Genomic DNA, 72,089 nt, shown 5'->3' on the forward strand with positions numbered 1-72,089 from the left:
TGAACACTCTTTATCCCCTTGTTGGGTCCTTTTAAGGAGGTGTTCCTCACCACGAACCAGGCAATCAGACTATAGGGCTTTATCACTATCACTTAGCCATAGGAATTCGAGTATGGTGGGCGCAGCCCCTAGTATTCGGAAGACCGTACTACGGGCTCTAACGGCACCTGATTAGGAAACCGATCCGTCGCACTCTGCATTGAATATGGCATTGTGCGGAATGAATCTTTAAAGATTTTACAACCTCTCGAACAGCTGACCAGCTCTCGCCATATCATGACAGTCACTTTTCAGCTTTCTCTACTAAGGTGCTCGTCCGGAAGAACTGGGACACAATCACAGTAGTTCTCCCAGTGCTACCTTAGCCGATAGAGCGGAACGTAAGGTACCAAAACATGGGATCCGGGCAAACCCAACTAATGACCCAAGACATGATTCAAAGCCGATGCATATAGTGCTATAAGTTCGAGGTGCCGAGCGACCTAAAAGGTGGCCGGACTTTATTGCCATATAATGAGTACTATGAAGCCCCTGGCATAGTGGGGCATAACACGATGTACGGGTGCCTTTATGAAGAAAGATCGTCAATGAGAAACGACGGCCGGTGAGTGTTATTTAGGTCTACGTATCGTAGTAGAATGACATGTCTATGTAGTACTGCTTATGAAAAGAGGTGTGCTGGTCGAACCTGTCGTGGCCGGACTGGAGGAAGCTGTGTGTGGATCCAAAATGTATCCGGACTGTCTCCTTTGTGGGGTGGTTACTTATGTGTTCCCGCCTTGTGCGTCCGAGCGGATTCCATGTCACTAGTCCTGTTCTGCGCAAACGTTAGTCTGTAAAGATAACTGCTCAAGGGCAGTTGCATGTCATATTGTGGTTGAACCGCGGGTGCCTGATCGGAGCCTGGCCGAACCAGTTTATCATGCCATAAAAGTAGCTCAGACTCCTCAGTTGGTGTCCTGGTAATTGGCTGCCGAATCGAAATGGGCACAACTCGCTATTCCAGCAGCACTGTGATTTCCACTCTGAGGGTGGAGTTCGGCCTTGCCCATAATTGTGATTATGTCACGCGGGTTTGGCCTGATGTTGTACCCCATTGAGTCTAGCCAACTTGGTTCGTCCCGATAGTATATGGTAGTTACCATATAAGGGGACAATGTCGAAGACTTATTCTTTGGCATGGTGTTTGTTTGGTGATCCGACAACAACCACTGGAGTGGTGGGCCTGTAAAACTTGGCCTTTGCACCTGGCATCTTTTAGAAGATGTTATTAATGGGTTTATGCCCGTAGGGGCTCGTGTGAGATGGAACCCACAAACTATTGGGTCGATGGTAAGTGCAATTAAATTGCCATGGTTGATGTTGTCCGGACGGTCGATGTGATCCAAGACGATCGGCCATATTTTTGTACTGCGGAGGATCTCCCTTTTACGTCGCCATATTTGGTGGGCTTCTCGTTGTTTGAGACTTCCCTTCAATGTTTTTGGCGCCCGACCGGCCGTTTTTGTCACATCCCTAGTTCTGGCCTGACCTATGCTAGCTTCCATGTGTGCATCATGTTTAAATTCAAATTAAATTTGAATTGAGGAATTTTCAAAGCCTCAGACAACCTCTAAAAATAACCAACATTTAAATCTCATCAAATGAGTCCAAGAAAATGTTCATGTTATTCTGTAAAAATATTGGCATAAGGTAAAATTCAAACCAATATTTTTGGAATGACAGAAATATTTATTTTGGGCCTTTGACTTAAATCAATGACATATTTGAGTTGAATTTATTTCTGTTATAAAAGAAATAAAGTTCAAATATTTTTTGTAAGTTTCCTGTGACTTTGGACTAGTTCCTGAGCTCACATAAAATTTACAGAAAGTTTTAAAATGATTTAGTTCTCAAACTAAATCAAAACAAAATAACGGAAAATAAAAAAATAGGAAAGAATAGAGGCTCACCTGACTTACCGCAGCCCACCTGACCTGGCCCAGCTCCTCCAGCCGGCCCAGCCCACTTGGCAAGTGCCAGTCGTCCTCAACCTCTGCCAGTAGGCAGAGGAGGGAGACAGCGCACGGCGCGCGTGCGGGCGCCACGCCACTAGGCTGCCTGCCTGCGTCACCTGGCCACCGCGACGCCTCGCGGCTTCTCCTCGGCGCTGCCTCGGCCCCCTGGTCGTCACTCTCCCTCGGCCTCCTCTCCCCTCCTCTGTCTCTCTCGCACGCAGCCACCGAACGCCATCGCCGCCGCGCTCGCTGCCACCGCGGCCACCGGCCACCCCAGACCTCACCGACGCGCCTAGAAGCTCCGTCTCGACGTCCTCGACCCCCTCGACGAGCCACGAGGCCCCGGACGCGCCGCAACACCACCACCGCCGCCGTTTCCCTCGTCGGCCACCGAAGATCGTCGTCGTCGATTCGCCGTCTCCCGAGCGTCCCCGAGCCCGCTAACCATCCCTACGGATCCGCTGTGAGCTCCTGCCCCTTCTCCCCCTCTCCGCTTGCCTTCTTGTGCACCACAGCGACCACACCGAGCTCGGCCGCACCCGCCGCCGCCACCGCACGTCGCCATCGTGGCCACAGCCACGTTGGCTCGATTCCGAGCACACCACCGTCCTCAAAGCACCCGTAGGAGCCTAGAACACCACCCCACGCACCTCGCCGTGCCCCCTAGCGCCGTGTTCGACCTCGGCCAAACTCCAACGACCGCCAAGGTCGTCGCCGGCGATTTTCCCGGCCACCCCGAGCCCAACCACCGCCACCAAGAGCTGCGGTTTGTTCCCAGCTTCACGTTGGTGGTCACCGCAGCCCATTTGGTCGCCGGAGTGCACAAAAGCACTCTCTCCGCCGCGTCTGGCCTCGCCCGCGGCTAGACACCGGCGGGTTTGACCCGTTGACCTTGACCGGATGGGCTCGGGTTGACCTCCCTGAGTCTATGACAAGTGGGACCCCCCTGTTAATTAACTTAGATTAGAGCTAACTAATATTAGTTAGTTAAACTAACTACTGACACGGAGGGCCCACAGGTCAGTTTGACCTGGACCGGCTCCGTTGACCTGCTGACGTCACACTGACGCACTGCTGACGCAATAAGTATTTCCTGGATTTATTTTTATACAGGAAATTCCAGAAAATAACCAAAACTTCTAAAATTCATAGAAATTCAACCGTAACTCCAAATGAAATAAATTATATATGAAAATTGATCAGAAAAATCCAATCTATCCATCTGTACCATTTTCATGCATGTTAGAACAACTTACAGCTGCTGTTTAGCACAAATCATATTAATGGCATTTAAACCTTCACATATGGAGTTTGAATTTAAAACCTAGGGTTCAAACCAACTTCATTTAACTTGCTGCTAGTTGCATTAGCTCAATCAACAGCATATTGCCATGACATTATCATGCATCATATTTGTTGCATTGCATTGATTGTGTCCCTCTTTATTTGCTGGTAACTGTCCCCTCTCGATAGACGTGGTTTCGACGATGAGATCGATGACACCGATGAAGAGCTATAATATCTTCAGAAGTGCCAGGCAAGCAAAACCCCCTTGTTCATTCCGATACAATCCCACTCTCTCGCTCTTGCTCTCTTTTATTGCATTAGGACAACATCGATTCAACTGTTACTTGCTGCGGTAGTTGAACCCCTTTATCCTCTGCATGACCTGTCATTCCACAGTAAATAGATGAAACCCACTAGCATGAGTAGGAGTTGTTTGAGCCCTGTTGTGCCTACTCATACATGCTTGTTTGTCATGCCTGCTACTTCTTAGAGTTGAGTCGGGTCTGATTCATCGAGGATGAATCAGAGGTGTGTGAACATGTCCTATTGTGTGTGAGCAAAGTGTGTGAACACGATTTGGTAAAGGTAGCGGTGAGAGGCCATGTAGGAGTACATGGTGGGTTGTCTCATTGCAGCCGTCCTCAGGAACTGAGTTCTGTGTTTGTGATCCATGATTCAGCTACTACCACGCATTGGGCCCGAAACCAATGGACCCTCTCGGCTTCTTAATCACCCTTGTCCTCTGTCCAGGAGTTGCAAGTAGTTTCTGGTGTTTGTAGTATGCTGGAGGCCGTGGGCAGCGCTGACCGGAGGGGTGGGCTGTGATGCGGTAGGCGCGTGGCACGGTGTACCGGGCGCCCGTTTGGTGTCTCGGGAACCCTGCTCACATCGTTTGGGGCTGTGAGCGAAACTTCGGCCGGATCTCCTCATGGATGGAACCCGAATAGGTGATAAACCTGGACTAGGGACTTGAGTGTTTAGGTAGGTCGTGGCCAACACCCTCGTTGGGCTTCCGCTTGAAGGTTGCCAAGTACATGTCATGTAAACGGCGGTAAGTGGTGAGAGCGTGTGTGAAGAAGTACACCCCTGCAGGGTTAACATCATCTATTTGAATAGCCGTGTCTGCGGTAAAGAACTTCTGGGTTGCCTATAACAGTTCATAGACAAGTGAAAGTGGATACTCTAAAATACGCAAGATAAGCGTGAGTGCTATGGGTGGCGTTCTCGTAGGGAGACGGGAGCGGATCCATAGTGGTGTATTGATATGGTGAATATGTGGACTCGTGTGCGCCACCTCAAAAGAGTTACTTGCATTCGTAGTTCAGGATAGCCACCGAGTCAAAGCTGGCTTGCTGCAGTTAAACCCCACCATCCCGTTTATTGATAATGATGCATATGTAGTTAGTTCTGATGTAAGTCTTGCTGGGTACATTTGTACTCACGTTTGCCTATTTTATGTTTTTGCAAAGAGACTTCAGTCTCGCTAGTAGTTCCACGTGGACTTTGACGTTTAGCTTGTTACCTCAGCTACGATCTTGTGCCCTCGGCAGGATCTGGTAGATAGTCAGGCTTCTAAGCCTTTTTCATTTGTAGATGTCTGTACTCAGACATGTTAGCTTCCGCTTGTGCTTTGATTTGTATGCTCTGAATGTTGGGTCATGAGACCTATGTTTGTAATATCTCGCTCCTCGGAGCCTAATGAATAAATACTTGAGTCGTAGAGTCATGTTGTGATGCCATGTTGTATTTGCACATATCGAGCATATTGTGTGTATGTTATTGAAATGCTTGGTATGTGTGGGATCTGACTATCTAGTTGTTTATCTTTAGTAGCCTCTCTTACCGGGAAATGTCTCCTAGTGTTTCCACCGAGCCATGGTAGCTTGCTACTGCTCCGGAACACTTAGGCTGGCCGGCATGTGTCCTTCTTCGTTCCTGTGTCTGTCCCTTCAGGGAAATGTCACGCGTTGAGTACCGGAGTCCTGTTAGCCCGCTACAACCCGGTTTACCGGAGTCCTGCTAGCCCAGTGCTACATCCCGGAACTAACTTGCTGATGACCGACAGGTTCGATGCTGGGTCATGGATGCCTGTCCCTGTAAGTCTGTGCCACTTTGGGTTTACGACTAGCCATGTCAGCCCGGGCTCCTTTTCATATGGATGCTAGCGACACTATCATATACGTGTGCCAAAAGGCGCAAACGGTCCCGGGCAAAGGTAAGGCGACACCCGTGGGGATACCGTGTGTGAGGCCGCAAAGTGATATGAGGTGTTACAGGCTAGATCGATGTGACATTGAGTCGGGGTCCTGACAGTTTTGTTTTGAGGATCCGACATTCTCTATTTGTATGCTTGGCCGCCCTTCTAGGGGTACCATGAATTTCACATGGTTGATTGAGTATGCTGCTCGGGCCGAATGGGCTTGAGCTGTTCTTTTTCCGCTAACCAGACTGGGGGCCACTGAATTCGGCATCATCTCCCTTGTCTTGTTCGTCATCATTATTTTTGTGACGCTTATGACTATTGCGTCGAGGTTTGTGGATGCTGCCTCGCGCTCCCTACGTATTACCCCGGACCGTGATGTATTGGCGTCGGGGCATGGGCTTTAGGCCCTTCTTCTTAGGCTTGGGTAGCAAATTGTGCTTTATGTACCTTTTGGCGGGGCGGTCGAGTCCGTATTCCTTGTTTGCCAGGACCTTGGTCCATCTGTCTGTGAGCAAATCTTGGTCAGCTTTGAGTTGTTGCTGCTTCTTTTTCAGGCTTCTCACCGTGGCCATAAGCCGTCGTTTAAAGCGGACTTGCTCTGCGGGATCCTCGGGCACGGAAAATTCGTCGTCGCCGAGGCTCACCTCGTCTTCGGAGGGGGCATGTAGTTGTCCTCCTCCAAGTATCCGTCCATCGCCTGTCCGGCCTACTCAAAGGCAGGTTGATCGGGATTGTATTCATCTTTTGTATCATCCGGATTGTTTTCGTCTCTTGTGACGGTATTGTTGTGGCGGGGCTTGGAGCGGTGCTGATGATGCCCATACTTTGCCTTCTTCCTTGAGGGGCTATCCTCCATTGCCTTCTCGCCATTTGTTTCTTTGGGAGTGTCCACCATATATATATATATATCATATGAGGAGGTGTCCACCGCCCTGTGGATGGTGGTTCCTGTTCTTCTCCTACATCGTCATTCATACCGTCGATGTCTTCAGAGTCGAAATCAAGCACGTCGGTCAAATCATCGACCGTGGAAATGAAGTGGGTGGTAGGTGGGCGACGAATTCCCTCGTCGCCTCCTTCCCACTCAAGCCGGACATAGTTCGGCCAAGAGTCTCCTGACAAAGAGAGAGATTTTAACGAGTTTAGCATGTTGCCAAAGGGCGAGTGCTGGAAAATATCCGCAGCGGTGAACTCCATTACCGGAGCCCAACCAGATTCGGCGGGCTCAGGGATGCGCGGACTGGAACCTGTAGCCGGACATGAGTCCGGGGGTCTAGTGTCATAGGCTTCCTTGGGGGTGAAGTCTGTGTTCGGCTCTACCGCCGGTGAGTGTGCGGCCTCCGGGGCAAGGTCCATCCACCCATCCTCGGATGATGCAATCTACCCCGGATTTAGGTCCGGGGCTCCTATAGGTGCGATATACCGAGTATTGTCCGATAGCAGGTCTAAGCCGTGCTCATCATGACTGTTCGACGCTCCTGGCGCAGGCCTGAATCCGTTGAAGATCAAGTCTCCGCAGATATCGACCATGTAGTTCAAGATTCTGAACCTGACCTGATGGCCAGGGGCATAGCTGTCGATCTTCTCTAGATGGACAAGCGAGTTGGCCTGCAGTGTGAAGCCGCCGAACATGAAGATCTGTCCGGGGAGAAAAGTCTCACCCTGGACCGCGTCGTTGTTGACGTTTGAAGGAGCCATCGAGCCTTGAAGCAACGACACAGAGGAACTCTCAATGAAAGGACAAATGTCGGTGTCAAAACCGGCGGATCTCGGGTAGGGGGTCCTGATTTGTGCGTCTAAGGCTAATGGTAACAGGAGGTAAGGGACACGACGTTTTACCCAGGTTCGGGCCCTCTCGATGGAGGTAAAACCCTACTTCCTGCTTGATTGATCTTGATGATATGAGTATTACAAGAGTTGATCTACCACGAGATCGTAGCGGCTAAAACCTCGAAGCTAGCCTATGATGATTATGATTGTGTCTCTAAGAACTAAACCCTCCGGTTTATATAGACACCGGAGGGGGCTAGGGATTACACAGAGTCGGTTACAAAGAAAGAAATCTATTATCCGGATCACCAAGCTTGCCTTCCACACAAAGGAGAGTCCCATCTGGACACGGGATGGAGTCTTAAGTCTTGTATCTTCACGCTCCAATAGTCCGAACGAAGTGTATAGTCCGGCTGTCCAGATACCCCCTAATCCAAGACTCCCTCAGCAGGAGCTATGGCCATGAAGAAGCGCGAGTTTCGCAACTTGCGCCAAGGAGGATGCACAGTGGGCCAGTATGTGGATGATTTTAGTAAGTTAGCACGTTATGCCCCAGATGACGTTGCTACAGATGCAGCTAAGCAGGAGAAGTTTCTGGAAGGACTGAATGATGAGCTAAGCATGCAGTTGATGGTGGCAACCTTCAACAACTACCAGGAGTTGGTATATAGAGCTCTCATGATTGAAGGGACGTAGAAGCTGATTGACAACTGCAAGAGGAAGTATGCACAAGGGAAGTACCATACAGGAGCTCAGCAGAGGCCCCGTTTTACCCCGAACTCGGGAAGACACATTCACCATAACAATGGAGGCCATAATTCCAATGGAGGGTGTTCACACAACTATAGTGGCCCCAAGAATGGGAATGGGAAAGGAGGAAGCAACGGCCAGAACCGTTCCAACCCAGCAACACCCGCCAAGAAGGATCTAAGTCACATTACTTGTTTCAAGTGCAGGAAGAATGGACATTACGCCATGGAGTGTTCTGAAGCAAAGAATGGTAATGGCAATGGAAGCTCTGGGAAGAAGCCCAACCCTTTCAACAGGGGACAAGTGAACCATGTTAGCGTGGAGGAGGTTGAAGCGCAACCCGATGCAGTAATAGGTAAGTTTTTGGTTAAGTCATTTACTGCAATCATTCTTTTTGATAATGGTGCATCGCATTCATACATATATGGGATTTGTGGATAAGTTTAACCGGCCAACCCAAGCCCTTAGGTCACCAATGTTAGTAACCTCGCCAGGACTAGAGTATATGGCTAGCCTATGGTGTGATCGGTTACCATGAAGGATTGGTAACTATGTGTTCCCCTCAGACCTAATAGTACATGAGTCACAAGGACTGGATGTAATATTTGGCATGGATTGGTTATCGAAGTATGGAGGGAACATTGACTGCGCCGGTAAGTCGATTTTGCTCACTACCCCAGAAGGTAGAAGGATTAAGTATGTATCCCGGCATGTGCCAAATAGGACTCAAGTGAATTCCTTATCAGGAGTTGTACAGGAGGAAGTAGCAGTGGTGAAGAATTTCCCTGATGTATTTCCAGAGGAGTTGCCAGGCATGCCACCGGATAGAGACATTAAGTTTTTGATTGAGCTTTTGCCAGGCACAGGGTCAATATCTAAGAGACTGTATAGGATGCCCGCAAAGGATTTGGAATAAATTAAGAAGCAGATTAAGGAGTTACTGGACAAAGGCTATATTTGCCCAAGTTCGTCACCTTGGGGATCACCAGTGCTTCTACTGGAGAAGAAGGATGGATCGTTGAGGATGGTCGTTGATTATTGAGGGTTGAATGAAGTGACAATCAAGAACAATTACCCATTGCCGATGATCAATGATTTGTTTGACCAGTTGCAAGGAGCTAAAGTATTTTCCAAGATCGATCTGCGATCAGGATACCACCAGCTGAAGATTCGAGAGCAGGATATACCTAAGACAGCTTTTACCACAAGGTACGGGCTATATGAGTATACCGTTATGTCATTTGGTGTGACTAACACGCCTGCCTATTGCATGAACATGGTGAACAAGGTGTTTATGGAGTTTTTGGATACGTTCGTCGTGGTGTTCATCGATGATATATTGGTATACGCGAAGAATGAAGAGGAGCATAAGGAGCATTTACGTTTGGTACTTGGGAAGCTCAGAGAACGTCAGTTGTATGCCAAGTTCAGCAAGTGTGAGTTTTGGTTGAAGGAAGTTGGATTCCTCGGACATGTTATATCCGGAGAAGTAATAGCAGTAGACCCCACCAAGGTTGTTACTGTGAAAAATTGGGAAGCACCCACGTCAGTTGGAGAGATCCGGAGTTTTCTTGGACTCGCTGGATACTACAAGAGGTTCATTGAGAATTTCTCGAAGATTGCAAAGCCCATGATGGAGTTGCTGAAAAAGGACACCAAGTTCAAATGGACTGAGGAGTGTGAGGCCAGTTTTCAGGAGTTGAAGACACGCTTGGTTACAGCCCCGGTGTTGATTCTTCGAGATCAAGGCAAGGATTATCAAGTGTATTGCGACGCTTCTCGTCAGGGACTTGGAGCAGTGCTTATGCAGGAGGGAAGAGTTCTTTCATATGCCTCATGACAGCTTAAACCCCACGAGTTGAATTATGCTACCCATGATTTGGAGTTAGGAGCCATAGTGCATGCGTTGAAGACATGGAGACATTTTCTCATCGGAAACCATTGTGAGGTGTACACGGATCACAAGAGTTTGATGTATATCTTCACGTAGAAGGAGTTGAATCTCACGCAGAGGAGATGGTTGGAGCTCATTAAGGATTATGACATGAGATTACACTATCATCCCAGAAATGCTAACGTAGTAGCCGATGAGTTGAGTCGCAAGAGTCATGTCAATACACTCATGACCGGAGGATTACCCAAGGAGTTAGCCAGGGATCTTCGCGAGCTATGTTTGGAAATAGTTCCGAGAGGTTATGTAGTAGCATTGGAAATTCAGTCTACCTTGATGGATAAGATTAGAGAAGCTCAGAAGACGGACAAAGAGATTGCCGAGATAAAGGAAAGGATGAGCAAGGGAAAGGCTAAAGAATTTCGTGAGGATGAGCACGATACCTTATGGTTTGAAGACCGCGTATATGTGACCAACGACCCCGAGATCAGGAAGTTGATTATGAAGGAGGCCTGAGGGAGTCCTGGACTAGGGGGTGTCCGGACAGCCGGACTATCATCGTCCGCCGGACTCCAAGACTACAAAGATACAAGATTGAAGACTCTGTCCCGTGTCCGGATGGGACTTTCCTTGGCGTGGAAGGCAAGCTTGGCGATACGAATATGTAGATCTCCTACCATTGTAACCGACTCTGTGTAACCCTAGCCTCCTCCGGTGTCTATATAAACCGGAGGGCTTTAGTCCGTAGGACAACATACATTACAACAATCATACCATAGGCTAGCTTCTAGGGTTTAGCCTCCTTGATCTCGTGGTAGATCCACACTTGTACTACCCATATCATCAATATTAATCCAGCAGGACATAGGGTTTTACCTCCATCGAGAGGGCCCGAACCTGGGTAAAAACATCGTGTCCCTTGTCTCCTGTTACCATCCGCCTAGACGCACAGTTCGGGACCCCCTACCCGAGATCTGCCGGTTTTGACACCGACATTGGTGCTTTCATTGAGAGTTCCTCTGTGTCGTCACCGATAGGCTTGATGGCATCTTCAACCAACAACGCTGTCCAGGGTGAGACTTTTCTCCCCGGACAGATCTTCGTATTCGGCGGCTTCGCACTGCGGGCTAATTCACTTGGCCATCGGGAGCAGATCGAAAGCTACGCCCCTGGCCGTCAGGTCAGATTCGGAAGCCTAAACTTCACGACCGATGTCCGCGGAGACTTGATCTTCGACAGACTCGAGCCACAGCCAAGCGCGCCGCACTGTGACGACGGGCATGATCTAGCTCTGCCACCGAACAGTGCCTTGGTGGCCGCACACGGATCCGCTTCGGCCGTTAGTCCGGAGCCGATCACCCAGATTGAGGGCCGGTGGATAGACGCCGCCCTGGGGGCTTCAACATCCACGACGATGGAGCCGAACACTAATCTAGTCCCTTGCGAAACCCGTGATTCCGAGGCGCCAGACTCCTTGCCGGACTCCGAACCTCCCGCGCCCCCACCAATCGATCCGGATTGGGCGCCGGTTATGGAATTCACCGCCACGGACATAGTCCGATGCTCGCCTTTTGGCGATATCCTGAATTCACTAAAGCATCTCTCGTTATCAAGAGAGTCCTGGCCGGACTATGGCCAGGATGGTTGGGGTACGGACGACGAAGAAATTCAGAGCCCACCCACCACCCACTTTGTAGCCACTGTCGACGATCTAACCGACATGCTAGACTATGACTCCGAAGACATCGACGAAATGGACGACGATGCCGGAGACGAACAAGAAACAGAGCCTATAAGGCACGGGAGGACCACCTCGTCACATGACATATACATGGTGGACACCCCAAAGGAGAGCGATAACGAGGACCAACGGGCCACGGCAGAAGATAACCCCGCCGATAAACAACCAAAACGGCGACGCAGACGCTGCCCTAAGTCCCGCCCCGATGACAACAACGCTCCCAAGGAGCCCGCAATACGGCAGGACTGACAAGTGGACGACGAACATGCAGATAAGCAATCGTCCGAACATGACGAGTCAGATAATCATTCCAGGCCCGGTGAAAACAACAGTCCGGACGACCTCATGCCAGACACGCCGCCGGAGAGCAAGAACCTTCGGAAGAGACTCGTCAGTACTGCAAGAAGCCTGAAGAAGGAAAAACGGAGGCTCAAAACAGCGGAAGACACACTCAGAATGAGATGCAGCAAAGTTCTCAAAACCGCAGATAAATACGGCAATGGCCACCAATCAAAGAGCTACCCGAAGCGCAAGCTGCTACCAGAATTCGACGAGGAAGCCATAGAGCCTCCACCGCCCAAAAATAAAGAGGCTGCCTGGTTGGATAGACGGCCAGATGATAGGCCAAATTCTGACAGCAGCGCCACACATAAACCAACCAACGAACTTGGAAGGATAGATGGCCCAGCCAGGTCCATCTACGGGCCAAAGGAGAAGGCCCCAAGAAGCAAGGCAACACGCCAAGTGTCCGATGATAGCGACACACACAAATACAGGGGCGCCGCACACCCACTATGTTTCACCGATGAGGTGCTGGACCATGAATTCCCAGCAGGACTTAAACCCATAAACATAGAGGCCTACGATGGAACAACAGACCCTGGAGTCTAGATAGAAGATTATATACTGCATATACACATGGCCAGAGGAGACGATCTCCACGCCATAAAATACCTACCCCTCAAGCTCAAAGGGCCAGCCCGTCATTGGCTTAAAAGCCTCCCAGAAAACACTGTTGGAAGTTGGGAAGAGCTCAAGGATGCGTTTAGAGCAAATTTTCAAGGGACTTATGTCCGCCCTCTGGATGCAGATGATCTAAGTCATATAACTCAACAGCCCGGAGAGTCAGCGCGGAAATTCTGGAACATGTTTCTTACCAAAAAGAACCAAATAGTCGACTGTCCGGACGCCGAAGCCTTAGCAGCTTTCAAGCACAATGTCCGAGACGAATGGCTTGCCAGGCACCTCGGTCAAGAGAAACCGAGGACAATGTCCGCACTAACAAGCCTCATGACCCGCTTCTGTTCGGGAGAAGATAGCTGGCTAGCAAGATGCAGCACCAGCGACCCAAGTACATCCGAGATAAGAGATGGAAACGGAAAATCACGGCGCAGAAAAGAGCAGCGCCGGCATAAAGAGAAAAGCCCAAAGAGCACGGCGGTCAACGCCGGATTCAAAAGCTCGCGGCCCAACAACAAAACACAGCCTCTTAAGGATGACAGCGATGAACTGTCCAACTTAAACAAGATTTTGGGTCGGATATGTCAAATCCACAGTACCTCCGGAAGGCCTGCAAATCACACCCACAGGGATTGTTGGGTTTTTAAACAGTCCGGCCGACTAAATGCCGAACACAAGGGGCTCGATGCGTCAAGCGAAGAAGATAAACCCCACCAGCAGAGCACCGGAAAACAAAAGATTTTCCCACAAGGGGTCAAAGCAGTAAACTCACTTCATGTGATAATACGGAAAAATAGTGCGGCACTTCCTAAAAAGAGCTTCGCGCAGTCCAACCCAGCAGACCATAGAAATTGGATATCAAAACCAATCACTTTCGACCACCTGGTCTATTCCATAAGCGTTCGAAACGCGGGACGGACTCCCCTGATATTGAAGCCCATAGTAGACGGGTTACAATTTACTAACGTCCTAATGGACAGAGGCAGCGACTTAAACCTGCTGTATTCAAACACAATCCGTAGGATGGGGATAGACCGTACCAAAATCCGACACAGCCGCACTTCCTTCAAAGGAGTGACGCCAGACCCTTACGCCAAGTGCACTGGCTCTATATTACTAGAAGTCGTGTTCGGATCGCCGAACAATTTTTGACGCGAAAAATTAATTTTTCACATCATCCCATTTGAAAGTGGATACCAAGCACTCTTGGGACGAAAGGCTTTTGTCCGCTTCAACGCCATACCGCATTACGCGTCTCTTACACTCAAGATGCCCGGTCCGCGTGGCGTCATTTCAGTGCGAGGGTCACTTAACGACCCCGGACTCGGATAGACGAATCCGGCTTCAGCAGGCTAGGGGCTCCCTAGCCGCATACCTCTTCACAGGGGGCTGCGCGCACAAACAACCGCGGGTTCATACAAACCCCGCTTTAGTAATTTATATTTCTTCTTTTACACATCTATTTTTCGCACACATCGTTTTCAAACTGAGCGTTCCTCTCTTTTTACAGATGAACAACGTGCATACCGGTCCAGGATAACGGCGCAACGGAGACACAGGCGCAGACGTGCAGTAGGGACCCGTTGTGAGGATTCTTTTCAGATTAAGACCCTGCGTAAACCTTTTTTACTGTCTCTTGTTGTTATTCTCCCTTGGTTTCTCCCTATAGCCAATGCGGAGCCTGACATTTTGGCATCAGCCGCGTTAGTAGACCATGCCCGTACCTGGACACTAGGGGCTTAGGGCATCGTTCTGCCCATTATTATAAAGACCGAACACCTTAGGGAGTGTTCGGCATCTCGAGTTAGGCATTATATGCATCAGCTCTGAATCATGTCTTTGGTTAAATGTTGGGTTTGCCCGGCTCCTGTGTTTTCCTGCCTTACGTTCCGTATCATCGGCTAACGCGGCACCAGGAGAACTACTGCGATTGTGCCCCAGTTTGGCTGGGCGAGCACCTCAGTAGAGAAAGCCGAAAACTGACTGTCATGATACAGCGAGAGACTGGTCAACCACTCGATCGACTACCGGAATGTTTAGAATTCCCAGCTTTGACGAAGGACCGTTTCCCGGTCAGGCACATACGCGCCCCGAATTCAGCGATGTGCGGTGCCACCAGGGGCTATATCGTAGCCCCACCCTCAAGCTCCACTGGCTAAGTGAAAGTGATAAAGCATTATAGTCCGGATTGCCTCGTTCGCTACGCTAACACCTCCTTAACAGGACCGAGACGTCGGATTAAGAGTGAAAACGCGCTATTTTTGCGAACACCCCCGCACCTTGTGCATGGGGGCTGAAGCCGAAGACTGCAATCTTTCAAGTTATACAAATGTATACGTAAACGGCCGCACAGGAGAAGTTTTACTACTTGGGACGCACAAGTATAAAAAGCAGTTATATCATAATCATTGTTTTACAAGCTAAAACGTTCATTTGAACGTGATATTTTTCGAGCACTGCGACTCTATTACATGAGCGCCACGCATAACTTCCCCGAAATAGTGCTCGGCAGGGAGCCGGCTTTCATCCGAACCCTGGGCGGCAACAGCGGTGGCATCCATCTCCGGACAGTGCGTCTTCACACGGGCAAGAGCCATCCGCGCGCCCTCGATGCAGGCCGACCGCTTCATCTCCTTTATATGCGGCACCGCTCCAAGGAATTGCTGCAGTAAGCCGAAGTAGCTCGTCGCCTTGGGCCTCTCTGGCCAGACATGGGCCATGATGTCAGTCATGGCAAGTCCGGACAATCTATTTAGCTCGGCCCATTCGGCCAACCGGTCTATCAACGAAAGTGAGCGGTCCGGACTATGGAATTGAGACCAGTATAGCTCTTCCGTCTTGTGATCCTCCTGGCTCCGGAAGTGCTCAACGGCATCAGCCGCACTTGCAGCTAAGTCCATATACGGATCCTCCGGACTCCACAGCCGCTCAAATTGAGCATACTTTCCATCCATAAACCGGCGACGCAGCAGAAAAGGCTTGCCAGCCACGATATCTCTGGACTGGCGCAGTTCCTCCTTCATAGCCCGCATTGCAGAGCGGGCATCCTTGGCTTCGTCTGTGGCCTTCTTCGGGTCTTCCCGCTCCGATAAGCGCTCCTTTTCAAGAGCCTCATTGCGGTCGGCAGTATCCTTTACTTTCATGGCCAATTCGGCCACCTCTGCCCTGCTTAGGCAGTGCGCAGCCCTTTCGGCATTCAACTCCTCGGCCGCCCTCGAGGCAGCCACGTCACTCCTTCGGGCATGCTCCTTAGCTTGAGCAAGTTTGGCCCGAAGTCTCTCCACGGCAGCAGCACCGTCTGTACAACAGCATATAACTTATCAAGAGGAGGGCTTTGACCCCATTAATAAAGCGACCGTGGAGAACTCATTTACCTTGCGACTCGTCAAGTCGCCGGTTGACAAGCGCGATGTCCGCATCCGCCGCGTCAAGTTGCCGCATTAACTCGGCAACCCCACTAGTCCGGCTAGCCCTCGGACTATCCGCCACCTACATAGGAACGGCGACATTCATTTCTTGAGATTTCGATCCTCGGCACGCTGTCGTCTTCGACAACCTACCGAGTCTCAGGGGCTACTATCTATACAGAGCACACTTTCATGTGCAATACTGTTAAAAATAGAAGGTGCATCATTTTTGCGTACCTCAAATCCCGCCAGCAAACTCATAGCGGCGTTACGCAATCCGCTCTCGGCGGACGAAATCCTTCCAATCACCATGTGCATCAACGCACGATGATCTTCTGAAATGGACGCCCTCTCAAGCAGATTCTTCAGTTCTCCCGGCCGGATACTAGTGGGTGCCGAACTCTCTGGCCCCTCCGGACTCGGGGATACCCTCTGTGACGATACTTCAGGCTCGCCTGCCTTATCTGACGGCGCTGTAGACGGAGGCGTTTCGCTCTCCATCATCTCCGGAAGAAGGTCCACCGAAGATGAACTCATCTGAGAAGGCTGCAGATCCGAACTGCAATATAAATATTTCGGTTACCCACAGAAGCACAAATGAAGGCATTTCCTTACTAATTAACTCCCTTTTTCATACTCACGGCTCGCTGGAGGGCTGATCCTTTGGCGATGATTGTGCGTCCGGATTCTCTCCGGACGCCGGACCCCCCGGTGAAGATCTCTTCCCACGCTTAGGGGCTTTGGCCTCCGGATCTTCGGAGGTGGTCCTCTTCTCCCCCTGAAGGGAGGGGTTCTTGATTCCCCCCTCTTCAGACGCCCCTTTGGGCGAAATATTAGCTCCTCTATTTTCCCCTTCACCCCCTTCTATGGGCGCGACCTCCAACATTCTGACCAGCACGGGTTCTAGTGCGGTCTCTGGGAGGGGGGCCGGACACCTTATCAGCCTTGATCGCGCCACCCACTCCTGTGAAGAGTAATGGGTTAGGAGGCGAACTCTAGAAAGGCATATAAATAGAATGTCCGGACTCTGAGCTATTTACCTGAGTATCCGGGCGATTGCGGCTTAGGCCTGCGTCCTCGGCTAATTCCGGACACGCCACCTGCGGTCCGAAGAACAACTGGTACATCTCCACGGGTGTTGCACCCATGAAGTGTTGGAGAATCCGAGGTCCCTCCGGGTTGAACTCCCATAGACGGAGAGGACGACATTTGCAGGGCAGAAGATGCCTGATTAGCATAACCTGCATCACCACGACCAGATTGATCTCCCTCGCTTGGAGGTCTCGAATCCGGCCCTGTAGTGAGGGCACGTCTTCGGACGGCCCCCAATTGAGCCCTTGGTTGACCCACGACATCAGTTGGCGTGGAGGTCCCGGGCGGAATGAAGGCGGCGGCTTTTGTTTCCTGCCCCTCGGAGCGGTGATATAGAACCACTCCTGCTGCCACAGTCCGAGTTCCACTTGGAAGGAACCCTCGGGCCATGGGGCATCGGCCTTTTTGCTTATGGCCGCCCCGCCGCACTCCGCTTGACACCCCCCGATCATCTTCGGCTTCACATTGAAGGTCTTCAGCCACAGGCCGAAGTGGGGAGTGACGCGGAGGAAGGCTTCGCAGACGATGATGAATGCGGAGATGTGGAGGATGGACTCCGGAGCCAAGTCGTGAAAGTCCAGCCCATAGTAGAACATGAGCCCTCTCACGACGGGGTCCGTCGGGAGGCCTAAACCCCGACGGAGGTGGGATACGAAAACGACGTATTCGCCGGGCTCGGGGGCGGGCACGGCCTGCCCTTGGGCAGGCAACCTGTGCGAAACCTCGTAGGCCAGGTACTTGGCCTCACGTAGCTTCAATATGTCCTCCTTCGTGACGGAGGAGGGCATCCACCGGCCCTGGAGGTCGGAGCCGGACATGGTTGAGGATCCGAAGCGCTCGAATCTGAGGCTCTGGGTGTTGGAACTGGGAGCAAGAAGGAGATTCGATGCGAGATTGAAGAACAAGAACGAGCCTTGGTCCTCTTGTAAAGGGGAAAAAATACCAAGAGCCGTCTCCGTGACCGTTTGGGATTCCCCTTCGATAGAGGAGGCGTGGCGACGGGAACGGTTGGGTTACCCACGCACGTACTGATGAGAATCCCGGAATAAGGGGAACACGATCTCTGCTTCGACAAGACGTGCCAAGGAAACCGCTTCGCTAAACATGCTGAGGTGGTATAGTAAAAAACGATTCAAACAAAGGCTTGGTAGCGGTGTGATGTCACGCCGCATAATACGTCAGCAGATTGGACTGGTGTACATTTTATTCTCTCTACGGTGGAATGTGGAACTTATTTTGCAGAGCCGGACACTATCCTAGTGTTCATGATCTTCTCTGGATTATTCAAGGGAGGAACCCGCCTTGCAATGCCGAACATTATGCGCGCCGGACTTATCGTCATTGAAGCCTGGTTCAGGGGCTACTGTGGGAGTCCTGGACTAGGGGGTGTCCGGACAGCCGGACTATCATCGTCCGCCGGACTCCAAGACTACGAAGATACAAGATTGAAGACTCCGTCCCGTGTCCGGATGGGACTTTCCTTGGCGTGGAAGGCAAGCTTGGCGATACAGATATGTAGATCTCCTACCATTGTAACTGACTCTGTGTAACCCTAGCCTCCTCCAGTGTCTATATAAATCGGAGGGCTTTAGTCCGTAGGACAAGATACATTACAACAATCATACCATAGGCTAGCTTCTAGGGTTTAGCCTCCTTGATCTCGTGGTAGATCCACTCTTGTACTACCCATATCATCAATATTAATCAAGCAGGACGTAGGGTTTTACCTCCATCGAGAGGGCCCGAACATGGGTAAAAACATTGTGTCCCTCGTCTCCTGTTACCATCCGCCTAGACGCATAGTTCAGGACCCCCTACCCGAGATCCGTCGGTTTTGACACCGACAAGGCCCATGATTCTCCGTATTTGATTCACCCAGGAAATACCAAGATGTATCTGGATTTGAAGGACAATGTCGGATATCGGGTTCCGACAAAACCCTTAAGGTCCAAACTCTGGGGTGCACGCGAAGATCTTTCCCCTACCGATCTACGTCCGAACGCCTCACTGAGAATCTAAGCTAAACGATGAACAACACGAGGGACACAGGATTTATACTGGTTCGGGCCACCGCTGTGGTGTAATACCCTACTCCAGTGTAGGGTGTGGTGGATTGCCTCAGGAGCTGATGATGAACAGTACAAGAGAAGAACAGCCTCGCGAGAGGTGTTCTTGCGCTGGTGCGGTGAACTACTTGGGTGAGTTCGATCGCCTCTGGATCTGATGGGAACTCGATGCCCTCTATGATGGTGGCTATCCCTATATATAGAGGCCCTGGTCCTCTTCCCAAATATTGAGCGGGAAGGGCGCCAACAACGGCCATTTTGAAGGGGAACATCTAGTACAAGTTATCCTAACTAAAGTTGGAGTTCGACTGCTAAAGTACTGGCGATGACGCCGTCTTGGGATCCATGGTGACCTCCGTCCTGCCGCTCTGCTGGCCTTGGTCTCATTGCACCGAAATGGTAACCTTTGCCTGATGCCTCGGTACTCCGCGCCTGTGCTTGCCCCCTTTGCACCAAAGAGGAAACAAGGACACTTCCCAGGCTGGCGCCCTCTTGGTCTCGATCGTCATGGCTTGCGTCACGGGTATCTCGCGAGGTACCCCTTCCTTGATCTCTCCGCCTCCTCACGAGCCTGCCTGGTGAGGCCGCTCCTGAGGAAGCCTTTCAGCGTCCGCCCCGCGAGGCTTGGACCCTCGTGAGGGTCTTGAGCTTGGTTTGATGAAGATGGGCCGTACTGGGCCACCACTTTAGCCACGCCACAGGCCGCGGGCAGGCAAGTCTGGGGACCCCCGTTCCCAGAATGCCGACAGTAGCCCCCGGGCCCAAGGCACACTCGGACTTGGGTTAACAGAGAAGCGAAGGGGCAAGTGCGGAGCGCCGCGGGCCCCAACAGCCTGCGGCCTTGGGCGCCGCGTGGCGGTTGATTGGACGTGGGCATCAACGCTTCCCCACGCTACCTCGCCAACTGCCCGTCTGACAAAAGGCTGGTCCGGATTAGGCTTACCTTCATTGCTCTTGTTCGCCTTGCTTCAGATCCCCTTTCTTGCTCTTGCCTTCTTACTTCCGAAATCTCCAGATCCGCCTCAACCTTTCACCTCCAGTGAGCAATGGCGCCCCGCAAGACCGCGACCAGGGCTCTGTCGGCCTGGTACTCGCCGGCTCTGGATCCCCCAAACATGATGGAGAAGAATCTCGCCCTCATGTGCCTGATGACGGCGGCGCAAGGCAGCAAGATGGGGGGACTACGCTCCGGCCTGGCTCCGCACAGCCGGAGGACAAGGGGAGCACCTTCTATCCCTTCTTCATGAGTGTCGTCATTGCTGGCCTGGTGCCTCCTTTCTCTGAATTCTTCTTTGCTGTCCGTCGCTAGTATAAGCTGCATGCTCTGCATCTCCACCCCAACTCTGTTCTCCTCCTGTCGATCTTCACCTACTACTGCGAGGCACACATCAAGGTGATGCCCTCCGTGGCCTTGCTGCGCCACTTCTTCTCCCTCCGAGTCACTGGCGCCAATATCTCAGCGTGCGTAAGCTTTGTTGCGTACTCCAAAGCCAATGCAATCTCGAAGGCCGGGAAGAGGGCCGATGGCTTCCGGAGCAAGTGGGTCATGATGGATGCCGGATGCATCAACTCCCGGCTAGCGCTACCCACGGGGCTGCCCCAGACCGTCGAGGCGTGGTCTCGTGCGAAGCTCGACGACCAGCGGGCGAAGCTGGTGCTGGAGATGATGAACGCTCCTGAGGACGGGCAACCTGAAGGCAGCGAAGCTGACCGGGGCCACGCTCCTGAGGGAGTTCTTGGCGCACCGGGTGGCTCCACTTCAGGCGCACTCGTGCCCGCTGTGGAGGCTTGAGGATGCGGACGCTGTCCTCCGCCTAAGCTCGGAGGCCCTGGCTGACGAGGATCTGACCGCAACTCTCCGCTTCCTGGTCGGAGAGGACGTGGCAAGCCCGGAGGGCGCTCCGGCCCCCTTGTTCCTCCGCGACGACTGGGAGCGGGTGGTGGACGCCATGCCCACCTTTGACGGGGACGGTCTGGTGCCAACGGAGGCTCCTGAGGGCCCGGCGGCGATGGCGGCGGTGGACTTGTCTTCCGATGTTCCGGTGGGGGAGAGGAGGAAGATGCGGAGGAGGAGGAAGAGCGCGACTCGGGGGCGACCACCAAGGGGATGGGGGAGACTTCCCCCTGGCGCAGGTCCAGCGCCCTCCGCTCCATGCTGGACGACGACGAGGCCGGCGCCAGGTGAGGGGGAGAGGACCCGCCCTTGATCCCGAAGAAGGACAGGTCGGGGCTGATCTCCCGAGGGTCTACTCCAGCCCTGGTGCTGCCCGAAGCCAGCTCCAGCCCTTCCGGTGCTGCTTCCTCTACTGCCGGACCTCCCGAGGCTGAGCCCCGCTAGAGGCTCTAGGGCTTCAAGCTCGGCCGGAGGCCGTTGGAACCCGCGGCAGCCGACCATTAAGTACTCGAACTCTTCTTTGCTCTTGCTTTTTGCCGTCGAGGCCTGACATCCTCCATTTTCGGGTAGGCCGCCACCTGCGGCGAAGAGGCTGAAGGGGGACACGGCGGCCCTACTCGGGGCAGGCTCGTCTGCTGTGGCCGCGCCTTCACCTGCGGAAAGGGAGGCAGTAGGGCTCGCACCTCCCCTTCCCGATCATCCTCGGGAGGCCAGGAGGGACGCTCTAGCGGGGAGCCAGCCCCCGTGGCTCCGCTGACTCTGGAGGTGCCTGCTCTTGATGCTGTCGCAGAGCTTGCCAAGGCTCAGGAGGTACCGGCCTCTCAAGCCGTGATCACGCTGCCGTCTTCTCCTCCTACTCCACCGGTTCCCGTCTCCTTTGCCTCCTCCACCGCTTTGGACCGTGCTGCTGACGAGCTGAGTCGGCTGCGAGAAGATCTCCAGGGCGCCAACCCCCGCCTAGTGGCTGGGCGCCTAGAGTTGGTCTCTGGCTGGGTTCGCTCTGACGCTTCCGTCCGAGCGGCGCTGAGCTAGGCTGTGACGGCCTCCGAGGAGGAGAAACAAGTCACCTCCCAGGCCATAGCCGCTCACGATGCGGCTTTGAAGGATGGTTCAACTGTCCAGGGCCACTGCAAGGCACTGGAGGATGAGCTGCAAGGCTTGCCTGATGAGCTTGCCAAGGAGGTTCGCGATTGTCAGGCGAAGGAGGAGGAGATGAAGGCTCGAAAGGCTGCCGTCAGGGATCATGACGCTGAACTCTCACCTGATTGCGGTCGGCTAAAGACGCTGGAGCAGACTCTGAAGGCGAAGAGGGTTGAGCTGGACACCTAGGCGGAAGTCTTGGCGAGGACCGCGCGACCTTCACGGACTATGAGGTGAGGTCTCGCAAGGCGCTGAAGACTCTTTATGAAGAGGGTCTGGAGAAGCCGCTGGCCGGAGCCAAGGAAGGCCCCGCCAAGCTGCTTCCCTTCCTGGTCGAGGCGCTTGAGGAGGTCGTGACCGGCATCGGCCCCATGGTCGAGGTTGAAGCTCGCGTCCTTTCCTCCACAGACTGACGCGGATCCTCAGCCATGTCTACCTCCGCAACCCCGACGCCAACCTTGACGACCTGCTGGAACCTGTGGATGCCGAGCGCTCCACCGCTGCTGCTGAGGCCATGAAGGGCTGAGCGGAGGCCTTGCTGGCAAAGTTCCGCGCCTTCAACACTGCGCCCAAGCGAGGTGCCGCTGGCTCTGCGGCCTCGGGGGGTGGAGCTGGCAAGTGCAGCTCCGCCACGAGCGGCGGCGCTGCCCAAGGGTGATCTTCTCGCGACTTCTTTCCTACTCCAGTTCCTGCAACATGTATCGTGCCTCATGGAGGCGTTTAAACTTGTGTTTGGTATCGTGAGAACAATTTATGGTTTGTAATATTTGCTTCTAAACTTCCGAGATTTCGCGGTTTCCATCCTATTTGCTTTGTGTTGTACGTCAGCAGGGCACGGCCCCGCGCATACCTCAGCCGCCGTTAGCCCCGACCGGATCACCAGGACGGGATTAAGGAGTGAGAGGCTACATGGCAAGTTAGGCTCCTGAGTCCCGATGCTCAGGAGTCCCCCTTGACGCGCAAACAGTAAATAGGGAGGGGGTGTAGGAGTGGATCTGTCGTTCTACGTCGGCAGGGCCCGGCCCCGCGCATACCACAACCACTGTTAGCCTTTCGGAACTAAGGAGTGAGGGGCTACGTGACCAGTTAGGCTCTTGAGTCGCGATGCTCAGGAGTCCCCCTTGACGCTCAAACGGTCTTCATATCTTGGCTCTGCTCGGGGAGGGGCGCGCGACGACCAGGTCCGATGGACCTGGCTGGGTGGCGTGGGCTCGGGCGTGACCCGGGTGTAGCCCCCGTGTCCAGCCCCCTCACGCGGCGCTCCTGAGGGGAGGCGTTGCGATGAGGCCAGACACTGAGCTCTGGGCTCCCTGAGGTTGATACAACCATGGGCTGCCCTCAATTGTTTATCACCAGCGCGGAGCATAGCGCTTCCGTATGTGTACAGGCATAGCCACTCGTCGGAAGTGTCGTCAGCCAGTGCGGAGCATGGTGCTTCCACTATTACGTGGGGGGGGGGCCTCCGGGAGGAGCCCCCGGGGCGTGTACAACCCCGCCCTGACACGTGGCCGACATGGTAGGGCTAGACGAGATGTATCTGGGCACTCGTGAGCCAGCGCGGGACTCACGAGGCCCTACCTCAAGGCGGGTTGCGCCTGATCTTGAGCCTTGGGCAGCTGGGTGTTCCTGCAAGGCGGTTAGATGCAAACAATATACGTCCTCAGGTCCTGGCCCTCGAGCTAGCCCGGCCGCCGCTGGTGTGCCAGGTCGTGATGCCGTGGTCAAGGCCAGGGGGAGGGCTGGAGAGCCAGTAAGAGCTCCTAAGTCGTGATGCTCAGGCGCCCCCTTTGAACGCGCAAGCAGTTTTGCATGAGGGAGAAGAAGGGGCCGCGATGGCCGAGAGATGATAATCATAGGCAAGTTGAGTATGAGGAGCAAATCAGCTCGGATAGATGCAAGAAAGACACATGCCGCTGGGTCAGGCCCGAGCGGCTTGGGCATGATGCAACCCGAGGGGCGCCCCCAACAAGGTAAGCTAAAGACATAAGCAAAATGGATACATGCCGCGGGGACAGACCCACGCGACCTGGGAATGATGCAGCCCTGAGGGCGCTCCCAGCTGAAATGAAACTCGAAAGATGTCACCTGATATCCTTGCAGAGCGAGTGTTGTAGTAGCTGACGACGCACGGTGAAGAAGCCAATCCACACGAGCATTCGGAGCCTTGAGCCTCGGGAGGCTCTGGAGGTCCGGGCGGCTCGGCAAGGTCCATCTCCATCTCCTCCAGGAACGCGCGGTGCCTGGCCACCTGAGCCTCCAGAATGCTCCTTATCAGGCGCTGGTGAGCAGCAGCCACGTTCGGCAGGCCAAAAGGTTTGCAACGTAGCTGTGAGGTGGACCCTCGCAACATCCCACGTGTGAAGGCCAGAAGCGCTCCTAAGACGCGACTCGATTGAACCTTGGGTAGTCGATGTAGACGCACAGCCTGCCATCCCCACCTTGATGGGGAGCTACGCCGGATAGGCGGCGGCTGCCGCGCATGACTCTTGATTCCTGCACCTCCTGAGTGACCTTGGTGATGAACTCCTGAGGGTTGGGCCCTCCTTGCCTCATGCCTTCCTTAGGGAAACATGCCGCGGAGCACGCCTCCAAGCGGTGCCCGAGCGCCTCCCTCGTGATCTTGGCAAAGTCAGTGGCCCTCCAGGAGAGAGCCCCCGAGCCTTTCCCGAGGAGGGCGTCGGGCGCGCCTTCCTATGGGATGGAGGGAGGCGCCCCTTGGACGGGCACGGATCCTGGCGCGGTGCCACCGGAGGTACCTACCTCCTGAGGCCTTGAGCTAGGTGATGCCTTCTTCTTCTTGGGAGCTGCCTCGGGAAGGTTCCCACTCTTGCTGTCTGGGTCCTCGATTGATGCGGCTTGGAAGGCACACTCGAGGGAGCACACCGCATCCTTCTCTTCACAGGGGACTGTGATGACTCTGCCACTTCCCGGCATCTTGAGGACATTGTAGCCATGGTGACTCGCTGCCATGAACTTGGCCAGGGCTAGATACCCGAGGATGGCATTGTACGGCAGGCGAATGTGGGGAACATCAAAGTCGATGAGCTCGGTATGGTAGTTCTTGCGCTGTCCAAAGGTGACAGGGAGGCGGACCTGCCCTATCGGGGTGGTGGAACCATCAGTTACTCCTGAGAAAGGCTTGGTCCGCTGAAGCTGGTCATATGACACTTGGAGATTGTTGAACGTCTCGACGGACAGAACATTGAGTCCTACGCCACCATCGATGAGGGTCCTGGTAACTTGCACATTGCTGATGACTAGTGAACAGAGTATTGGGAGGACACCGACTGTCGCCGCACACTTGAGCTGATCCGCTGAGCTGAACGTGATGGCGCACGTTGACCACCTGAGAGGGCGCATGGCCGCGAGCTTGGGGAGGATTGCATTCACCTCGCGAGCAAACTGCTTGAAGATGCGCTGGGAGGCTGGGGCCTAGGCACCGCCCAAGATGCAAGCGATAGCACGCGGCTCCTGGAAGCCCCCAGCCCCCTCGTCCTGACGATAGTCATCATTCCTTCTTGGCGGTGGTGGCAGAGGAGGAAGGCCTGCGTTGCCTTGCGGGTGATCCTCACGAGCCTAATCCCTCCAAGTCCCCTCGCGAGGCTGGTCCTGCCAGCGGTCCTTGTGAGGCCGGTCACGCCACCCTTGGCAAGGGCCACGGTCGTCCCATCGTCCTCCACCTCTTCCTCCGCCTCGGCCGTAGCCCCGATCGTTGCGCTCGTGGCGTCGACCGACACGTCCTTCTCGCACGGCCCTGAGCTCTTCCATTCGTTGGTGTTGTGGGTGTGGAGGTCATGGTACACGCAGTACCGGCTGCCCTTGGATGACTCCGGCTGGTCCCTGCCACGCTTCGTATCTGGCTCTGCTGCGAGCACAGCTGCTCCTTTGCGCTTCACATCCTTGGCCTGGGCTTTCTTCTCTTCAGGGTCAGCAGCTGGGAGCTCGAGAAGGAAGAGGCGTCCCTCCTCAGCCCTTGCGCACTTGGTTGCCAGGTTGAACAGCTCCAGCGACGTGCACAAATCTTCGTGGATTGCCAGTTCCTCCTTCATCTTGATGTCACGGACGCCATTAGAGAACGCTGAGATGATGGCCTCCTCAGTTACCTTCAGAATCTTGAGGCGAGCGTTGTTGAAGCACTGGATGTACTTCTGCAGGGTCTCTCTGGGTAGCTGCATGATGCGGCGCAGGTCACCCACGACCGGAGGACGGTCGCGAGTGCCCTGGAAATTGGCGATGAAGCGGGTGCGCATCTCGTCCCAGGAGGAGATCATGCTGGGAGACAGGTTCAGGAGCCAGGTGCAGGCACCGTCTTTGAGCGCCATGCGAAACCAATTCGCCATGACCTTTTCGTCTCTGTTGGCCGCTTCGATGCCCAGCTCGTAGAGCTGCAGGAACTCGGCGGGGTCGGCAGTGCCGTCGCAGCAAGGAGGCAGGTCCGGCTTGAACTTGCCTGGCCAGGCAACACTGCGTAGCTCAGTGGTGAAGGCGGGGCAGCCTGCGGTGGCCACCGGAGCTCTTTGCTGACGTGGGGCTTGCTCCTGGGGATTCCTGCGCGCCACCGCCATGGGCAACGCGAGGTCTTGACGCGCCGGCGCAGGGATGCAGTCATGACGTGCCGGTGCAGGAAGAACACGAGCACCTTCTTGGGGATGAGGGATTTCTTGGCAGCTCCTTTCTTGTCGCGCGGGCGCTAGATGCGGTGGGTCTCGTCCAGGGACCGCACACCTTCGAGCCAGGGCGCCTTCTTGTGGAGGAGGTGGCGGAGGCACCTCTTGAGCTGCATCACCCGCGCAGGACGGTGGGTGAGGCAGCGAGAGGGACGGCGCAGGGGAGCCCCCTGCGGCGCTGACGAGCTCGGTGATGCGAGCGAGCCACTCCTCATAGAGGTCGTCGACGGGATGGTAGTGCAGAAGCTCATGTGCCAGGAGCAACACAGCGTGCGCCTCCGTGGGAGCACGACGGGCGTGCGACGATGAACCAGCTGGGGTCAGCGACAGAGTGGCGGTGCGGCCTTCCCGCTGCATCGAGGGATGCAGCAACGACACATGCAGCTTGTTCCTCGCCGGGCCAGTGGTGGCGTGGGCGGAAGGCGACGGGGAACGACGGGGAGGCCCACCGATGGGAGCCGTATGGGCGACGTGGCGGCAAGAGCAGCCCGACGCTAGGCGTGAGCTCGACGAGCGTCAGCCATGGACACAACGAACGATCGAATGCGGAACAACGGAAGAAAGATTCCGGCGCGTGCCAGGTTATCGGGTTCCGGCAAAACCCTTAAGGTTCGAACTCTGGGGTGTGCGCGAAGATCTTTCCCCTACCGATCTACGTCTGAACGCCTCGCTGAGAATCTAAGCTAAACGATGAACAACACGAGGGACACAGGATCTATACTGGTTCGGGCCACCGTTGTGGTGTAATACCCTACTCCAGTGTGTGGTGTGGTGGATTGCCTCAGGGGCTGATGATGAACAGTACAAGAGAAGAACAACCTCGCGAGAGGTGTTCTTGGGCTGGTGCGGTGAACTACTTGGGTGAGTTCGATCGCCTCTGGATCTGATGGGAACTCGATGCCCTCTACGATGGTTGCTATCCCTATATATAGAGGCCATGGTCCTCTTCCCAAATATTGAGCGAGAAGGGCTCCAACAACGGCCATTTTGAAGGGGAACATCTAGTACAAGTTATCCTGACTAAAGTTGGTCTTCGACTGCTAAAGTACTGGCGATGACGCCGTCTTGGGCTCTACGGTGACCTCCGTCTTGCTGCTCTGCTGGTCTTGGTCTCGTTGCACCGAAATGGTAACCTTTGCCTGATGCCTCGATACTCCGTGCCTGTGCTTGCCCCCTTTGCACCAAAGAGGAAACAAGGACACTGCACAGGCCGGCGCCCGCCTGGCGCCCGCCTGGTCTCGATCGTCATGGCTTGCATCACGGGTATCTCGCGAGGTACCCCTGCCTTGATCTCTCCGCCTCCTCGCGAGCCTGCCTGGTGAGGCCGGTCCTGAGGAAGCCTTTCGTCGTCCGCCACGCAAGGCTTAGCCCCTCGCGAGGGTCTTGAGCTTGGGTTGATGAAGATGGGCCGTACTGGGCCACCACTTGAGCCACGCCACAGGCCGAAGGCAGGCAAGTCTAGGGACCCCTGTTCCCAGAACGCCGACAGACAGTTTCTGGTGGACTGGAATGAAGAAGGATATTGTGGAGTATGTAGCACTTTGTGATGTATGTCAGAGAGTAAAGGCAGAGCATCAGAAGCCAGCAGGTTTGTTACAGCCATTGCCGATACCCGAATGGAAGTGGGATAAGCTAGGCATGGATTTTATCACGGGATTGCCCAGGACTCATTCAGGCTATGACTCGATATGGGTTGTAGTCGATCGGTTGATGAAGGTTGCTCATTTCATCCCAGTGAAGACCACTTACACCAGTGCTAAGTTGGCAAAGATATACATGACCAGGATTGTATGTTTGCATGGAGTTCCGAGGACCATAGTATCAGATAGAGGAACCCAGTTTACCTCAAAGTTTTGGAATCAGTTGCATGAGACGTTGGGTACCCGGCTAGAGTTTAGTACATCCTTCCATCCACAGATTGATAGACAAACCGAGAGAGTCAATCATATTCTGGAGGACATATTGTGAGCTTGTGAGCTAGACTATGGATCTAGTTGGGGCGACAATTTGCCATATGCAGTTATCAAGCCGGTTTGAAGATGGCCCCTTTCGAAGCTTTGTACGGAAGGAGGTGCAGGACACCGTTGTTATGGGATGAAGTTGGAAACCGTTAGTTGTTTGGACCAGATTTGATTAAGGATCCTGAAGAGAAGGTTAAGCTGATTCGCGATAGACTCAAGATAGCCTAGTCCAGGCAGAAGAGCTATGTGAATTCTAAACACAAGGAGATAGTTTACAAAGTCGGAGACAGAGTGTATCTTCGTGTGTCCCCACTTCGAGGAGTTAAGTGTTTTGGAGTTAAGGGAAAGTTAGCACCATGTTTTGTGGGACCGTACAAAGTTTTGGAGCGTATGGGAGAAGTTGCTTACAAGTTGGAATTGCCCGAAGGATTATCTGGAGTTCATCATGTGTTCCACTTATCCCAGTTGAAGAAGTGCCACGCAGAGATGGCCAATATTCCTCTAAGAGATACAGTGCCACTGGAAGTGATTCAGTTGGATAGCGATTTGACCTACGAGGATAAACCAGTGAAGATTCTTGAGTTTGCCAGTCGAGTGATGTCTACTACGCAATCTTCTTCTTGTAGACGTTGTTGGTCCTCCAAGTGCAGAGGTTTGTAGGACAGTAGCAAATTTCCCTCAAGTGGGTGACCTAAGGTTTATCAATCCGTGGGAGGCGTAGGATGAAGATGGTCTCTCTTAAACAACACTGCAACCAAATAACAAAGAGTCTCTTGTGTCCCCAACACATCCAATACAATGGTAAATTGTATAGGTGCACTAGTTCGGCAAAGAGATGGTGATACAAGTGCAATATGGATGGTAGATATAGGTTTTTGTAATCTGAAAATATAAAAGCAGCAAGGTAACTAATGATAAAAGTGAGCGTAAACGGTATTGCAATGCTAGGAAACAAGGCCTAGGGTTCATACTTTAACTAGTGCAAGTTCTCTCAACAATAATAACATAATTGGATCATATAACTATGCCTCAACATGCAACAAAGAGTCACTCCAAAGCCACTAATAGCAGAGAACAAACGAAGAGATTATGGTAGGGTATGAAACCACCTCAAAGTTATCCTTTCTGCTCGATCTATTCAAGAGTCCGTAGTAAAATAACACGAGGCTATTCTTTCTGTTCAATCTATCATAGAGTTCATACTAGAATAACACCTTAAGACACAAATCAACCAAAACCCTAATGTCACCTAGATACTCCATTGTCACCTCAAGTATCCGTGGGCATGATTATACGATATGCATCACATAATCTCAGATTCATCTATTCAACCAACACAAAGAACTTCAAAGAGTGCCCCAAAGTTTCTACCGGAGAGTCAAGAAGAAAATATGTGCCAAACCCTATGCATAGGTTCATGGGAGGAACCCACAAGTTGATCACCAAAACATACATCAAGTGGATCACGTGATATCCCATTGTCACCACAGATAAGCACGGCAAGACATACATCAAGTGTTCTCAAATCCTTAAAGACTCAATCCGATAAGATAACTTCAAAGGGAAAACTCAATCCATTACATGAGAGTAGAGGGGGAGAAACATCATAAGATCCAACTATAATAGCAAAGCTCGCGATATATCAAGATCGTTCGAAGTCAAGAACACGAGAGAGAGAGAGAGAGAGAGAGAGAGAGAGAGAGATCAAACACATAGCTACTGGTACATACCCTCAGTCCTGAGGGTGAACTACCCCCTCCTGGTCATGGAGAGCGCCGGGATGATGAAGATGGCCACCGGTGAGGGATTCCCCCTCCGGCAGGGTGCCGGAATGGGCTCCCGAGAGGTTTTTGGTCTCTAAAGAGGCTTACAGCGGCGGAACTCCCGATCTATTGTTGTCTTCGATGTTTTTAGGGTATATGGGAATATATAGGCGAAAGAAGTCAGTCAAGGGAGCCACGAGGGGCCCACGAGGGTGGAGGGCGCACCCAGGGGGGTCGGCACGCCACCTGCCTCGTGGCCTCCTCGAAGCTTCCCTGGCTTGCACTCCAAGTCCCCTGGATCGCTCCCGTTCCAAAAATAACGCTACCGAAGGTTTCATTCCGTTTGGACTCCGTTTGACATTACTTTTCTTCAAAACACTGAAATAGGCAAGAAAACAACAATATGCGCTGGGCCTCTGGTGAATAGGTTAGTCCCAAAAATGATACAAAAGTATAAAGTAAAGCCCATAAACATCCCAAACAGATAATAAAATAGCATGAATGCTTTATAAATTATAGATACGTTGGAGACGTATCAGCATCCCCAAGCTTAATTCTGCTGGTCCTCGAGTAGGTAAATGATAAAAGAAAGAATTTATGAAGTGTGAATGCTAGCAGGTGCACAAGTTTTATCAATGATAATTTCAATCACCTTTTCTAGCATGATTATATGTCATAACAGTAGTTCATCTCATGAAACTTCTCACGATCAAGTAACAAGCTATTCACATGTTAAAGCATAGATCACAAACCTTCTTGAAAACTAGCAAACTTCATTCTCAGTCATCAAACAATTACAATTCATCTTATTTTCAGGAAGGGTCTATGTCAGAGCTTTGATTTAGTAAACTCCACATACTCAACTATCATATAGTCTTCCATGATTGCTACCACTCAAAGCATATTCTTAGAACAAATAGCATCCATCAAACACAGAGAAAGATAGGGGCTTAGTGTTTCGCCTCCCAACTCACTTATCATATAGATAATTGTCAACAATAATAATTCATGATCAAATATATTTGCATGTCCATATATGCTTAGATCTTTCCCCAACACACGATGCTTGCCAACTGAAGAGTAGGTTGGAATGAGAAGGAATACTACTGACTCTTGCATAAAATTAAAAGATAGGCCCTTCGCCGAGGGAAGCAGGGATTTGCAGAGGTGCCAGAGCTCGATTTTGAAATAGAGACAAAAATAATTTTGAGAGGTATGCTTTCATGATCAACATAACAACCAAGAGTTTCCAATATCTTCCATACTACATAGATTATAGGCGGTTCCCAAACAGAAAGTAAAGTTTTTACTCCTCCTCCACCAACAATCACACTCCATGGCCATCCGAAACAACGGGGTACCGTCCATACCAACAACAGTACTGGGGGAGTTTTGTTTTAATTATTTTGTTTTGCTTTGATCTTTTTGATCATGGGACTGGGCATCCCGGTTACCAGCCATTTTCTCGTGAATGATGAGCGGAGTCCATTCATCATGAGAATAACCCACCTAGCATGGAAGATACTGATAGCCCCTAGTCGCTACATGAGCGATTCGGGCATACAAAACAGATTATTATTTGAAGATTTAGAGTTTGGCACATGCAACTTTACTTGGAATGGCAGGTAAATACCGCATATAGGTAGGTATGTTGAACACTCATGGAAGAAACTTGGTTCAAGGGATTTGGATGCAGAAGCAGTACTCCCGCTTAGTATAGATATTTTGGCTAGCAAAGGATTCTAAAAAGCAAGCACCACATGTTGGAGGATCTATAACAATATAACTTCTATACAAATATACCCAAGCATAACTCATTATGTTGTCTTCCTTGTCCAACTTCAACTAATTTGCTCAGGTTTGAAAATAATTAATGGGACTCACAATCATAGAAGATGTCTAAGATAGTATATTTATATGTGAAATTTCTCTTCCTTCAATATTCTTTCATGAATTTTCAAGTGACCAATACAATGCTTGCTAACCTTCAATAAATTTACAACCTCTACTTCTTAGATGTGAAGTCATCACTCCCCATGGGATAAGCAAATGAGACATATATAATTTCAGATTTGTGACATTCAACTCATTCAACCATTTACTCATAGGATATAAGTGAAGCACACGAGTAAATGACAAACTACTCCAAAAAGATATAAGTGAAGATCAATGAGTAGTTAAATAATTATGCAGCTATGTCAAGACTCTCTCTCATTTAAGAATTTCAGATCTTGGTATTTTATTCAAACAGCAAGCAAAACAAAATAAAATGACATTGCAAGGATAGCACAATTCATGTGAAGAAGCAAAAACTTAGGTTCAACCGATACTAACCGATAGTTGTTGAAGAAGAAAGGTGGGATGCCTAACGGGGCATCCCCAAGCTTAGATGCTTGAGGCTTCTTGGAATATTATCTTGGGGTGCCATGGGCATCCCCAAGCTTATACTTTTGTGTCTCCTTAATTCCTGTCATATCATGGTTTCTCTATTTCTCAAAAACTTCATCCACATAAAACTCAACAAGAACTCGTGAGATAAGTTAGTGTAAACCAATGCAAAACCTTATCATTTTCTACTATAACAGATCACCAAAATTATTATTAAACATTGCATACTAAATGCCTCTTCATATTTAATACTCCTATCCTAAAATAGAATCATTAAACAAGCAAACATATGCAAACAATGCAAACATAACAGCAATCTGCCAAAACAGTACAGTCTGTAAAGAATGCAAGATTCACCATACTTCCCTAACTCCAAAAATTATTAGAAAAATACTAAGCTGTAGAAGAGTTATCAGAGCTTAATATTCAAAAGGTTTCAACATTATACCATTCTCTGACTTTTCTAGGGAATATTTGCAACAGCGGTAAACTTTCTGTTTTCAAACAGCAACATGTATACTAGCAAAATAAGCATGGTAAAGGCTATCCTTGACATTTTTATTGAAAATATAGATGCAAAACATTATTCTAAATAACAGCAAGAAAATACTAACAAAAGAAAGTGACGCTCCAAGCAGAACACATATCATGTGGTGAATAAAAATATAGCTCCAAGTAAAGTTACCGATAGACGAAGACGAAAGAGGGGATGCCTTCCGGGGCATCCCCAAGCTTGGGCTTTTGGTTATCCTTGAATATCTAGGGGTTCCATGGGCATCCCCAAGCTTAGGCTCTTGCCACTCCTTATTCCATAGTCCATCGAATCTTTACCAAAAACTTGAAAACTTCACAACACAAAACTCAACACAAAACTCGTAAGCTCCGTTAGTATAAGAAATAAAACCACCACTTAGGTACTGTATTGAAATCATTATAAATTCATATTGGTGTAATATCTACTGTACTCCAACTTCTATATGGTTCATACCCTCCGATACTACTCATAAATTCATCAAAATAAGCAAACAACACATAGAAAACAGAATCTGTCAAAAACAGAACAGTCCGTAGTAATCTGTATCAAACGTATAATTCTGGAACTCCAAAAATACTAACAAATTAGGAAGGTCTAACTAATTTGTGTACCAATCCAGATCAGCAAAAATCAGATCAAAAGCACGTTTCTGTGAATTATCAAAACTAATTTACTGGGTGCAAAAGTTTCTGATTTTCAGCAGGATCAACACAACTATCACCGTAAGCTATCCTAAATGTCTGACTTGGCACTTTATTGAAACAAAAGCTATAAAACATGATTACTACAGTAGCATAATCATGTGAACACACAAAAATAGTTAGGATAAATATTGGGTTTTCTCCCAACAAGCGCTTTTCTTTAATGCCTTTCTAGCTAGGCATGATGATGACAATGATGCTCACATAAAAGATAAGAATGGAAACATAATGGGAGCATCATGAAGCATATGACTAGCACATTTAAGACTAACCCACTTCCTATGCATAGGGATTTTGTGAGAAAACAACTTATGGGAACAATAATCAACTAGCATAGGAAGGCAAAACAAGCATAGCTTCAAGATTTTCAACACATAGAGAAGAAACTTGATATTATTGCAATTCCTACAAGTATATATTCCTCCCTCATAATAATTTTCAGTAGCATCATGAATGAATTCAACAATATAACCATCACATAAAGCATTCTTTTCATGATCTACAAGCATAGAAAATTTACTACTCTCCACATAAGCAAATTTATTCTCATGAATAGTAGTGGGAGCAATCTCAATAAAATAATTATCATGTGAGGCATAATCCAATTGAAAACAAAAATCGTGATGACAAGTTTCATGGTTATCATTATTCTTAATAGCATACAAGTCATCATAATAATCATCATAGATAGCAACTTTGTTCTCATAATCAATTGGAACCTCTTCCGAAATAGTGGATTCATCACTAAATAAAGTCATGACCTCTCCAAATCCACTTTCATAAATATAATCATCATAAATAGGAGGCTTGCTTTCATCATAATAAATATTCTCATCAAAACCTGGGGGACTAAACATATCATCTTCATCAAACATAGCTTCCCCAAGCTTGTGGCTTTGCATATCATTAGCATCATGGATATTCAAGGAATTCATACTAACAACATTGCAATCATGCTCATCATACAATCTAGTACCAAACATTTTAATGCATTCTTCTTCTAGCAATTGGGCACAATTTTCCTTTCCATCATTTTCACGATAGATATTAAAAAGATGAAGCATATGAGACAAACTTAATTCCATTTTTTGTAGTTTTCTTTTGTAGACTAAACTAGTGATAAAACAAGAAACAAAAAGATTCGATTGCAAGATCTAAAGATATACCTTCAAGCACTCACCTCCCCGGCAACGGCGCCAGAAAAGAGCTTGATATCTACTACGCAACCTTCTTCTTGTAGACGGTGTTGGGCCTCCAAGTGTAGAGGTTTGTAGGACAGTAGCAAATTTCCCTCAAGTGGATGACCTAAGGTTTATCAATCAGTGGGAGGCATAGGATGAAGATGGTCTCTCTCAAACAACCCTGCAACTAAATAACAAAGAGTCTCTTGTGTCCCCAACACACCCAATACAATGGTAAATTGTATAGGTGCACTAGCTCGGCAAAGAGATGGTGATACAAGTGCAATATGGATGGTAGATATAGGTTTTTGTAATCTGAAAATATAAAAGCAGCAAGTAACTAATGATACAAGTGAGCATAAATAGTATTGCAATGCTAGGAAACAAGGCCTAGGGTTCATACTTTCACTACTTCAAGTTCTCTCAACAATAATAACATAATTGGATCATATAACTATCCCTCAACATGCAACAAAGAGTCACTCCAAAGCCAGTAATAGCGGAGAACAAACAAAGAGATTATGGTAGGGTACAAAACCACCTCAAAGTTATCCTTTCTGCTCGATCTATTCAAGAGTCCGTAGTAAAATAACACGAAGCTATTCTTTCCATTCAATCTATCATAGAGTTCATACTAGAATAACACCTTAAGACACAACTCAACCAAAACCCTAATGTCACCTAGATACTCCATTGTCACCTCAAGTATCCGTGGGCATGATTATATGATATGCATCACACAATCTCATATTCATCTATTCAACCAACACAAAGAACTTCAAAGAGTGCCCCAAAGTTTCTACCGGAGAGTCAAGACGAAAACATGTGCCAACCCCTATGCATAGGTTCATGGGCGGAACGTGCAAGTTGATCACCAAAACATACATCAAGTGGATCACGTGATATCCCATTGTCACCACAGATAAGCTCGGCAAGACATACATCAAGTGTTCACAAATCCTTAAAGGCTCAATCCGATAAGATAACTTCAAAGGGAAAACTCAATCCAATACAAGAGAGTAGAGGGGGACAAACATCATAAGATCCAACTATAATAGCAAAGCTCGCGATACATCAAGATCGTGCGAAGTCAAGAACACGAGAGAGAGAGAGAGAGAGATCAAACACATAGCTACTGGTACATACCCTCAGCCCCGAGGGTGAACAACTCCCTCGTCGTCATGGAGTGCACCGGGATGATGAAGATGGCCACCGGTGAGGGATTCCCCCCCGGCAGGGTGCCGGAACGGGCTCCCAAGAGGTTTTTGGTGGCTACAGAGCCTTGCGGCGGCGGAACTCCCGATCTATTGTTGTCTTTGATGTTTTTAGGGTATATGGGAATACATAGGCAAAAGAAGTCGATCAGGGAGCCACAAGGGGCCCACGAGGATGGAGGGCGTGCCCAGGGGGGCGGGCGCGCCCCCTACCGCGTGGCCTCCTCGAAGCTTCCCTGGCTTGCACTCCAAGTCCCCTGGATCGCTCCCGTTCCAAAAATAACGCTCCCGAAGGTTTCATTCCGTTTGGACTCCGTTTGATATTCCTTTTCTTCTATACACTAAAATAGGCAAGAAAATAGCAATATGGGCTGGGCCTCCGGTTAATAGGTTAGTCCCAAAAATGATATAAAAGTGTAAAGTAAAGCCCATAAACATCCAAAACAGATAATAAAATAACATGAATGCTTCATAAATTATAGATACGTCGGAGACGTATCACCGAGTCACACACAGCAAGGTTATCAAGTTCTGCAAAGTTCAGTGGAGCCACCATACCGAGGATGAAGCCACCTGGGAATGAGAGGAAGACCTACGGAAGGATCACCCACACCTATTTTCTAGCCAACCCGAATCTCGAGGGTGAGATTCATCTTAAGGGGGGGTAGGTTTGTAACATCCCAAATTTTCAATTTGGAATGTTATACATTAGATCATCATTGCATGTCATATTTTATTGCATTTTGGGTTGATCCTAGAAATTCTACGCAACTCAAGGACCCACGGAGAGAGTTGGGGATTTCGTTATTTTCATATTTGAGGTTTTCTCAAATTTTGAAAAGAGGATCTTTTGATTTTAATAATTTTCTCTTTGAATATTTCTAGTATGAATATAAAAGAGGGGATAGAATGACTTCTCCAAAATAAAGAAATATTGGACGAAAAATATTAAAATCAAATAAGAATTTTATTCGGAGTTTTATTGCTATTTTATTTGAATTAGGAAAAAATGCGTTTTTCAAAATTGCATTAGAGGCCCAAATAAATGTTCACCTTGTCCGCCTTATTTTTAGAGGATGGGGAAAATTTATTTAAGGATTTTTGGAGTCCGTTTAGTATTTCTTTTAATCATTTTTCTGGGCGTCGGAATTATTTAAAAAAAAAAGAAACCGACCTACCTGGCCGTGTCCGCGTGGGACACCGACCCGGCCGGCCCTTAAAGGACGAAGGCCTGAGCCGAGCCGCCGCCCCACCCGAAACCCTAGCCCGACCTCGCCGCCAGCCACCGCCGCCGCTGCTCATCACCGCCGCCGCCGCCGCGTGCTGCCGCTGCCGCCGCCCGTCCCAAGCGCCGCCGCCGCTGAGGGAGTCCTGGATTAGGGGGTATCCGGACAGTAGGATTGTGTACAATGTTCGGACTATTGAAGCGTGAAGATACAAGACTCAAGACTTCGGCCCGTGTCCGGATGGGACTCTCCTTGGCGTGGAAGGCAAGCTTGGCGATCCGGATATTCTGTTTCCTTTCTTGTAACCGACTCCATGTAAACCCTAGCCCTCTCCGGTGTTTATATAAACCGGAGAGGTTGGTCCTTAGAAGGCCGATCACAATTACAATCATACCATCATAGGCTAGCTCTTAGGGTTTAGCCTCTACGATCTTGTGGTAGATCTACTCTTGTACTACCCATATCTTCAATATTAATCAAGCAGGAAGTAGGGTTTTACCTCCATCGAGAGGGCCCGAACCTGGGTAAACATCTGTGTCCCTTGCTTCCTGTTACCATCAGCCTTGACGCATAGATCGGGACCCCCTACCCGAGATCTGCCGGTTTTGACACCGACATTGGTGCTTTCATTGAGAGTTCCTCTGTGTCGTCGCCGCAATGCTCGATGGATCCTTCAATCATCAACAACACGGTCTAGGGTGAGATTTTTCTCCCCGAACAGATCTTCGTGTTCGGCGGCTTCGCCCTGCGGGTCAATTCACTTGGCCATCTGGAGCAGATCGGCAGCCACACCCCTGGCCATCAGGTTAGCCTCGGAAACCTGAACTGCACAGCAGACATCCGCGGAGACTTCATCTTCGGTGGACTCAAGCCCATGCCAGGATCACCGAACAGTCACAACGAACATGGCTTAAACCTGCTGTCGCACAAAGCTCAGGATCTAAACCCGGAGCAAGTTGCGTTGCCTAAGGACGGAGGGGTGGACCTCACCCTGCAGGCTGCACACTCATCGGCAATGGAGTCGAACACGGGTCTCGCCTCTATGGTGGCCCGTGACTTCGGACCCTCGGATTCGTATCCGGATGTTGGTTCATGTCTGCGCGCTCCCGAGCCCGCCGAGCCTGGTTGGGCTCCGGTAATGGAATTCACCGCTGCGGATATCTTCCAGCACTCGCCCTTGGGCAACATGCTGAATTTGTTAAAAACTCACTCTTTGACAAAAAATTCCGGGCCAAACTATGTCCGGCTCGAGTGGGAAGCAGGCGACGAAGAAATTTGTTACCCACCCACCACCCACTACATAGCCACGGTTGATGATTTAACCGGCGTGCTTGACTTCAACTCCGAAGGCATCGACGGCATGGATGGCATGTGACTTCCGCCTCGTCACATGACATTTACATGGTGGATACGCCCAAGGAGGACAACGGTGACAATCCGGCAGATAAAACCCCCGGGCAAAAGCCAAAGCGACGGCGCAGATGCCGCTCCAAATCCAGCAACAGTAAAAATATCAGCAAGAGCGCCAGAAGGATCGACACTCCAGTCAAGCCCGAAGGCAAAAATGACCACACAGAACCAGCGATGGAGCAAGACGAACCAGGTCACGCCGAACACAGTTCGGAACAGACGCCCGAGGACAATGATCCAGAGGGACGAGTTCATCAAAGCAGACCAAGACAAGAAGACAGTCCGGACGATGATGCATTCATCATTTTGGAAGAACGCGTGGAACGAGATAACCTCCAGAGAAAGCTTATGGCCACAGCGAGAAGTCTGAAGAAAAAGAAGCAACGGCTTAAAGCTGAACAGGAAACGCTCAATCGCAGATGGAGCAAAGTGCTAGACACTGAAGAAAGATATGGCGACGATCGCCATACAAAGAGCTACCCAAAACGTAAGCTACTGCCGGAATTCGACAACGAGGCCATTCCACCAAAGAGTAACATGACCAGGAGGCCAGACGTACCACTCCATAACCACAACAAAGCAGCTAATGACGTTGCACACGATCTACGTGAGCTCCTGGAGAAGAAAGCTGGCACAGCTAGGTCCATACGAATCTAAAGGACACACCCCGGCGAGTGATTGTGGTCGTAAAAAGAATTATGCCAATCAAATACCAGTTCGAAATAAACACCGGACACAACAACAGCCGATGGCATGCAACAGCATGTCCAGATACAGAGGGTCTGCTCACCCCCTGTGCTTCACCGAAGAGGTACTGGACCATGAATTCCCACAGGGATTTAAACCTGTGAACATAGAGGCATACGACGGAACAACATACCCAGGGGTATGGATTGAGGACTTTATCCTACATATACATATGGCTCGTGGGGATGACCTCCATGCCATCAAATACTTTCCCCTCAAACTAAAGGGACCAGCTAGACACTGGTTGAAAAGCCTCCCTGAAAATTCAATTGGGAGTTGGGAGGAACTCGAGGAAGCTTTCAGGGCGAATTTTCAAGGGACTTATGTCCGGCCTCCGGATGCTGACGATTTAAGTCACATAATCCAACAGCCCGGAGAGTCCGCCAGCAAGCTTTGGAACAGATTCCTCACTAAGAAGAATCAAATTGTTGATTATCCGGATGCCGAAGCCTTAGCGGCATTAAAACACAGCATCCGCGACGAGTGGCTCGCCAGACACCTCGGCCAAGAAAAGCCAAGGACAATGGCAGCCCTAACAAGCCTTATGACCCGCTTTTGCGCGGGCGAAGATAGCTGGCTAGCCCGTAAAGGCACCAGCGACCCCAGCACATCCAAAATAAGGGATGGCAATGGGAAGCCACGGTGTTATAAAAACAAATGCCGAAACAAGGAAGAGAGCACGGATAAAACGACGGTTAATGCCGGATTCAGGGGCTCTCGACCTACTCCGCAAAATAAGCCATCTAAAGGCAGTAAAGAGGGACCATCCGGTCTGAACAGAGTCCTGGACAGACTATGACAAATTCATGGCACCCCTGACAAACCTGCAAACCACACGCACAGAGAGTGCTGGGTCTTCAAGCAGGCCGGCAAATTAAATGCCGAACACAAGGGAAGGGAAACACCAAGTGAGGACGAGGATGAACCTCGCCAGCCATACACTATGGGACAGAAAAAATTCCCGCCAGAGGTTAAAACAGTAAACATGATCCACGCGACTTGTACATCCATGAGAGGGCACGAACGCGCGCATAGAGACACGCATGATATAGAGACCATCATACCCACACCTAACTACTGGATGTCTTATCCGATCACTTTCGATCACTTGGACGGCCGGACTAGTATTCAGCGCAACGGATTAGAGGCCTTGGTGCTTGACCCATTAATCGACGGATACCGTCTCACCCGGGTCCTCGTGGACAGCGACAGTAGTCTCAATTTAATATATGAGGACATTGTCCGCAGGATGGGGATAAACCCATCCAGAATCAGCCGAAGCAACACCACCTTTGAAGGGGTGAGACTAGGCGTCGAAGCCTACAGCAGGGGCTCCATCATACTAGAGGTAACATTCGGCTCTCCAGGCAACTCCAGAAGCGAAGAACTACTCTTCATCATCGCACCCTTCCAAAGCGACTAACACGCAGTGCTCGGAAGAACGGCCTTCGCCCGCTTCAATGCATTGCCGCACTATGGCTACCTTGCACTCAAGATGCCCGGTCCACGTGGCGTCATAACCATTAGCGGAATAACAGAGCGCCCGTCATGCGCAGAGGAACATGCGATGGCCCTAGCGGCCGGACTATAAGCAACCTCCAATATCAAAAAATATATATATGACCGATCGTTAAGACCACGGACATGGTTAGACGAGTCCGGTAGCCCAGATCGAACCAGGGCACCGTATATGTAATCATATAGCAGATACCAGGGGCTATAACTACTTAATAAAGCTCCACACTTGGTTCAAACTTATTGGCAGGCCAACAGCTTACACTTTTACTATTCATCGCATACTAACGTTGTAACCTCCTATGAGCTTTCTTTTTCCACATACAACGTTCGCGCGATACCCATCCAGGACACGGCACAACGGAGACAAAGGTGCAGACGTGTAGCAGGGCCCCGTTCAACAGGTTTCTTTTTAGATTAAACCCCTGTGTAAACCTTTTCTATTGCCTCTTGTTGTTTAACCATCCCATGGGTTCCATACCCACAGAGGATACTGCCGTTTTTGGCATTTCGCCACGACAGATTAATGCACGTACTTGGAAACACAGGGTTTATAATGAATGGGCATTCTTGAGCCCATCATTTGTTATAAAGTCCGAATACCTTCAGGAGTGTTCGGCGTCACGAGTTAGGCCTTATATGCATCAGCTCCGAATCATGTCTTTGGTCAAATGTTGGGTTTGCCCGGCTCCTGGGTTTGCCGCCATACGTTCTGTTATTATCGGCTAAGGTGGCCAAAGGAGAACTACTGCGATTGTGCCCTCGTTATTCTGGATGAGCACCTCAGTAGAGAAAGCCAAAAACTGACTGTCATGATGCAGCGAGAGACTGTTCAACCACTCGATGACTCACCAGAATCTTTAGGATTCCGCATTAACGAAGGGCCATTTCCTGGTCATGTACATACGTGCCCGTATTCGGATGCACTCGAAAGTACCAGGGGCTACATAGTAGCCCCAACGTTAGACTCCCACGGCTAAGCGAAAGTGTTACAGCTATATAGTCCGGTTGCCTAGTTCGATGTGCGATCACCTCCTTAATGGACCAAGACGTTGGATCAAGTGTGATTAAGCATATTTTTTCGCGAACACCCCCGCATTGTTTGCGTGGGGGCTGAAGCCAACGACTGCTAACATATATATAAACGGCCACACAGGGGACATAATCATATTCTCAGGCAAATAGTATAAATATAGCCTCATAATCAAAATATACATTGTTTTTACAATGATTTAGTTCATCATTCGAACAAGACATTCTTCGAGCACTGCACCTCTATTAGGCGGGCACCTTCTGTGACCTGCGCCAAGTAGTGCTCGGCCGGTATTGGCCCCCCACCGGATCCTGGGCCGCTATAATGGTGGCATCCATATCCGTCCAATAGGCTTTAACGCGGGCAAGAGCCATCTGTGTACCCTCCATACATGCCGACCTCCTCATGGCATCGATCCGAGGCACGGCCCCAAGGAATTGTTGCACCAAGCCAAAGTAACTGTCCGGCTTAGGCCCCTTTGGCCAAAGATGGTCTATTCTAGACCACATTGCAAGCCCGGACAGCCTTTGAAGCTCCGCTACAGCAGCCATCTTGTCACTTAATGGCAGCGGGCGAGTGGGAGCATGGAATTGCGACAAGAAAAGCTTCTCCACTTCCTTGTCACCTTGATCTTTGAAGAAGTCGGCAGCGTCAGCTGTACTCTTCGCCAAATCCACATATGCGTCCGCAGGACTCCAGCGTCCATCTAGGGGAGCGTACGTCGGATCGAAAAATTCCGTCCGCAGCAAATAGGAGCGCCCAGCCATGATTTTACCGGCCTGTTGAAGTTGCTCCCGTGCACCCCTGAGCTCGGTCCGGATTTCCTTGGTGACATTCAGTGCCTTGTTCAGTTCGGCCGAATTATCCTCATGTTGCTTTTTGAGGAGCTCATACCGGTCGGCGGCATTTTTTACCTAAACAGGGATTTTGGCTATCTTCTCCTCGCTTCGGTGGTGAGCGGCCTGTTTGGCCCTCAATTCCTCGGCCGCCTTTAGGGCAGCCGCATTGCTCACCCGAGCTTGTTCCTTGGCTTGAGCAAGTTCCGCCCTCAGGGCCTCCACGGCAGCAGCACCATCTGCAGTCCAAACATATTACATCAATATTATGCCACCTTCATATTTTCCTATACAAGGGAAGGCATGACACATACCTTGTGATTTGTCCAGCCGCTCATTCACCAGCGCGATATCGGCATCAATCGATCCAATTTGCCTTGTTAGTTCAGCAACTTCAACAGACTGACCGACGTCCGGACCCACAGGTACCTGCACATATTTACAGCACAATCATTCGTTTATGATCCCCCATTTGCCGCCTAGGGCGGGCAACCAGAGTCTCAAGGGCTACTATCTATATGGAGCACACCTAGCGCGTGCCTCACAGCCAAAGAAATAGTGTATTCTTCATTACATACCTCAAAGCCTTTGAGCAGGCTTGTGAATGCTTCATTCAAACCGCTTTGTAGCGGATGAAATCTTCTTGAGCACCGCGCTCATTAATGAGCGGTGCTCCTCTGACAGCGCAGCTCGCTCCAGTAAGCCCGTTAGTACGTTCGGTCGGACATTGAACTGTGTCGGACCCTTTCCATCGCCCCTCGTGTGAGCCAAACGCTCCGGACTCAGGGCGGCTGACGTCTTGGCTTCCGGCTTCGGCAGATCCGGACACCTCCGTGACGACACCTCGGTTTCGCCCGCTTCATGAGTCGGAGAGGCGGGTGGGGTCTGGCTCTCCAACATCTCCGGAGGAAAAAGACGAACCCTGTTGAGAAGAGCTGTTGGCCGGACTGCAAAAAGTTAAATCCTGGTTATTGATCTAGGAGAAACACAGTACCTTCGGATTGTAGATTGACTTACAGCTCGGTGGAGGGCTGGCCCGTTGGTGGGCATGACGCGGTGAGGGTGCCCGTCGGGGCAAGGCCCCTGGGGATGCCTTTTTCCCTGGTTTAGGCATCTCCGCCTCCAAGTCTTTGGAGGCAGCCCTCTTCTTCCCGCGCGGGGAGGAGGCCTTATTAGCCTCTCTTTCCCGACTATCCTCCTTAGGGGAGGTAAGAATTCCCCCAGTTCGGATGCGTAGCATGTGGAGTTCGGTTTCTTCGTTCTTCACCTTGTCTTTCCCCGAGGGCATCCTGCTGAGTACCCGGTCAAGCATCTTGGCCATGGTGGGACCAGGCGAACCTTCTGGAAGTGGTTCCGGACACCTGATTCTCTCCGCCTTGCTGAGCCATTCCTGGCCACGGATGATTTTCAGAATAAACGACTAGGACAAACTCAAAACAAGGTGTCCGGTGTCAAGATAACTTACTTGGGTAATTAGTCGATTGCAGCTTAGGCCCGCATCCTTGGTGGTGTCCGGATACTCTACTTTCTTTCCGAAGAATAATTTGCACATCTCTCCGAGCTTCAAGCCGAAGAAGTGCTTGACAGTTTGCAGACCCTCCGGATTGAACTCCCACATCCGGAGAGGCCGGCGTTGGCACGGCAACATCCGTCGGATTAACATCACTTGCATTATGCTGACGAGGTTAATGTCCCTCTCAAGAAGCTCCCGGATGTGATTCTGCAGCACTGGTATATCACCAACGGGCCCCCAATTCCGCCCTACGTAGGTCCAAGATGCTAGTTGTGATGGAGGGCCCGAGCGTAACTCAGGAGCAGCCACCCACTTTGTGCCTCTGGGAGCCGTGGCATAAAACCACCACCGTTGCCATACGTCGGATACTTCTGGGAAAGAACACTCCGACCATGGGGCATCGGCGTTCCTGCTTATTACGGCACCCTGCACCGAATGAGTCTCCTGAGGTTATTGCATGAGAAGGCTAGACACCAACAACCCTAGGAGGTGACGTGAACGGGGCCATCACTCCAGATAGAGCTCAGCCGTTGGGTTTATCGACACTGCAAGGATGGACCCGAGCACGGACGCCATGCCCAGTCTTCTCATGCAAAGGTCCTGAAGAAAAACAACCAGAGCGCGGCTCCCGTGGTGACGAGGCACCAAGTCACGCGCCCTCACTCATCCGCCCGTGATTAGCTCATGCGAGAACAAGGCACCAAGGGCCATGGGAGGTGACGTACACAAGGGCTGGCCCGTGAGCCAGAGCTCAGCCTCTTGGGTTTAGTGACGCCGCAGGGACGGACCGAGCACAGACGCCGTGCCAGTCCTTAATCATGAGGTGGTCGTGGGTGCGCTCGCAAGGGCGTGAGACGTTCTTGGCAGCGAAGCGCCGGACAGGGAATTGATAATTTAAGGCAACTCATAGAGGAAGGTAAACTAGTTCTAATAGATGCCAAAGGGATACATATCGCAGGGATGGACCCACGTGACTTGGGGATAGTGCAGCCCATGGGGCGCCCCTAAATTGAACAAACTAAAAGTTGTCACCTAGCACCGTTGCTAAAGAGATGTCGAGGTAGCATAAGATGCGCATTGCTAAAGTCGTTCCTCATGAGCCGCCCTGGCGCTGAGCCTCGGGAGGCTCCGAGGGCCTGGTGGGCTCCTGAGGATCCATCTCCATCTCCGCCAGGATCGCCTGGTGCCTAGCCTCCTGAGCCACTAGAGCGTCCCGCATGCGGTGCTGAAATGCCATAGCCGTGCTCAGCAAGTCGAATGGCATGCAGACTAACTGTGAGGGGGACCCTTGCATCGGCCGATACGAGACGACTAGAAGAGCTCACGAGATGCGGCCCTATTGAGCCCTGGGATGTCGATGCAGACGCGGAACTCCTCACCCTCTCCAGGGCAAGGAGCCGCGCCCGGTAGTGGCGGCGATCGCCCTGCAGATCCCTTGCCTCCTGAATCTCCTTGACTTCCTTGCTGATGAACCCTGAGCACCTCGTGCCTCGCGCCCTGTGCTCTGATACGTCTCCAACGTATCTATAATTTTTCATTGCTCCATGCTGCTTTATCTACTGTTCTGAACTATATTGGGCTTTATTTTCCACTTTTATATTATTTTTGGGACTAACCTATTAACCGGAGGCCCAGCCCAGAATTGCTGTTTTTTTGCCTATTTCAGTGTTTCGAAGAAACGGAATATCAAATGGAGTCCAAATGGAATGAAACCTTCGGGAACGTGATTTTCTCACCGAACGTGATCCAGGAGACTTGGACCCTGCTCCAAGGAACAAAAGAGCTGGTCACGAGGGTGGGGGCGCCCCCCCCCCCTAGGGCGCGCCCCCTGCCTCATGGCCCCCCTGTTGCTCCACCGACGTACTCCTTCCTCCTATATATACCTACGTACCCCCAAACAATCAGAAGAGGAGCCAAAAACCTAATTCCACCGCCGCAACCTTCTGTATCCACGAGATCCCATCTTGGGGCCTGTTCCGGAGCTCCGCCAGAGGGGGCATCCACCATGGAGGGCTTCTACATCAACACCATAGCCCCTCTGATGAAGTGTGAGTAGTTTACTTCACACCTTCGGGTCCATAGCTAGTAGCTAGATGGCTTCTTCTCTCTTTTTGGATCTCAATGTCAGGACCCCGATTCTATGCCACACCGATCTAGCATGTAACACCTCATATCACTTTGCGGCCTCATGCACGGTATTCCCACAGGTGTCGCCTTACCATGCCCGGGACCGTTTACGCCTTTTGGCACACGTATATGATAGTGTCGCTAGCATCCATATGACAAAGAACCCGGACTGACATGGCTAGTCGTGAACCCAAAGTGGCACTAACTTACAGGGACATGCATACATGACCCAGCGACGAACGTGTCGGTCATCAGAGAGTGAATCCGGGCTGTAGAAACTGGGCTAGCAGGACTCCGGTAAACCGGGCTGTAGCAGGCTAACAGGACTCCGGTAGACACCACGTGACATTTCCCCGAAGGGACAGACACAGGAACGAAGAAGGACACATGCCGGCCAGCCTAAGTGTTCCGGAGCAGTAGCAAGCTACCAGGGCTCAGTGGAAGCACTAGGAGACATTTCCCGATAAGAGAGGCTACTAAGGATAAACAACTAGATAGTCAGATCCCACACATAGCAATACACATTACACGTACGCATAACATGCAAGTATGTGTTGTACAACATGGCATCACAGCATAACTCAACAACTCATATAGATAAGGCTCAAAGAGCCATCATAGCATTTATTACAAACAGGGGTCACATGACCCAAAATCCAGAGCAAACAAGCAACAAGCGGAAGCATTACATGTCTGAGTACAGACATCTACAAAGGAAAAAGGCTAAAGAGCCTGACTATCTACAACATCCGATCAAGATCGTAGCTGAGGTACAAGCTACTTGTCGAAGCCCAAAAGAACACTAGTAAGACCGAAATCTCCGCTGCAAAAACATAAATAAAGCAACATGAGTACAAAGGTACTCAGCAAGTCTTACGTCAGATCCTATCATACATGCATTTGTATCAAGAGGGTACACTACTAGGGAAAAGCCTATACACAGAATCTTACTAGTAGCGAGGGTTAAAAACCCTTGCTACTGCTACTTACTAGTAGCGCAGGTTTTTAAACCTCGCTACTACTAAGTAGATAGCAGTAGCGCGGGTTTTAACACTCGCTACTACTAAGCGGTCTCTACCGTGCCCCCCGGGACATGCCATAGTAGTAGAGCGGGTTTTTAACCCTCGCTACTACTAAGGGAGATAGCAGTAGCGCTGGTTTTTAGTCCTCGCTACTACTAAGTGGTGCCATAGCAGTAGCGAGGGTTAAAAACCCGCGCTACTACTAAAGGTCCCATTTTCAAACTCTACCCCCCACCCCCTGTGGATCGCCTTTTCAGTTTTAAAAAAGTAAAAAAAATGACGAAAATGTCAAAAAAATAAAAGAAAATAAGTTTCCCATGTGATATGTGGTCTAGTTGTTGGGAAAATTTGCAAATATGAATTCGACTTTATTTGCAAAATCTCTCGAGAATTTGTAAAAATGGGCATGACTTTTGCATACTAACTCGGATGAAAAAGTTTTTTATATGAAAAATCATCTACTCGAAAAGTTTTTTACAGGGACAGGCATACATGACCCAGCAACGAACGTGTCGGTCATCAGCGAGTGAATCCGGGCTGTAGCAACTGGGCTAGCAGGACTCCGGTAAACCGGGCTGTAGCAGGCTAACAGGACTCCGGTAGACACCGCGTGACATTTCCCGAAGGGACAGACACATGAACGAAGAAGGACACATGCCGGCCAGCCTAAGTGTTCCGGAGCAGTAGCAAGCTACCAGGGCTTAGTGGAAGCACTAGGAGACATTTCCCGGTAAGAGAGGCTACTAAGGATAAACAACTAGATAGTTAGATCCCACACATAGCAATACACATTACACGTACGCATAACATGCAAGTATGTGTTGTACAACATGTCATCACAGCATAACTCAACAACTCATATAGATAAGGCTCAAAGAGCCATCATAGCATTTATTACAAACAGGGGTCACATGACCCAACATCCAGAGCAAACAAGCAACAAGCGGAAGCATTAGATGTCTGAGTACAGACATGTACAAAGGAAAAAGGCTGAAGAGCCTGACTATCTACAACATCCGATCAAGATCATAGCTGAGGTACAAGCTACTTGTCGAAGCCCAAAAGAACACTAGTAAGACCGAAGTCTCCGCTGCAAAAACATAAATAGAGCAACATGAGTACAAAGGTACTCAGCAAGTCTTACGTCAAATCCTATCATACATGCATTTGTATCAAGAGGGTCATGTGGGGTTTAGTTGCAACAAGCCAGCTTTGACTCAGTGGCCATCCTATTCTACGACTACGAGAAACTTCTTTGAGGAGAGATGGCGCACACAAGTCCACTAATCACCACACAATACACTACTATGGATTCATCCCCGTCTCCCGACGAGAAGGCCATCCATAGCACTCACACTTGTCTTGAGCATTTTAGAGTATCCACTTCAAGTTGTCTATGTACCACGTAAGCATCCAAGAAGTCCATAACCGCGGACCCGGCTATTCGAATAGATCATGTTAACCCTGCAGGGGTGTGCTTCTTCACACACGCTCTCGCCACTTACCGCCATGTACACGTCATGTATCTCGGCAACCTTCAAGCAGAATCCTGGCGAGGGTGTCCGCCACGACCTGACTAACCACACAAGACTCTAGTCCAGGTTTATCGCCTATTCGGGTTCCATCCGCAACGAGATCCGGCCGGGGTGTCGCTCACGGCCCCAAACGATGTGAGCAGGGTTCCCAAGCCCACCATCTGGGTGCCACTTGGTACACCGTGCCACTGTGCCTAGTCTGTCCCAAGCCCACCTGGACGGGTGCCACTTGGTAGACTACTAACACTACCTACAAACACTAGAAACTAATTGTGACTCTTGGACAGAGACCAAGTTGGTTAATAAGTCGAGAGGGGCCACGTTACTTGAACCCAATGTGGGGTAGTATCGAGTCATTGGACAACATACATAGAACTCGGTGCTTAAGGACGGTTCTAGTGAGACAACCTACCATGTACTCCTACATGGCCTCTCACCGCTACCTTTACCAAATCATGTTCACACACTTCACTCTCAGCACCAGAACATACTGTAACACTCCAATTCATTCCCAATGAGTTAGACCTGACACAACTCTAAGCAATAGCAGGCATGGCATGGTAGGAACACAACGTGGCTCAATCAACTCCTACACATGCTAGTGGGTTTCAACTATTTACTGTGGCAATGACAGGTCATGCAGAGGAATGGGTTCAACTACCGCAGCACAAAGTAGCAGTTGAAACGTTGTTGTCCTAATGCAATAACTGAGAGCAGGAGCGAGAGAGTAGGATTGTATCAGAATGAACAATGGGGTTTGCTTGCCTGGTAGATCAACAGAGGGGGCACTCCTCAGACAGGTACTCTGGAACGGTCTCCGGAGCAGGACCTATCGAGAAGGAACGGTGTCGGCAATCAATACACAAGCATATGCAACAATATGATGCATGAACATGGCATGTAGATGTGATGTGGTTTGAACTAATGCAACTAGTATTCAATTTGAATGAAGTCCATTTGAACCAAGGGTTCAAATGCAACTCCAAGTTAAGCTCTTATAAATGCCATTCTAGTGTTTCACTTATACAGTAGGTATAAGTTGGTTTGCCATGCATGAAGCAAGTTCAAATGGATAGATTGCATTTTTCTGATAATTTTTCATATATAAATTATTTCAATCTGAGCTACGGTTGAATTTCTATGATTTTTTGAAGTTTATATCATTTTCTGGAATTTCCTGATTAAAATTTAAATCCAGAAAATAAATTATTGCGTCAGCACTGCGTCATGCTTGCGTCAACAAGTCAACAACGCTAACTGGTCAAACCTGATGTGTGGGGTCTACACGTTGGTGACACGGGTTAAACAGGGGGGTTAGTTTTATCTTAATTAAAGGATTAGTGGCACTGGGCCCACTAGTCAGTGTCATGGGGGTTAGTTAATGGTGATTAGCCTTAAGCTAATCACCTGACCCACGGGGCCCACCTGACGGGCCGGCGAGGTCAAAGGGTCAAACCCCACCGGCGTTTAGCCGCCGGCGAGGCAGAACACGGCGGAGGGGCTCGGGATCGCATCTCCGGCGTCCAAATGGCCCATGGAGACCACCGGGGCATAGCCCGTCCTCGTCCGCATCCATGGGAGCAGGCGGGAGGCTGCGGGGGCAGCGCAGCTCGCCGGAGTGAGGCTCACAGCGGTGGCCGGAGCACGGCCAAGGGCGGGCGCAGCGCTGCGGTGCACGGGGGCGGCGGCTGAGAGCACCGGGGCGTAGCCCAGGCTCGTCCGCATCCAGCGGAGGCGACAGGAGGATGCAGGGTGGCCGGAGCTCGGTGGAGCAAAGCTCACGGCGGCCGGAGCTTGGCTCGAGCGGCAAAGGGGCTACAGGGCGCCAGAAGAGCAGGGGAGAGGGGGGTTCGATGGCGGGGCTCACAGCAGTCTCGATGGCATCGTCAGCGAGCTCGGGGAAGGCCGGACGGCGGCGTGGCGGCAAGGACGATCTCCGGCGGCCGGAGGCAAAGATGGTGATGTTGACGGCGTTCTAGGGCTTCCCGCGTCGCGTGGCTCGACGGCGAGGTGGACGGCGACGTGGCGGAGCTTCTGAGCTAGTCGGAGAGGCGAGGGGGAGGCGGTGGCTACGTTAACGGTGAACGGCGGCGACAGCAGTGCTCGGGCGGTCGCGCGGGAGAGAACCAGGGGAGGAGGGAGAGCAAGGGAGAGGGAGAGAGGTGCGGGGCGGCGCGTGGCGTCGTCCAGGGCGTCCAGCACGGCGAGAGGGAGAAGCAGGAGGTGGTGAGAGACGTGGCCGTGGGTGAGCGCGCGCGCGACACGCACAATGCCAATAGGCACAAGGAAGAAGACAGAGGAGGAGGCGGGCTGGGCTGCACAGTAACGGGCTGCACAGGGAGGTAAGCGCTAGGTAGGTTTTAGTCCCATTTTGTTTCCTTTTCTATTTTTCTGACATTTGTTTTGATTTAGTAATAATACTAAATCTTATTACTAAATCATTGTATTTTCTTCTGTCAATTTTTGTAGGAACTAGTTGGATTGCTCCAAAACTCCTCACCAATTAACAGAATTTTTCGACATATATTATATATAGAACAAATATATATCTAAAGCAATTAATTACTAGATTAATTCCAAATGCCCAAAATAAATACTTATGAGCTCTTAAAAATATTGATTTGATTTTTATCTCTGTCCAATATTTTCAGAGAGAAACATGAGCATTTTCTTGGACCTTTTTGGAGCACTTTTTGTTTGGGCCATTTTAGAGATGATTGTGAGGGTTTCACAATTCCCCAATCCAAATTTAAATGGAATTTAAACATGATGCACACATGACTAGCTAGTCTAGGTCATACCAGAACTAGGGATGTGACAACTCGTCCCCACTTGAAAGAATCGCGTCCCGAGATTCAGGGGTCGATGGAAAGAAAGTGGGGTACTCCAGTCGAAGACGATCTTCTCGCCCCCAAGTAGCTTCTCTCTCGGAATGATGAGAACACTGAACCTTGAGAAACTTGATGTTATAACGTCGAGTGACACGCTCTGCTTGATCAAGAATGCGAACTGGATACTCTCGATATGTGAGGTTATCTTGGAGATCAAGCGTTTTCTGGTCCACTCCGCGACCAGAATCCGAGAAGCAACGCCTGAGTTGAGAGACGTGGAAGACATCATGCACTCTGGAAAGTTGTGGGGGTAGTTCCAACTGGTAGGCAACCTCTCCTCTTTTGGCGAGAATGCGAAAAGGACCAATGTAACGAGGAGCCAACTTGCCCTTGATACCGAAACGATGTGTACCCTTCAAAGGAGTAACCCGAAGGTAAGCTTTGTCGCCAACTTCATAAGTCATATCCTTATGATGACGATCATACTGGCTCTTTTGACGAGACTGGGCTGTTTTCAAGTTCTCACGAATGATGCGAACTTGCTCTTCTGCCTCCTGGATCATGTCCGGTCCAAAGAATTGTCTTTCACCGGTTTCTGACCAGTTCAAAGGTGTTCGACATCTTCGTCCATAGAGAATCTCAAAAGGAGCTTTCTTGAGACTGGATTGATAGCTATTGTTATAAGCAAACTCGGCAAAAGGAAGACATTTCTCCCAATCCACACCGAATGAGATAACGCAAGCTCTAAGCATGTCTTCGAGAATTTGATTGACCCGTTCCACCTGACCACTTGATTGAGGGTGGAAAGTGGTACTGAAGGAAAGATGGGTTCCCATGGCAGTTTGGAAACTCTCCCAGAAATGAGAAGTGAAAAGACTACCACGGTCTGAATTGATCTCTAGTGGAACACCACGAAGTGATACTATTCGAGAAATATATAAGTCAATGAGCTGACTAGCAGTGATACTCTCTCGAACAGGAAGGAAGTGAGCCACTTTGGAAAGACGATCAACGACTACGAAGATAGCATTATTCACTCTCTTGGTCCTGGGAAAGCCGGTGATGAAGTCCATACCAACTTTATCCCATTTCCATTCAGGAATAGCTAAAGGCTGAAGGGTGCCAGCAGGTCTCTGATGATCTTCCTTAACGCAACGACAAACGTCACAATTAGCAACGAAGTTGGCGATTTCTCTCTTCATCCTAGTCCACCAGAACCTCTAGCGTAGGTCCTGATACATCTTAGTACTACCGGGATGAATCATGAGAGGGGATTCATGCGCCTCCTTAAGAATCAATTGTTGCATCTGCTGACTCTTGGGAACCAACAAGCGGTTCCCAAAGTAAACAACACATCGTTCATCCATAGAGAAACAACCAGCTACTGCCTTGGAGATATTTTTCTTGATTTAGGAGATTCCCGTATCATGCTTCTGGACTTCTATGATACGATCCACAATAGTAGGTTTCGCCACCAAGGTAGAAAGGAATCCGTGAGGAGCAATGTGAAGATTAAGCTTACAGAATTCCTCATGGAGAAGTGGTTGACCCTGCTGCAACATGAGATTGTTGCAATAGGATTTACGGCTTAGCGCATCAGCCATGACATTGGCTTTGCCTCGTGTCGGTGTCAAAACCGGTGGATCTCGGGTAGGGGGTCCCGAATTGTGTGTCTAGGCGGATGGTAACAGGAGACAAGGGACACGATGTTTTTACCCAGGTTCGGGCCCTCTCGATGGAGGTAAAACCCTACTCCTGCTTGATTGATATTGATGATATGGGTAGTACAAGAGTGGATCTACCACGAGATCAAGGAGGCTAAACCCTAGAAGCTAGCCTATGGTATGATTGTTGTTCGTACTATGGACTAAAACCCTCCGGTTTATATAGAGACCGGAGAGGGCTAGGGTTACACAGAGTCGGTTACAATGGTAGGAGATCTACATATCCGTATTGCCAAGCTTGCCTTCCACGCCAAGGAAAGTCCCATCCGGACACGAGACGGAGTCTTCAATCTTGCATCTTCATAGTCTTGTAGTCCGGCCACTGATGATAGTTCGGCTATTCGGACACCCCCTAGTCCAGGACTCCCTCACCTGGGGTGTAAGTAATCCCTAGATCATAATCTGAGATCAACTCCAACCAACGTCTTTGCCTAAGGTTCAAATCTGGTTGGGTGAAGATATACTTGAGACTCTAGTGATCGGTGTAGATCTTGCAATGTTTACCAAGAAGGTAATGACGCCAGGTCTTGAGTGCATAGACTACGGCTACAAGCTCTAAATCATGTGTAGGATAATTCTCCTCATGTGGATGCAACTGTCGAGATGCATAGGCAATCACATGACGATCCTGCATAAGAATGCAACCTAGTCCCTGTCGTGAGGCGTCGCAGTAGATAACAAAGTCTTTAGTGAAATCCGGTGGCACAAGTATGTGAGCAGAAGTCAGGCATCTTTTCAGTTCCTGAAAACTGTACTCACACTGTGGGGACCACTCAAACTTTTTATCTTTCTTGAGAAGTTCCGTGAGGGGTTTGGCCACTTTAGAGAAGTTTTCAACAAGGCGGCGACAATAGCTGGCTAGACCAAGGAAACTTCTAACTTGTTTAACGGTTTCAGGTGGAGTCCAATCAAGAACGGCCTTAACTCTCTCGGGATTGACAGCAATGCCCTTACCAGAGATTACGTGGCCTAGGTAGGTCACTTCTGGTAACCAAAATTCACACTTGGAGAACTTGGCATAAAGGCAATGCTCCCTGAGTTTTTCTAACACAAGTCTAAGATGTTCGGCATGCTCTTCCTCGTTCTTCGAGTAAATAAGAATATCATCGAGGTAAACCACGACGAATTTATCTAAGTACTCCATGAAGATCGAGTTCATCAAGCGGGGGAATGTGGCTGGAGCGTTGGTTAGACCGAAGGACATGACGGTGTACTCGTACTGGCCATAACGAGTGACAAAGGCTGTCTTGGGGATGTCCCCATTTCTGTTCTTGATTTGGTGATAGCCTAACCTCAAATCCATTTTGGAGAAGACTGAGGATCCAGCGAGCTGATCATACAGATCATTGATCCTGGGAAGTGGATATTTGTTCTTTATCGTGACCAAATTAACAGGACGATAATCTACAACCATCCGGTCCGTTCCATCCTTCTTCTTGGCGAAGAGGACGGGGCAAGCCCACGGAGAAGAACTAGGACGGATGAAACCCTTTTGCAAGGACTCATCAAGTTGTTTCTTAAGCTCGGCTAGTTCTAGGGGTGCCATCTTGTAAGGTCTCCTAGAAATTGGGGTGGTTCCTGGGATGAGATCTATGACGAACTCTACATCTCTGTCGGGTGGAACACCTGGCAGTTCCTCTGGAAAGACATACGGAAAGTCACGGACTACCGGGATATCTTCAAGGTCTGGAAGAGGGCTGGCATTAAAGAATAGAGCTGACGCGTTGCAACTCTAGTGGAGACAGTGACTATCTTGCCAGATGGGTGTGTAAGCCGAACGGACCTGGTGTAACAATCAATCTTGGCATAATGAGCTTTCATCCAGCCCATACCCAAGATGATGTTAATATCTGTAGACTTGAGGGCTATAAGTGAGGCAAGGAATACAAGTCTGTCAACAAGGATTTCATTACCATGGCTTACACTAGAAGTTTGCCATTTGGATCCAGGAGTTTGAATGACCAGCGGAGAGGGCATATCTGGGGAAGGCGCAGCGCCGGCGGTGGAAAGCCGAACGGGTTGGGGCATTTCGGGTAGGGGTGACCGGCGGTGGCGGTGCATGATGATGGGGTGGGGGAGCGGTGGCGGTGGCGGCGGCGGCGGCACGCAACGACAAGGTAGGGGGCGGTAGCAGCGCCGCGTTGTAGGAGGAGATGAGGTACTCGTACCGGTTCAGATTGAGTTGAATAATAAGACTGCGGCTTTATTTCAGAAAACCCTAGGGAGTATTTTGCAAAACTGCCGCGACTGTGAACCCGACAGACTCAACCCGTGCTTTATTATTACTAGTACATATGCCCGTGCGTTGCAACGGGCTCCTCATCTCTGTTGTAATGTCCTCAAAGGGCGTGACAGCCTCGATGAGCACGTGATCCCCTCCTATAGCTCTACCCAACAATTCAACCTAGGGGGATGCAACATCCAAGAGATGCCACTCGGCGATGAGAAGACTGCATCTTCCTCTGACTACGACCTCCATCTATCATAACAACTACCTGATGCTGCGGCATGGCGTCATCTAGTGCCAACCAAAATCATCTTTTTCATATACTGGTCAAAAAAGGCATGATTGAGGAACGTAATCCCGAAACTTGAGATCACAAGTGAACCTAAAGACAACATATGAACAAACTCGAAGAAACTTAATTGCTAGTCCTTCACAAAGTTGAAAGAACTGTTGGATAGTGATTTTGTTAATCTTGAGAAATACAACTAATATATGAGTAACATCAAAAGATCAACATTATTAGAGGTAAAACAGAATATATCATCAAAAGGATTAAAAAATGATGACAAAATATACTGTTCTCCAAGCTGAATGCAATAACCATCAATTTTACAAATATACACCCAACCTTGAGCATTGTATCAAAGAAATAATTCATAGTGTTCCAATAAAGGATTTTTTCCACCGATAATATGCAACTATAACTTGATTGGTGTTCATCATGAAACATGTTCCTATGTTAGCATGCATGCCTGCATGAATCTCTGTTAGCATGCTTGTACGAACCTCTGTTAGCATGCACACATCACTGAATTATATTGTGAACTTTAATTTTTCGAAAGAACCTGACATGACTTCTCTGAAATCTTCTTAATTAAGCTACTATCCACCATGAGAAAATTAGGATCTTCATTAATTATTAGACTGAAGCGATTTAGCTGCTTTGTTTCAATGACAGAATATATGGTGTTTTTCTAAAGGAGTATATGGCAGGCAAGCTATTATCTGAACCAAAGGGGGTAAAACTGAAAATCTCCTATAACTCAATCCTAAATCCCATCACCTTTTTAGTTAGTTCTTTAAGTACTAACTAATATTACTACTCATATTCCCTCAAAAGGAAATTTGATACTCATATATTACCTTGTTCTCTCCTGGAAAAAAAGTGGTTGTTGCAAAATCAGAACAAATAACCGCAGATTGTAAACGGCAAAACTTACCCTGCCCTCATATTCTTTATGCAGACACAGAACACAAAATATCTTGTGAATCACATGCCACATGTATTGTAAAGAAGCCTCATTTAAGTTGAATATGTGAGTCGCGGTTTCTAAGCCCCCGCCAGATCTGAATTGGAGATGCATATACATAGAAATCATGCACAGATAGGTATATGGCAGGGCACACGTTACCTTGCTCATACTGGCCATGGACCAATTATATTCACCATATCTTGAAGCACATTGGCCAAATAGTGCAATATAACAATTCAATTTGCAAGTATACTGAAGCAAAGCATGCACATTGAGTGTTGTACAGAGGAGCATCGGGAGGCATTCAGTAAACCAGTAGAAGAAATTCTACTTTTTAAAACCCTAGTCACAACCTGGGTCTTAACAACACAGAAGAAGCCCAATTTTATCTGCTTTACTGCTATCGAGAAAAGCAAGAACATGAGTTGCGCTTTAGCTTGCTTATCAACATGATGAATGTGACCATATGTTACACAGATGAGTTCCAATTCCTCGTGCTCTCTCTTGCATTTTTCATTGAGTTGAAGCTTCATTAGCGTGCTCGGTGACTATGAAACAATATGTTTGAGGAAAATATTCATGTTTCAATCAAAATACCAAGTAGAATAGATAAAATTACTCAGAAACCTGTTGTATCATGGCAAACCCCTTGTTTTTAAATAACATGTACGCTAGTCTGTAGATTTAGTTACTTAAAACAGAAATAAAATATGAATTAGCATGTCATTATCAGTAAGAAACAATCCTATGAATGATCACCACCTAACTACAACAGCAAAATTATATATTTTCCATACGACTTGCTCCACCAAAGATTTTTGTGTCTCTAGCTAGCAAAATGGCAGGATAAACTGAAATGTAACAGTTTTGATGTATTACAAAAAGGATGATGATCACTACAGAAAAGGAACAAAGAATATACACTTACAGATGTAAGGCAGACATGTGAGATGAAATAGGCAGAATAATTTTTTCATTGGTCAGGAACAATGTCCAGTATCTTTTTCAATATGTTCCTATATTAGAAGGCTATTAGGCAGCCAAAGTAGGATGAAGAAGCATCTGAAAGAGACTTGAATGCCTGCTGTCGGGAAATAGTGTTTAATGTATGAGATACACTAACCCGATAAAACCCACTTTACCAGTCTACAGAATCTAGATTCCTACATGTATATAGTGAACCGGTAAAAAGGTTACATGAACCAATGGATGCATGATAAGAGAGGGACTCATATTAAAAGTAGTTTGTCGATGAATATCATGGAAATCTTGTGATGATGCAACAGTAGCATTCTGATAATAGCATGCTGATATCTGCTACATTTAAGTTAGGCACATCATGGAAGTCTAGAAATTATGTATATATAAGTTAGGCACATGAGACGTTATTCTTTGTAAGTAACAGTAGCAGCAAAAAATCTGCTAGTTCTAATTTGAAGGATCCCAATCTACACATTCAGATCCACCGATTAATGTGTTAACGTGGCAGAGACGACATCTCTACTGCTCTAGGAGGCGCTTTTGAGTATCTGCACCAACCTTTAGGAACTACAGCTAGGCTGCAGAAGAGCTAAATAAAACCACGAACTCCATATATCTATTGTGAAGATAAATACAATAAGCACAGATAATTTTTGACATTTTACATTCATACATCAACAAAAATTGATGTATACTATCGTTCTTATGTAGCCATGGCCACCATACAAAACAACGATGCAAAAAAACTAAGGTCTGTCATTTATATTCCAAGATATGAGAATAAAAAGACAGTTTACAAAGAAGTTCACTGGGATGAATTTATAAAATTAGCTCCGAATTACTACAGTTTGTTTGCTGATTCACTTTTCATAATTTTCCCTCTGATTCAGTCGCTGACAAACAATTTTATAACAGAAAACTAACTTTAAAGACTTCATGCATGTAAAAAATAATGCGGCATAATGTTTTTCTGTTTATCAGTGTTCCCATCGCAAGAAAACAGAACTGAGCATATACTAAAACTAAAGAAAGGCTCCTGCAACTCATAATATGACTAATCTGTATGGACTGGAACTGAACCACTTTGAATAAAAAACATCCGTAGGCAAGACCAGAAGATCGGAATCTAGTTTCTCTAAGGGCTCAGATCACAAAGAATATAGAAGATGAGTATGTAAAATATGGCAAAAGGGGAACAAACAATGCATGAAGGAGATGTTATAAAATGTTAGTTATATCATCAGTCCATTACTTGCGCATCTTCGACAACAAATCCATCAGGGAGTACGACCTCCTGGAGCTAATCAAGGCTGAAGTAACACAAATTGTGAAGTACAACAGAACCAAGCCACCAATTTCCATGTGATCTTGCATGACCAATGACCATTATCATTATTACATATTATCAGATTGTTGGGGTAAGGAGTATTTTAACTACCAAACTGTACTACTAAGTTTTATTTTCTTCCAAACAGTGTGCCATTGCCGCATTTTCTGGTTGTCAAAATAGGGTCAACAGCAACTTTTATGCCAACATGATGTCCTCTTGATAGCATCATATACAATAGAATAGGGCACCAAAGCAGAGTATGTTTCGTTTGCACTTTTATGTTTGTAAATACACAACACCCATGATGGTGTCTCTGTAGGCCTCTCATTTGCACACAAAAAATTGAGGTCTGGATGCTTGTTTCACTCCTTTCTTGACCTCAATTAGACTTCTTTTATCCAAAGTTAGGAGCATACATATATGATAGGACCCTGCAGCAATCCAGCGAGAGGTTATTGCCTGTGAAGTGGTGCTGTCTAGATGGTGCAAGAAGATGTCGCCGGGATGCGGACCTGCATGACAAAATAATCTGTGGCGAAGTCAAGAAACTCCCCCCCCCCCCCAAAAAAAATACGGCGGAAGCTGGTGTGTCTCCGGTGGAAGGATGCAGACGGAGAGTTTGGACGGGTGATGCCGAGCAGCGAAAGACACCAAAGCGTGGCACCAGGGAAGGAGCTGAACATATGAATTTACATCACTACTTTGAATTAATGTCATAAACATTATTTTTGATTGAATGGTATTGTCATAAACCTATCGAAATTGAAGAAAGTCTACCACGATGTGTTAGCTTTACCTGAGATTTGGACCAGTAGAGACATAGCACATACTTTGATTGCCCTGCAAAGGTCTTCCTTCTCTCTCAAACACGAGGCGCACACCTAGCCCTGGCCAACACACGGATCTGTTTTTCCCCAATTCCATGCTCTAGCTCCAGCTTGCTCTCTACCAATGAGCGAGGACTGCTTTGCTACTGGAACAGAAATCCCTTCTCTTTCCTGCTGCTATTCATCTCCTTTTTCCCTATTACAGAGGGATCAAATCCCCTGGTTTCAATCTCTAGTTATGAGGATGCAGAGGCGTACGGGGGTGGGGCTTGGTCCTGCTTGGGAGGGGATTCTGCCAGAGGAGTGGGGTGCAGCTAGAGGTTGACCTGGTGGCTGTCACAGCCCTAGAGTTTGTTTGCAAGTAGTTGCATAATCATCCAGGCATCATGTCTAAATTTATTGGAAACTTGAAATGGGGATGCTTAAACCCTAGCACCAAATGAATTCAACTAGGGTCAAAATAAAATATTTTTCATTGAACTCAAAATGCCCTCTAAAAATGTTGAACATTTCTGGTTTGAGGTGGAAGCATCTACCAAAAATGGTTTATATTTTTGCAGGACATATTGGGCTCTGAATTAAATCTTATAGTATTTGCATTTGGGCATTTAAATGCTATAAAATATTTTAAATGCTCAAATAATCATAAATTAAAATGTTTACTGTTGGATATATTCCAAACAGTAGTCATGATTAGTTTCATGATTTTTGGTAATGCCCTGACATTTTTAATAAAGCCCTAAAGTTACAGAATAATAGAAAAACAAAAAACAATTAGAAGAGAGGGAGAGAAGGACTTACGTGGCGCCAGCAATCGGCCCAGCTTCTGTGCTGGCCCACCTGCGCGGCCCAGCCCGCCTGGCTCCCTGTCGTCTTTCTCCCCAGGCCAGTAGGCAGAGCGTGTGGCCGCAGCACGCCGGCACGCGCCCCGGCCACCTCCACCCTGCCTGCCTGCCTCCTCGTCGCCTGGATCTCTCCCGCGTCGCCACGCACGCCCCCTCGAACGCCGCGTACCCTCTCACTCTCCCGTGCCCATTCCCCTCTCCCTCGCTCTCTCACGCGATGCCCGAGGACCACTATCGCCGTCGTTCACCTTTGCCGTGGCCACCACCATCCCCATGCCAAGCCAACTAGTCCACGAGCTCCGCCTCATCTGCCTCTTCCTCCTTGACGTTTCTCCCGGCCTCGGACGCGCTGCCTCATCGTCACCATCGCCGTTTCCGTCGCCGGCCACCGAAGCTCATCGCCGCCGATTCGGGAGCTACCGGACGTCCCCGACCTCACCCTCATGCTCGTTGGACTCGCTGTGAGCACCTGCATCTAACCCCCCTAACCCCGCTACCTCTTGCTGCCGTAGCCGTCACCCCCTTGCTGCACGCAGCACGCCGCCGGCCGAGCTCACCGTCAACGCAGTTCCGGTGACCATTTGGTCACCCCGGCGACTCCAACATGCTCGTAGCACCCCGTAGAGCAGCCCCAGCGCATCAGTTGGCTCGCTTGCGAGCTGCAACACCGAACCCGCAACTCACCCGAGCTTCGGCCGCTGCCGAGCTCATTGCCGGCGCCACTCCGGCCACTTCCCGGCCGCGCCACCACCAAGGTTGGATGCGGACGAGCGTCCGCATCCCGTAGCTGTGCTCCGCGCGCCAAACGGCGCTCTGTAGGCGAAACCCGCAGTGCACCGCCGCGTCTGGCCTCATCGGCGGCTAAACGCCGGCGAGTTGACCCTGTTGACTGAGTTGACCAGGTGGGCCCAGTTTGACCCTTGGGTCTATGACAGCTGGGGCCCGCCCTGCTAACTAACCCAGGATTAGCGCTAACTAAATTTAGTTAGTTTAACTAAACTACTGACAGACGGGACCCACTGGTCAGTTTGACCTGGACCGCCCCGTTGACCGCTGACATCACCCCGATGCACTGCTGACGCAATAACTCATTTTCTGGATTTATTCTTATATAGGAAATTCCATAAAATAGCACAAACTTCTAAAATTCATAGTAAATCAACCGTAACTCCAAATGAAACAAATTATATATGAAAAATGATCAGAAAAATCCAATCTATCCATCTGTACCAGTTTCATGCATGTTAAAACACTTTAACCTTGCTGTTTAGGTGAAACAAGTTAATGCACCTTTATGACTTCATATAATGGGTTTGCATTTGAATCTTTGGTTCAAATGGACTCATTTCAATCTGTTCTAGCTTGCATTAGCCCAAAACATATTCATATTGCCATGTCATAGCATGCATCATATTGTGCATTGCATTGATCGTGTTTCTTCTCTGTTTGTCGGTGTTGTTCCCCCTCGATAGACGTTTTACCGACGTTGTGATTGTTGACACTGATGAAGACTCAATGCTATCTTCAGAAGTGCCAGGCAAGCAAAACCCCCTTGTTCATTCCGATACAATCCTACTCTCTCGCTCCTGCTCTATTTTACGGCATTAGGACAACAATGATTCATCTATTACTTGCTGCGGTAGCTGAACCCCTTATCCTCTGCATGACCTGTCATTGCCACAATAAATAGATGAAACCCACTAGTATGAGTAGGAGTTGTTTGAGCCCTGATGTGCCTACTCATTCATGCTTGTTTGTCATGCCTGCTATTGCTTAGAGTTGTGTCAGGTCTGATTCATCCGGGATGAATCAGAGGTGTGTGAACATGTCCTACTGTGTGTGAGCTAAGTGTGTGAATACGATTTGGTAAAGGTAGCGGTGAGAGGCCATGTAGGAGTACATGGTGGGTTGTCTCATTGAAGCCGTCCTTAGGAACTGAGTTCTGTGTTTGTGATCCATGATTTAGCTACTACCATGCATTGGGCCCTGAAATATGACCCCGCTCGACTTCTTAATCACCCTTGTCCTCTGTCCAGGAGTTGCAAGTAGTTTCTGGTGTTTGTAGTATGCTGGAGGCCGTGCGCAGCGCTGACCTGAGGGGTGGGCTGTGATGCGGTAGGCACGTGGCCGGGTATACCGGGCACCCGTTTGGTGTCACGGAACCCTTGACACATCGTTTGGGGCTGTGAGCGAAACTCCGGCCGGGTCTCCTCATGGATGGAACCCGAATATGCGATAAACCTGGACTAGAGACTTGAGTGTTCAGGTAGGTCGTGGTCTACACCCATGTCGGCTTTCTCTTGAAGTCTGCCGAGCACATGTCGTGTGCAGACGCTAAGCGGTGGAAACATGTATGAAGAAGTACACCCCTGCAGGGTTAACATCATCTATTCGAATAGCCGTGTCCGCGGTAAAGGACATCTGGGTTGCCTATAATAGTTCATAGACAAGTGAAAGTGGATACTCTAAAATGCGCAAGATAAGCGTGAGTGCTATGGATGGCGTTCTCGTAGGGAGACGGGAGCGGATCCATAGTGGTGTATTGGTTGGTGAATATGTGGACTCATGTGCGCCACCTCAAAAGAGTTACTTGCAGTCGTAGTTTAGGATAGCCACCGAGTCAAAGCTGGCTTGCTGTAGTTAAACCCCACCATCCCCTTTGTTGATAATGATGCATATGTAGTTAGTTCTGATGTAAGTCTTGCTGGGTACATTTGTACTCACGTTTGCCTATTTTATGTTTTTGTAGAGAGACTTCGGTCCCGTTAGTAGTTTCGCGTGGACTTCGACGTTTAGCTTGATACCTCAGCTACGATCTTCTGCCCTCGGTAGGATCTGGTAGATAGTCAGGCTTCTAAGCCTTTTTCATTTATAGATGTATGTACTCAGACATGATAGCTTCCGCTTGTGTTTTGACTTGTATGCTCTGAATGTTGGGTCATGAGACCCATGTTTGTAATATCTCGCTCCTCGGAGCCAATTGAATAAATACTTGAGTCGTAGAGTCATGTTGTGATGCCATGTTGTATTTGCACATATCGAGCATATTGTGTGTATGTTATTGAAATGCTTGGTATGTGTGGGATCTGACTATCTAGTTGTTTATCCTTAGTAGCCTCTCTTACCGGGAAATGTCTCCTAGTGCTTCCACTAAGCCATGGTAGCTTGCTACTGCTCAGGAACACTTAGGCTGGCCGGCATGTGTCCTTCTTCGTTCCTGTGTCTGTCCCTTCGGGGAAATGTCACGTGATGAATACCGGAGTCCTGTTAGCCCGCTACAGCCCAGTTCACCGGAGTCCTGCTAGCCCAGAGCTACAACCTAGATTCACTCGCTGATGACCGACAAGTTCGATGCTGGGTCATGGATGTCTGTCCCTGTATGTTTGTGCCACTTTGGGTTTACGACTAGCCATGTCAGCCTGGGCTCCTTATCATATGGATGCTAGCGACACTATCATATACGTGTGCCAAAAGGCGCAAACGGTCCCGGGTAAAGGTAAGGCGACACCCGTGGGAATACCGTGCGTGAGGCCGCAAAGGGATATGAGGTGTTACATGCTAGATCGATGTGGCATTGAGTCGGGGTCCTGACAGCTTTGGTATCAGAGCTTGACTGCCTGTAGGATTACCAAGCCAAACTGGTCAAAGTTGTGTCTAGAAATGCTTTAGTTATGTAAGGGAATTGATTGTGGGATGGAACGTAAGGCTCTTTTTACTCCTTATACCTCATGGCCTTCTGATATGAGTCATCCTCTTCTCTTCTACGGGGATTAAGAACTAGGCCTTCTCATCTATCTATCAGGATGACGTGTTACTAATCCATAGACTTATAGAATTGTTAGTTTCAAATCTCAGTTTAGCTTTTACTACTTCCGTTTGTTCATAGCTGGTCTCAGAACCTTGATATTGTGATATTAAGTGGTTATGCCACCATTTTCCAGGATGTATCAAATCATTTTGAGCATTTACAGCCGTTATGCTGTCCGAGTCATCCTAGGTTTCTAAATAGTCTGATGCATTTGCAAATCCTTTCTTTCCGTTCCCGATGTCCTTTATGGTCAGAATAAGAACACTAACTGGTGCGTTGAGGTAATTTATTGCCTTGACATATATGTTGGAGCTATTATTATGACCCTAGGTGTTTTAGGGAGTCACCTAGTAATCTAGCAATGTTTAGTGTTCCCAGTGTGAAGATTCTGGCCATCATTCTCGAAAGCATCCCATGATGCCATTTAGTTAGTAGGTATTCTACTTTTGGGTTTTGAACCTGAGATTCACCCCACTTACCTCATGTTGATAGTGTTTGCTAGTTCCTTTAGGATATTAGTAACCTTTGCATTAGTCCTCGAGGTCCGTGGTATTTCCTTCTTCCAAATACCATGAACTACTTATGGCAGCAGTTCCTCGTTGAACCAAAAGATCACAACAAAAGTGCTCGATGAGTTCTCGATTCTATGTTGTGACTCTGCCAATTCTACCTTTTCTGCATGGGTTATCCGGAAGAAATATGTTGAACTCGTTCGACATACTAACCTATGCGTCCAAAACTCAGAAAGTTATATGTTCCTTTGAGTTGTCCCTCTTTAGTTGTATTCTGACCCTTGTCTATCAGTTGATAGTCAAGAGTATGCGAGCATTCGTTTATCGGTGCCTATTACTCTTGTGGTTCGTCAAGCCATTCTATCCGGAATGACTTGGAGAAACAAACTCCAGTACCTTGTCCACTTCGAGGATTGGGTGAAAGTAGTTGTATTCCGTGGATCAAAATGCTAATCCAGCTTTTGTTCTATTCTACCTTGGAGTATTACCATCTTTATATCAAGAATGTCACGGGAATTGCACACCATCCTATGAACTCTTGACACAGTGATGCTTCTCGCCATTATTATTCATTCCTCGGTTTCGTGTTGTCGCAACCGGAATGCCGACAAGTGAATCGTGATGTGTGAAATCCATACTCCTAGCAACTCCGTTGCTTGGTAGTTAAAGGACAATAATTTCATCCTTAGCATGTTGGTTATTGAATCATCATCCTAAGGTTGATCGTGCTACCTAGTCCTTATTTCTGGTGCACCCCTCGACCAATGGGTTAGGATTGTGTCAATCCCTCACTCTTTTGATCATATCATCTTGCCCTGAAAAGCAAGGTTGTTCTCGAGCTTAGTAACATACCGGTGGTTCGTGATTTTCCGAATATCTTCTCGGAAGTATTACCAGGTTGTCCCCTGACTGATATGTTGAGCTCGTGATCAAGTTGGTTTCATATAAACCACCCCTTCTCCAAGAATCTGTGTTGCATACCCCTCAGCTGGTTGGTCAAGCTAAACAACAACTTGGAGAGTTGGAAGATGGAAGCTTGTCTGATTTAGTTCATCTTAAGGGATATCTTTTTGTGTGTGTTGAAGAAAGATGATATCTTCATCAATTGATCCTTGAGACTAGTTGCTGGAGCTATTGTCTTGCCAAAAACTTTGATTTGAGTGTGGGCTATTCTCAAATCAAATTAGAACCAACGATGTTCGTAATGTTGTCTTACTCGTGGATTTTCCTCGAGCATACACCGTTATGTCTTTTGGGTCTGACCAATACTATCACCTTGTTCACATAGTTATGGAATTCCATCTCCATGGGAATCTGGATAAATTGTTGTTGAGCCCATCGACAACACCCTTATCTCCTCCATGAATTTGTTGAACATTAAGCTAGTGTTGGAAACTTCTATAGGCATTATCTTCATGTCCCGTTCATGAAGTATATGTTTGGATGTAAGAAGTGACTTCCTCTAATTCATGTGCATTTGATACAAGTTGCCGCCATGAATTCGTTAAAGTCAACGTTGCCTCCTCTGGAATCATCCCAAGTCAGTCATGCATGTGCGAGGTATGCTATGGTTTGACAGGCTCGCTACCTCCATTCCACATGTATCCCCTAGTACACCAAGCCACTGATTGATTTGTTCAAGGAGAAGAAGTTCCTTCTTAAGAGCAAGACTTATGCAAGGACTTCGATATCCTCGATGATGGTTCCCCTTCTGATCTCGGTAGTGTTTAATTATAAGACTACTATGTGGTCATGCTTGTCTGGGACAACGTGTTCACATGTTTGTAGCAGAACCAGCTCATGTTTTGGAGCTTGCTATCATAGCTCATTCCCTGAGATTCTCGCAACGTCATCTCGTCGATTTGTGTTTCAAACTTTCATTTTACTTTCTAGACTCGAAGAGTCTGAATTATTCTGACACCAACCAGATCTGAATCTCAGGCAGATATGATGGTTGGAACATTTCCCAAGAACTATAATATTGGTCTCGCGATAACCGGGAAAATGGATGCCGTGGCCAATACACCCCGCCGGAAGACCTATTATTGTAGTATCTTGATTGAAGAAGTTGGCCACCTCCCGATAAGGACTTTGTAGGATTTACTCCCTAGCTGTGCCTTATGATTTTTTTGTTTCCGAAGTCCGACTTTTACTTGATGTTCTAGATACCAGACCATTTCAATGAATGGGATACGCTAGTACATCAAGGAGAACATTAGAAGTGGAGTGCTAAATGTCTCTCGGTCGATCATCCATATTTCGTCCCCTTGGCCTCACTAAGGTGAAATCCGAAAAAGTGTTATCCTCCTTTGCATCTGCATCGTCCATGGCTATTCATCATGGTAGTATGTTGTGATGTCAGCACCCTTGACATGGATGTTGGTAAAACCTTGATGATTATGGAGATGCTCAAGTTCTTGAGAGCACGCGCAAGCTCTAGGTTTTATTGTCAGCATTAATTGCATAGTGCTCTCAGTTTCCTCGGTTATGCTATAACCCTTTCAACAGTGGACTCACTCTCTACTGTTGAGCTTTTCCCCAGTTACTAAAGTCATCCCTTGTGTTGTTTTCAACAAGATAATCCACATCATCCATTCTAATCCGGGTATGCCATTCTACCAAACCCCTCTAAACGATCGCTCGAGAATTGCCTTAGGCTGGTATAAAGAGTTTCAATGATCTTTGAATCGAAGGTAATTCTTTTTGCCACTTAAGGGGATATTTCTACGAGTCACCCTCCCTAAAGTGCATTGTTATGGTATCATGGCAACTCAACTGCTCGCTACGTTGACAACCGTTCACCACCCTCTTAAGTGTGGAATTGTTGTCTACCTAGTGAACCTTCGCCATCCGTTCTACTCCATCCCTTTGGATGAATGCTTTGTATCTCAGCTCGAGAGATGTTCTTACCTCTCACTCCATGAGTTGATCTTGAATACTCGATCTTCAAAGAGATCGTCTTCTGTAGAGTCTCCTTCTGTAGTCATCGTGTTGGATGAAGACCTTGCAAGCAAAGACGTCAAGATTGTTTTGAGTCTACAGATCAACACCTCGAGGAGACAGTTGGATCTTGGAGCTCATGTTATTAGTTTGTGTCCCCTTTGTCTTCTTACCTCACGCCTTGAATCTCGGGGCAAGATTCTTGTTTAGTGGGGGTGAGTTGTCACAGCCCTAGAGTTTGTTTGCAAGTAGTTGCATTATCATCCATGCATCATGTCTAAATTTATTGGAAACTTGAAATGGGGATGCTTAAACCCTAGCACCAAATGAATTCAACTAGGGTCAAAATAAAATCTTTTTCATTGAACTCAAAATGCCCTCTAAAAATGTTCAACATTTCTGGTTTGAGGTGGAAGCATCTACCAAAAATGGTTTATATTTTTGCAGGACATATTGGGCTCTGAATTAAATCTTATAGTATTTGCATTTGGGCATTTAAATGCTATTAAATATTTTAAATGCTCAAATAATCATAAACTAAAATGTTTACTGTTGGATATATTCCAAACAGTAGTCATGATTAGTTTCATGATTTTTGGTAATGCCCTGACATTTTTAATAAAGCCTTGAAGTTACAGAATAATAGAAAAACAAAAAACAATTAGAAGGGAGGGAGAGAAGGACTTACCTGGCGCCAGCAACCGGCCCAGCTTCTGTGCTGGCCCACCTACGCGGCCTAGCCCGCCTGGCTCCCTATCGTCTTTCTCCCCAGGCCAATAGGCAGAGCGTGTGGCCGCAGCACGCCGGCACGCACCCCGGCCACCTCCACCCTGCCTCCTCGTCGCCTGGATCTCTCCCGCGTCGCCACGCACTCCCCCTCGACCGCCGTGTACCCTCTCACTCTCCCGTGCCCATTCCCCTCCTCTCCCTCCCTCTCTCGTGCGACGCCCGAGGACCACCGTCGCCGTCGTTCGCCTTTGCCATGGCCACCAGCATCCCCATGCCAAGCCAGCTAGTCACGAGCTCCGCCTCATCTGCCTATTCCTCCTCGACGTTTCTCCCGGCCTCGGACGCGCTGCTTCATCGTCACCATCGCCGTTTTCATCGCCGGCCACCGAAGCTCATCGCCGCCGATTCGGGAGCTACCGGACGTCCCCGACCTCGCCCTCACGCTCGTTGGACTCGCTGTGAGCACCATTATCTAACCCCCCTAACCCCGCTGCCTCTTGCTCGCTGTAGCCGTCGCCCCCTTGCTGCCCGCAGCACGCCGCCGGCCGAGCTCGCCGTCAACGCAGTTCCGGTGACCATTTGGTCACCCCGGCGACTCCAACACGCTCGTAGCACCCCGTAGAGCAGCCCCAGCGCATCAGTTGGCTCGCTTGCGAGCTACAACACCGAACCCGCGACTCACCCGAGCTTCGGCCGCCGCCGAGCTCGTCCCCGGTGCCACTCCGGCCACTTCCCGGCCGCGCCACCACCACGGTTGGATGCGGACGAGCGTCCGCATCCCGTAGCTGTGCTCCGCGCGCCAAACGGCGCTCTGTAGGCGAAACCCGCAGCGCACCGCCGCGTCTGGCCTCATCGGCGGCTAATCGCCGGCGAGTTGACCCTGTTGACTGAGTTGACCAGGTGGGCCCAGTTTGACCCTTGGGTCTATGATAGCTGGGGCACGCCCTACTAACTAACCCAAGATTAGCGCTAACTAAATTTTGTTAGTTTAACTAAACTACTGACAGACGGGACCCACTGGTCAGTTTGACCTGGACCGCCCCGTTGACCGCTGACGTCACCCTGATGCACTGCTGACGCAATAACTCATTTTCTGGATTTATTCTTATATAGGAAATTCCAGAAAATAGCACAAACTTCTAAAATTCATAGTAAATCAACCGTAACTCCAAATGAAACAAATTATATATGAAACATGATCAAAAAAATCCAATCTATCCATTTGTACCAGTTTCATGCATGTTAAAACACTTTAACCTTGCTGTTTAGGTGAAACAAGTTAATGCACCTTTATGACTTCATATAATGGGTTTGCATTTGAATCTTTGGTTCAAATGGACTCATTTCAATCTGTTCTAGCTTGCATTAGCCCAAAACACATTCATATTGCCATGTCATAGCATGCATCATATTGTGCATTGCATTGATCGTGTTTCTTCTCTGTTTGTCGGTGTTGTTCCCCCTCGATAGACGTTGTACCGACGTTGTGATCGTTGACACTGATGAAGACTCAATGCTATCTTCAGAAGTGCCAGGCAAGCAAAACCCCCTTGGTCATTCCGATACAATCCTACTCTCTCGCTCCTGCTCTATTTTACTGCATTAGGACAACAACGATTCATCTGTTACTTGCTGCGGTAGCTGAACCCCTTATCCTCTGCATGACCTGTCATTGCCATAGTAAATAGATGAAACCCACTAGTATGAGTAGGAGTTGTTTGAGCCCTGATGTGCCTACTCATTCATGCTTGTTTGTCATGCCTGCTATTGCTTAGAGTTGTGTCAGGTCTGATTCATCCGGGATGAATCAGAGGTGTGTGAACATGTCCTACTGTGTGTGAGCTAAGTGTGTGAACACGATTTGGTAAAGGTAGCGGTGAGAGGCCATGTAGGAGTACATGGTGGGTTGTCTCATTGAAGCCGTCCTTAGGAACTGAGTTCTGTGTTTGTGATCCATGATTCAGCTACTACCATGCATTCGGCCCTAAAATATGACCCCGCTCGACTTCTTAATCACCCTTGTCCTCTGTCCAGGAGTTGCAAGTAGTTTCTGGTGTTTGTAGTATGCTGGAGGCCGTGCGCAACGCTGACCTGAGGGGTGGGCTGTGATGCGGTAGGCACGTGGCCGGGTATACCGGGCACCCGTTTGGTGTCACGGAACCCTGTACACATCGTTTGGGGCTGTGAGCGAAACTCCGGCCGGATCTCCTCATGGATGGAACCCGAATAGGCGATAAACCTGGACGAGTGACTTGAATGTTTAGGTAGGTCGTGGTCTACACCCACGTCGGCTTTCGCTTGAAGTCTGCCGAGCACATGTCGTGTGCAGACGCTAAGTGGTGGAAACATGTATGAAGAAGTACACCCCTGCAGGGTTAACATCATCTATTCGAATAGCCATGTCCATGGTAAAGGACTTCTGGGTTGCCTATAATAGTTCATAGACAAGTGAAAGTGGATACTCTAAAATGCGCAAGATAAGCGTGAGTGCTATGGATGGCGTTCTCGTA

Source organism: Triticum aestivum, chromosome 3B, assembly GCF_018294505.1.
Source record: "Triticum aestivum cultivar Chinese Spring chromosome 3B, IWGSC CS RefSeq v2.1, whole genome shotgun sequence".
Classification (NCBI taxonomy): domain Eukaryota; kingdom Viridiplantae; phylum Streptophyta; class Magnoliopsida; order Poales; family Poaceae; genus Triticum; species Triticum aestivum.